The sequence below is a fragment of the Besnoitia besnoiti genome, assembly GCF_002563875.1.
Source record: "Besnoitia besnoiti strain Bb-Ger1 chromosome Unknown contig00015, whole genome shotgun sequence".
Taxonomy (NCBI): Eukaryota; Apicomplexa; class Conoidasida; order Eucoccidiorida; family Sarcocystidae; genus Besnoitia; species Besnoitia besnoiti.
Window position 1 is genome coordinate 882,013 of NW_021703917.1, and position 55,617 is coordinate 937,629.

At 58.6% G+C, this 55,617-nt stretch overlaps 9 protein-coding genes across 9 annotated transcripts; 3 read left to right on the forward strand and 6 right to left on the reverse strand.

Annotated features, from left to right (window-relative positions):
- Positions 1 to 3,066: 3,066 nt before the first annotated feature.
- On the forward strand, positions 3,067 to 5,703 carry BESB_028260 (GDA1/CD39 (nucleoside phosphatase) family protein; the record flags this gene model as incomplete). The annotated part of the gene is made up of 1 exon (XM_029361500.1): positions 3,067 to 5,703. The coding sequence occupies one exon, from the start codon at positions 3,067 to 3,069 to the stop codon at positions 5,701 to 5,703; it is 2,637 nt and encodes an 878-aa protein (XP_029215400.1).
- A 2,162-nt stretch (positions 5,704 to 7,865) lies between these two features.
- On the reverse strand, positions 7,866 to 12,093 carry BESB_028270 (uncharacterized protein; the record flags this gene model as incomplete). Its single annotated transcript, XM_029361501.1, has 5 exons — positions 7,866 to 9,590; positions 9,791 to 9,982; positions 10,696 to 10,853; positions 11,140 to 11,230; positions 11,707 to 12,093. The coding sequence occupies 5 exons, from the start codon at positions 12,091 to 12,093 to the stop codon at positions 7,866 to 7,868; spliced, it is 2,553 nt and encodes an 850-aa protein (XP_029215401.1).
- A 3,879-nt stretch (positions 12,094 to 15,972) lies between these two features.
- BESB_028280 (putative ribosomal protein S14 precursor) lies at positions 15,973 to 16,630 on the reverse strand (the record flags this gene model as incomplete). The annotated part of the gene is made up of 2 exons (XM_029361502.1): positions 15,973 to 16,125; positions 16,445 to 16,630. 2 exons carry the CDS (start codon positions 16,628 to 16,630, stop codon positions 15,973 to 15,975), a joined length of 339 nt encoding a protein of 112 aa, XP_029215402.1.
- A 1,016-nt stretch (positions 16,631 to 17,646) lies between these two features.
- On the forward strand, positions 17,647 to 21,317 carry BESB_028290 (uncharacterized protein; the record flags this gene model as incomplete). The annotated part of the gene is made up of 5 exons (XM_029361503.1): positions 17,647 to 18,885; positions 19,415 to 19,479; positions 20,065 to 20,183; positions 20,572 to 20,645; positions 21,165 to 21,317. The coding sequence occupies 5 exons, from the start codon at positions 17,647 to 17,649 to the stop codon at positions 21,315 to 21,317; spliced, it is 1,650 nt and encodes a 549-aa protein (XP_029215403.1).
- Positions 21,318 to 26,992: 5,675 nt separating this feature from the next.
- BESB_028300 (uncharacterized protein) lies at positions 26,993 to 27,902 on the reverse strand (the record flags this gene model as incomplete). Its single annotated transcript, XM_029361504.1, has 2 exons — positions 26,993 to 27,284; positions 27,649 to 27,902. The coding sequence occupies 2 exons, from the start codon at positions 27,900 to 27,902 to the stop codon at positions 26,993 to 26,995; spliced, it is 546 nt and encodes a 181-aa protein (XP_029215404.1).
- A 2,522-nt stretch (positions 27,903 to 30,424) lies between these two features.
- BESB_028310 (uncharacterized protein) lies at positions 30,425 to 35,069 on the reverse strand (the record flags this gene model as incomplete). The annotated part of the gene is made up of 7 exons (XM_029361505.1): positions 30,425 to 30,538; positions 31,182 to 32,286; positions 32,654 to 33,318; positions 33,600 to 33,732; positions 33,884 to 33,960; positions 34,237 to 34,351; positions 34,687 to 35,069. 7 exons carry the CDS (start codon positions 35,067 to 35,069, stop codon positions 30,425 to 30,427), a joined length of 2,592 nt encoding a protein of 863 aa, XP_029215405.1.
- Positions 35,070 to 37,080: 2,011 nt separating this feature from the next.
- BESB_028320 (Toxoplasma gondii family D protein) lies at positions 37,081 to 38,838 on the reverse strand (the record flags this gene model as incomplete). Its single annotated transcript, XM_029361506.1, has 1 exon — positions 37,081 to 38,838. The coding sequence occupies one exon, from the start codon at positions 38,836 to 38,838 to the stop codon at positions 37,081 to 37,083; it is 1,758 nt and encodes a 585-aa protein (XP_029215406.1).
- A 1,977-nt stretch (positions 38,839 to 40,815) lies between these two features.
- Positions 40,816 to 45,083, reverse strand: BESB_028330 (GPI transamidase subunit PIG-U protein; the record flags this gene model as incomplete). Its single annotated transcript, XM_029361507.1, has 10 exons — positions 40,816 to 40,907; positions 41,143 to 41,263; positions 41,501 to 41,557; positions 41,749 to 41,802; positions 42,069 to 42,149; positions 42,584 to 42,625; positions 42,982 to 43,068; positions 43,481 to 43,629; positions 43,967 to 44,183; positions 44,346 to 45,083. 10 exons carry the CDS (start codon positions 45,081 to 45,083, stop codon positions 40,816 to 40,818), a joined length of 1,638 nt encoding a protein of 545 aa, XP_029215407.1.
- Positions 45,084 to 46,626: 1,543 nt separating this feature from the next.
- On the forward strand, positions 46,627 to 54,365 carry BESB_028340 (uncharacterized protein; the record flags this gene model as incomplete). Its single annotated transcript, XM_029361508.1, has 3 exons — positions 46,627 to 52,412; positions 53,036 to 53,135; positions 53,325 to 54,365. 3 exons carry the CDS (start codon positions 46,627 to 46,629, stop codon positions 54,363 to 54,365), a joined length of 6,927 nt encoding a protein of 2,308 aa, XP_029215408.1.
- Positions 54,366 to 55,617: the final 1,252 nt, after the last annotated feature.

The window sequence follows — 55,617 nt, forward strand, 5'->3', positions numbered from 1 at the left end:
AGAAATGTTACGGACACCCGATCGTGGAACCAACGCACTGATCCAGGATTCCTGCTCAGCCACTGCTTGTCACCAAGACAGGAAACAACGGCGATAGGTTACTGGCATACAAGCTATTGATTCATAGCTGCAAAATACAAGTCGAGCAGACGCTCCCGTCGAATGTGCACGCGCGACAACAAGTTAGAACAACAAATACAAACGCGCGCAGATATTGATTGATAAATATAGATGCGACTGAAACGTCGAATGCGTCGGTCTCTGCGTCATGTAGTGCTATGGGGCTAAGCTGCATTTCGCTGCATTTTCAACTGAACCACTCAATGAATGCACATTTCAGCGCCGGTGCCGCGGCACGGGGAACGATTCATGCAGGTTGAGAACCGTGAGTTAAAAAGAGAGAAGCATTGCCTCGCGTACGCCGGGATATATGCGCAGACGGTCGCCTGCGGCGTCCCGCAGATCGTCCCACCAAACAGAATTTGAAAATTCACAGACAGGAAAATCCAAAAGGCCGGGGGCCGCGACAATGAGCTGTACATACACGTCAGGTGTCAGTGAACAATGTCTTCGACAGTTGACTTTTGCAACAGGAGACAACAGGAGGTTTCGGCCGTGGAGGGTTGCGCGGCACGGGAAGACCAAGGCGTGTCGAAAAAGACCGGATACAAGACTCTCCTGAACGATGAAGAACGGAAAAATAAAGCCGACAATCTGCGATGTGCGTCTCAAACGCGCGGGCCCGCCGTGAGGAGTCCTTCGAGCGGTGTCGCTGCCGAACGCGCGAGAGTCACCGAGCGCGACGGAGAGAGGACGATATGGCTGCTTGACTCCCCCCTGCGTGGAGGAAACAGTCTAGAGCTCGGGAGTGACTATCTGAAAATGCCCGAAAAAAACGATAAAGAAGGGTCCCGCTTTTCCCGGCCATGCAGAAGGAAACTTCGACCTGGGGCAGGAAACGAGTTTGTCCATGTGTGCGGCGCGCGAGGAAGGCGTCAGACCTCGTCCTCGCCCGGGCGCGGTGGCAAGTTTTTGACCCTTTGTTCGCTGCCCTGCGCGGGAATCTCGAGCCGCTTTGTGCTCCTGAGTTTCTGAGCTCCTCCCCCCGTTTCACCGCAGGAACTGGATTAGCGCTCTCATTGTTTCATCTGTTTTGCAATGGCCTTGAGAAAATCCTTGCGCGCACGGAAGGACGTTGAGCTACTGCACGGCCGACGTCTGCGGAAGGCGAGAGGCAAGCGGAACAGATGCATTGGAACAGGTAGGACGTGACGACGCGCAGACGACGCGCAGACGACGCGCAGACGACGCACGGTTTTTCCTCAAAGACTGGCAGACGCACAGACACAATACGGTCAAAACCCTCAATACAGCTGTGTGGGCATCCGCCGTCCTCTTTTTTGTCTCCAGTCGGCGAATTCTACTCCTTCGGATCCGTAGCAACTGCGCACGAGGGCCAGCTAGTGCAACGGTTTCGCTACCTCATCGGCGCACTCAGGCAAGCCGGCAGCTCGCGGTGGTCGCGGCCTGGCAATATCGCAGTTGCGAACAGGCGGAGGCGAGTGACTGTGCCCAGCTCTCTGTCTGTCTTTGCCCTCACGCAGCGAGCCAGACTGCGCCCGGCTCAACGAATTCGACGTCGATTCTGCGTTACCCCGTTGTCAACTGCATTCGATGCATCACCAGGGCTAACACAAAGGATCGGAAACTGGGAACGCGCCAGCAAATCGGCACTAGGGTCCTGCCGAAACCCCTTTAGCTGTCCTGCCGAAACCCCTCTAGCTACAAACGGCTCTCTGTGCATGTCTGACGTTGTTGTTCCGTTGCTATATCTCAAGCGGCTGAAGCACACAAATATCGCTGCTTCGCTCACACCTGACTGGAGCACCTGACACTCCTCCCATGACTTCCTCATGTGGGGATGCCCATGAGTTAAGTCCGGCAGAAAGCGACACCGTCCACACTGCAACTGCCGCCTTCACTTCTACAGCAGAAAAACGTGGAGACAGTAAAGGCTTCAATACCATGAGTTGGCGGCAAGGGTCCCCGCTCAGACGCGCCTGCTGCGCTGCGTGTTTATTCTGCTCGAGTTGCGTGGAGTATAACACGATAGGGACGCAGTCTTGGGTCTAGGACGACTTTCTGGCGTTACTTATGAAGGCGAGGCAGACTTAGAAAGTGCAGCAGAATGACATACATACACCGTCCGGCGGGTCTACCTCGCCGTCACCCTGCGGGGGAAGAGTTTGTATCTAAGCGCGCTGCGTGGTTAAAAGCATGCTCCTAGCTCTGGATCAGCTTGAGAGAAACAGCTCTAACTCGCAGTTTTTCGGAAATGGTAGCTTCATGGAATTCATTCGACTCATTTTGAACGAGCGCAGCTGCCCGTCGCTGGCGCACTTAAAGATTCCCCAGCGGCTCAGGCGCCTTCCTCTCTTGGCTAGTAGCATCGTGTCTTCTCCAGCAGCCAGCGATGAGCGCCTGAGTGCAAACGCGCTCGAATTTTAGAGACATCCGGCAGACAAAGGACTGCTCTCCGGAATCGGTAATGCTTCTGTTTTTGCCGGGGAATTCAAGCAAATGACCCAAGTTCAGAGCGACCACGGGTGTTTTTTCTGCTTTTTTGATGTCTTGCTGCCGGCCTGCTAGGGCCCTCTCAGAGCATGCTCAGCCGCCATATTTACGGACAGAGGTCAGGATACCCCCTAAAAACGGCGATCTGTCGAAGTTCATTTATTCACAGAGTGTCCAGACGCGCTACAGAACCGGCTGGATGCGCGTTAAACCGGAAAGAAGCAGAGAAGTGCATATTTTTCTTTAGCCCTGCTGCACGGTGTGGCGGGGCTTGGGCGGAGGATAGCGGTGGGCCGCTAAGCATGAATTGAGTCCTCGTTACAGAGTCATTCTTTGCATTTATCTGCATTTTTTTCGTTTCATTTTCGCGTCTGAGAGGAAGTTAGTGCTTTTTCCTTGCTTCGGAGGCGGTGCTCATTCAGGGCGCCGGTCTCGGCTTCACGTGTCGGCTGTCTTTCGTAGGCATGGGTGCCTGAATTTTTTTTTCCAGCAATGGGTCCCCAGGCGGTGTCTGCTTCGTCTACAGCTCCAGGTTTCCTGGACTGTCGCCGACTGCTAACTTCCTCGTTCGCGTTCGTGTCTCTGGCTTTCCTTGTGTGCCTCCTTGCATCAAGACGGGGTCAGGACGCGGTCGCGTTCATCCTGCCGCGCGCCGAGCCGAAGTCGAACGCTGTCGCAGCCTGGGAGGACTCTGCGAGCCGCGGCGGAGGCCTGAGTGCCTTGAAGCGGCTAAGGAGCGGCCACTCAAATCGAGACGGGGACTTCTTTTCCGCGCTAGAGATATCGCCTCGTGGTGAGGCGGCTAGGGAAGAGGAGACACCCCTAGAAGATGCGCCTTTCCTTTCAGGAGCCCCGCCAACCTTCGCCTCGCCGCCTGCAGGGTTAGCGAAAGTAGCGACCTCCGAGCCTAGCGAAACAGCATCCGATTCCTCCTCATCAGAGTCCACCTCGACTTCAGCCCCCGCCCCCTCGGCCTCCACGCCAATACCGGTGGCAGCAGCGCCTGCGCCTTCTGGCACATCCTTTGCTTCTCCGCCGTGGCCTCTGGACTCAGTGGTGCAGCCTCTGCCTCTGTCTTTCGCTTCAGTCGTTGGGGAACATCAGGCAAAAGAGCCTCCGCTTGCCTCTAAGCAGGAGCATCCGTCAGTGGCGCACGGCTTCGTCAGCGGCGTCCAGGAGGGTCAGAAGGCCCTCGAGGAGTTGATGCTCAGCGAAGTGTCCTGCCGCCAGCTGAAGCAGGCGCTGATTGTCGTGGACGGCGGCAGCAGCAAGACGCTGCCGAGTCTCTTCACGGTCTCGACGGAGTCCTGTCCGCACGAGGGTCGGCGTGTCCTCGAGGGCACGCTCAAGTTCATCGGCGAGGGGACGCGAGTCGCAGGCGTTCGCGACCTCCTCGAGGACTGGCTCACTGAGCACGCTGGGCAGGGCTGGGAGTCGCGCGAGCTCGACTCTGCGACGCTTATGCGTTCCTTTCCCTCGATGCAGCGGCAGACCAACGAGTTGGTCGCTAACCTAGTGCGCGACATCGTCAAGCTGTTGAACAAGAGCCTGTCTGAGGAGGAGCAGGCCGAAGTGAAGGCGGTCGGTGTGCCCATTTTCTTCCACACAACCGCAGGTGTCCGCGGCTTCCCGGACTGGTATCGAGACGGCATGTTTGTGGCGCTTCGCCGCGCCATCAACGCCTCGCCGCCGATCGAAGGATACACGTTCTTTACGAACAGCGAGTGGACGAAACCGATTTCGGGGGAAGTCGAGGGCATCTACGCGTTCCTGACCGCGAATCTGCTTTCGCGCAACTTCGAGAGACTCATGGCGACGCCGCGAGGCGGCCACGAGGAAGCCCAGCTGCATGCGCACCGGAAGCTCGCGGGCATCGTGGAGGTCGGCGGCGCCTCCATGCAGATCGTCTTCCCGGTCCGACCGTTTGTGCCTCCGCCGCCCTTTGCCAAAGTGAGCAATCTGCAACGAGAGGGCTACCTGCCCCACTCGTATCCACCAGTCGACCTCGTCGCGGTCTCCTTCATGCAGCTTGGGGCCTCGAGTGCAAGCGGGATCTTTTTGAAAATGCTGTGCGGGAAACCAGAGTACCTGAAGGACGGTATCTGCCACAACCCGTGCCTCTTCAAGGGCTTCGAGCACTCCTGCTCGGCGGGCGAAGTCAGCATCAGCGCCCAGGGCGAGGTCAGCGTGAGCAACGACGTCCGGAAGAATCGGCTGAAGCCGGCAGCCACGTTCTGTGGGGCGGGGAACTCGGAGATTATGTATAAGATGTCCTCCCGCCTCGAGTGCATGGCGGCGCACATCGACCCGTTACTCTCTCTAGAGCAGCGCCTGGAGATCCCCGGCTGCGACAAGATCGTCGGCACGGGCGACTTTGCCACCTGCGCCAAGGAGGTGGACGATATCCTCATCGACCCGAACTTGCCTCTGCCCGCCAACCAAGAGGCCGTTTCGCTCGGCTTCGAGACGCCGGCACAGATCTTCAAATTCATGTCCTCCAGCGCACCACTCTTCGTCACAGGGGCGTCGCTGGTCATGCCGGTCAAGCTGCTTCAGTCGATTGGCCTGCTCCCCGAGGACTTTGATGGAACGGCGCGAAACCAGCTCTTCGACGCGGCCGCAAGACTCTGCGCGACGCCGGTCGCGCGCGAGGCTGACGGCGCCCTCGTGCTCCACGTGCCGCAGCAGACGGCCGCGAAGCCGGTCAAACTCAACACCTTCACCTACGAGACTTGTCACCGCCTCGCGATGGCGGTCTCCGTGCTGAAGCACATCGACTCCGGCGCCCGGCGCCCTCACTCCGTCCGCTTCGAGATGCAAGTCCGCGACGGCGTCGACGCTAAGGGCCGGGCGCTGGGGAACTTTGGCTGGCAGGTGGGGACGATTCTGCACCACGTGACCAGCCACCGAGCCTGGAGCCGCGCGGCCTACGAGCTCGGAGTGGGACACACCTTCCACGACCGGCGCCTGGGCGCCACGCCGCACGAAGGCGATGTGCGCCAGCAAGAAAGAAGCGAAGCGCACGGCCGTCAGCAGCAAGTCGATCGCGGCTTCCCCGCGCCTGCGACCCCCGCCAAGACCGTCCCGCTAGAGCCCAAGGGGCACGCCGAGGCCGAGGAGGAGACGTAGATGAAACATCGCCACCCCCCCGAGCGGAAGGCGCAGCACAGACGCGCCGAAACAGCTGCCTGGCGCGCTGCTGGGCGCCTGCAAAAACGGAGACGATGAGTCAGTCTGGGCTTCAGACGGCGTGCTAAAGGGTCGCCAAAGGCCCCGCGTCCCGTCTTTTGTTCGTGTCTTGAAGAGACAGCAAGGCTACTACCGCAGATGCAGAGGACAGGGGTGAAAGAAAGGGACGTCCACAAAGTGCGCTTCTCCAGTGCCCCCTCTCCTCTGTCTTTGTGCAATACGCGGCTCGCAGCTCTGTTGCTTCGTAGGGAAACTCTGTAAATTGCTTTTAGATACCGTTCTTGCACAGGCCGTGCTGCGAGTATGCGCGAGAGGCAGAAAGGTGATCAGGCAGGAAGGGCACGGTTTCCTCTCCGTCTCAGAGGGTGCAAGAAAATGTTTCTGCTCGCCGCGGCTGTTCTGGAGTCAGTGCGCTTGTCATCTGAACTGCCAGAAGTTGTCCATTTGCCAACATCGGCTAAAAAGCCTGCATCCTCTCTGGGTCCCTCTTGAAAAAGCGTTTTACGTGTGCGCGTGCACGTGACCGTCTACCTCTCTACGCCAAAATCTGCTGTTTCACACATAGATTTATAGGTAGAGAGAGGCAGAGATCTAACGACAGATGAATGCATGATAAATCGACGCATAGACAGAGAGGTACGTACGAATGAATCCAGAGATAGGTACACGTAGAAACTGCGAGATTAAGACACAAAAAGAGAGGTATATAGAAAATTCTCTAGATAGACAAATAAATAAAGAGTTTTCTATAGGTAGATCCTGCGCGTTTATCTGGTTGCGAAACCCGTGCACCCCCGTGGACGACTGTACTCGCAACAGAACGAGATAGACAAGAGTGTCGCGATTTCGGAGTTTGCGGTGGAGGCATGCGATGGCGCGTTCCATCATAGCCGAATCCGCCGTCGCGCATGAATGCGCGAGTATGGATACAGCACTGTGCATGTGCACTGACGAGAATGCGCGCGTGATGCATGAGGGCGAGACGCTAGAAAAAGAAAGACAGCGCCGCGCACAACGGCGGCTACAGGGGAAGAGCTGCCTGTTGCAACTCACACGCGGCGGGGCTCCCCCGGCAAAAAATGAGCAACACCAGCGCGATTAGACAGTAGCCTCTAGCCTCGCAGGCGGCACCCACAGACGACCCATTTCTCCATCCTTCGCGTGAGAGGAGGCGCTGAACAAAGAGTGCACACTCCGCCGCAGCTACGCGACGGGAGAAAGAGGAGTCGAAACAAAATTTCTTCACCCTTCCGCGCCAGAGGATAGCGACTCTCTCCTCGTTTCGTCCTTTCGGCCTGGCTCCCTCGTCTCTCTCTTTAATTCCTCCCTCTCTGCGAGATCTCTCTTGTCCCCTGTACAGAGGCCGCCCGCCCTGAACGTATCTCCCTCTCGACCCCGAAGAGGAGCGACCGCGTGAGCTGCAAAGCCTCGCGTTTGCTCTACTCTTGGCAGTCCGCGGATAGATTCGTCTGTTCGCTCTTTGATGTAATTTCGTGTTTTGTCTCTCTTGCGTTGTCGTGAGATCGCCGCGCGTCCCCCCTCCTTCGAGAGGCCGAGATTCAAGCTGCGCCTTCGAGGCAAAGGTCTATCCAGGCAGCGTCCTGCTGCAAGATGCGGATACGCAGAGACAGCGAGAGACGCCCAGTTAAGACAGAATTGAAAACGAGTTCCTTTCCGCTCACGTCAGCAGCAAAACCAAAAACAGTGAGAGGGAGGGGGCCCCCAACACTATATCCAGCAAAGGAAAGGCAGGTCCGCCCGTCGACTGAAAAATGCCCGGAGATATGAGTCTAGAAGCAGACAGGCGAACGACAGGCAGGCAGGGGCATATGCACACGCCTACAGGCGGGGGGCATTTGCACGGCTGAATTTGGAAAATTCAAAGCCTGCGTCAGAGGCGGCGACACGCGCTCAGCACTCAAGCGTAGCTTCATTGCTGTCCGTCTATCGTCAGCGGCTATGCATCGCACGACCAAGCAGACGCATGCAGAGTCGTTATCTGAGGCCACTTTTCCAGCAAAATCTGCATTACCAACCAAAAACTCATCTACTTTATTGCCCTCCACTCGACTAGGCTGCCGTCGAATCCCTACATCTAAGTTTCATATATGGATGGTCGTGCTGCGGCCTCTGGTTAAGCTCACATCCGCGGCTGAAGTTGCGTCGGGCTCCGGCGGAGGCGCCTGCAGGTTACGGGCGGCTGTCCGCGCCGACCTGTCTGTCGAGAGAAAGATCTCCGACTCTCTTCTCTCTCGGTTTGGAGAGCGCGACTCGGCGGCGCCTCTCCCTGCCGTGCCTAGCTCCGCGTCGCGCCCGCTCGCGCTGTCTCTTCTCAGCCGCGACTCCACGCGGGCGTTTGGCGCCACGTCGAGCTCAGGCGTGGCCTGCGTGGTGCGGCCTCGCTTGCGAGGCGTGGAGAGACTGTCGTTGGACTCCGGCGCCGCGGCGGGGAGAGACACCTTCGCGTTCTGAGCGTCCGCGTCCGCGCTTCGCCGCGCCCGCAGCGTGGCAGCGGTGAAGGCCTCCGAGTGAATGAACAGCAGCCCCGTTGCAGGCGCCTCTCGCGCGCCGAGGACTGTGTCGCGCAGACGGGAGGGAGAAGAGCGCTGCTCCGGGGCGAGGCGCGCCGGCGAGTCGTCTGCGCCGCGGACGGACATGAACTCCTCGCTGCTTCCGTCCCCCGCGGCGTCCTCCGGGGCTTCTCGCAGCTTCGACAGCGAGCCGAAGGCCTCCTCCTCTTCGCTCGAGAGAGGAACGCCTTCGGCTTGCCACAGAGGCTGAAGGCTCGCCGAGAGATCGCGCGGCGACCGCAGCGAAGGCGGTGTGTGAACGCCGCGATCGAGGCGTGCCTCCACCGGCGCAGAGGGCCTCGAGGCCTGCGAAGGGAGTCTCCTGGGGACGCTGGAGCCGCCCCACTTCCCTCTTTTTCCCGAGATCCTCTTGTAGACGCCCTCCTCTCGGTCGCGCAACGCTCGCGAGCGATATCTGTCTTCTGAAAACACACCCGCAGGCCACAGCGAGGAATTCCGCAGGGGCGAGTCCGACGTCTTCCGCGGAGGCGTGACGGCCTGCCTCCTCAGAACGGAGTCCTGCGCCGGCGCCCAGGACGAAGGCAGCTCCTCCTGATTCGGGATTTCTTCCATCGCGGTGTCCTCCCCCCCCTCGCCTCGCTCCTCCCCAGCCTCCTGTCCTCTCCTGGTCTCCGCGCCGCCTGCGCCGGCCCGCAGACTCGTCTTCAGATTCTCGACTTTCTTCTTCTTCGCGTGCTCGGGGCTGGGCTCTGCGCCGCGGACCGTCTGTCCCTCGCGCTTTCGGCTGGTCTCCGCGGCCTGTCGCCTCGCCTCCAGGCTCGCCCGAACATGTGCCGGCCGAAGGGGCGAGGCCTGCGAACTGAGCAGCGCCTCCCTTCCTTCTGCGTTGTCTTCCTCCTCTGCATGCGGTCGCTGTCTCTTCGAGTCGTCAGACAGCAGCCGGCGCGACACCGGGTCGTGCAGCGCGGCGAGAACTCTCCGCCCGCGGCGGCGCGACAGCGTCTGGGGGCCGGGCGAGCCGGAGGCCGCTCCAGGTGTCACGCCACCTGAAGAAGCCCGCGCCCGCGGAGAAGAATGGAGCGGCGAGGCCTCTTGACGCGCTCGCTCGACAGCTAGAGAGAGCCCAGTCTCCTCTCCGCTTCTCCGCCTCAAAGGCGACGCAGCCAGCCGCTCAGGCGTCGCAACGGGCGCGTGGCTGCCATGAAAAAGCGGAGAGGGGAACGCAGACGACGCGGACGAGGCCTCCAGCGCTTGTGCCGCAGGCGCTGCATTCGCGAAGCATGCAGCCATTCGCGCCTGAAAAAGGAAGAAAAGGCAAACACAAAACTACGAAAGCGACATTAAGCACCGCTTAGGTCCCCCCTTCTCGGTGGCTCGCGAAGGCAGCTCAGTGCGCTGTCGAAGTGTACCCTCAGCTCCTGTGGGCTCTATCCGTCGGTCTCAACTCGACTGCGAAGCATGCTATCTCTGCTGGCGCGGTGGGAGTCGGCGCTCACCAGTCTCTCGCATCTTTGCGTGACGTCCTGAATGACTGCCGCGAAATCCCGCGACTCGGGCCGCGCCAGCGTCTTGTCTTTCTGCGGCGCAGAGTTCAAATAGGAGATGTGAGCGTTCAACTCCGCTTCGCAGGCAAGGCGCGTGCGCAGGCGGACGTTTTCGCGGTTCACATCGATGATCTCAGTCAGGAGCTGAGAAGAAAAAACCAGACGGAATGCAAAAAAAAAACATCGCCAGGCGATCTTCGAGGCAGACTCATCTCCACGGAAGAGTCGCCAGCGGCTCGGCGGCCTTCACCGTGCGTAACAAGGCAGAATTTACAAATTCACTTTCATTTACAGAGAGTTTATATCTTTTATCATCTTTTATCGAACATAAAATGATCATGCAAGACGTTCAGTGGGTGCTAAGATGCACGTTGAATCAGTCTTTTACTGAATAACAAAAATCCCCGAGCGCCAAAAAATGACTCGCGGCTATACCACCTCTTTCTCACACGCCAGGAGGCAGTCAGAAGCGACCCCAGACCCGACGCGCTGTAGCCGCCGCGAGAGAGAAAATAAGACACGTATGCGGTCGCACGGAAAATCCGACGAACGAAAAACATCCAGAGTGGACAGGGGAAGGCAGACACCCTAAGGCAAGGGTGGAAGCGTATTCATATGCATGCGCATCTGCAGGTACGCGAATGTAGATTTGAGTGTATGTCAGAGGCGTATAAGAGTTCGTCTGATTTTATATATTCCTCCCCAGAGGCACGCATAGACATACACACAGGGGTGTATGATTCTCGACTGGCGACGAAAACAAGATTCAGGTTAATGAGAGTCGAGTTCTGCGTGTGAAGGGACGCAAAAAAGAAAGCATGCACGGGGTGTGGAGTTAGAGTCACACGAGAGCTCACCTCGTCGAGCTCCGTCTGCAGCTGCTTTTCTTCCTCTTCGCTTTCCTTCAGTCTCTTCTCCAGGGCGAGCGCGCGGCCTTCTCTGATTCGCAAATCCTCGTTCACTTCGGGACTCTCCGCGAGCTCCACGGACACAGGCGCGACAGTCAAAGGGCGTCCTGTAAAAAAACGTGCATGAGCGTCGCACCGAATTCACCAGAAAACGAGAGATAGACGGCGAGTAAGAAGAGCAAACAGCGGAAGCAGCGTCCACGGCGCAACGCCTCGAAGCGCCACGGACGAGGAGGGCACCGGCACACAAGGCATTCTGCCACGTGCGCAGCTGCCGACTTCCGTGAGCCGCCAGAAAAGCGCGAGAGAAGACGAACCGCCGCCGAAGTCTCTGCCTGGCAGACTGTGCGCCGCGACGGAGTGTCGCTGTCTGAGTCGCCCTTCGCTGCTTACCGCTTTCAGAAGAGGCCCGCGACGCCGTGGCCTCGTAGCCGCACTGGCACGTCTCAGGCGGCGTCAGGACTTGGTATCTGTCTAGCCACGTCTAAAAAGAAAGACAACGCCGAGCCGAGACAAACGTCTGCAAGTTCCGAAGTTGAAGCCGAACAAACGGGCTCCGACGCCCCCTGCGTCGCCCCCCTGACCGCTCTCGCGGGTTTCCACGTGGCGAGACACCCCTCTCTCCATATATATAGTATTTATTAATATATGCAATGTGCATGAAAGTTGGTATCTGGTCGTGTTCCCTGCATGTGGGTGTTGTCTCTCTTCGGTCTGAGCAATGTGTACCGACACACGCAAGCGCATGAAGCTTCCCTCTCTTGCTTTCCCGCGTTCTCCAATGTCCCTATATATACATATAAAGTTCCACATCCATACGTGTCAATTGCAAGACATAGCTTTGTCATCCTCTCCACATGTTTCACTGCCTCCAGGCGTACGACGGCATCTCAATTTTTCCTTCATCCCGCACTCCTTTCCCCGTCTCGATTTCATGTCTATTCATCCTAGCTGGCTTACCCTGAAGAGCGCGAGGTCTGCAAGGTAGGTTCGCTCGCTGCAGATGCGCTGGATGACGGGGTGTTGAAGAACTTCGAGGCAGGAGTCCTCCACGCCGGCGACTTGTTTCCGCGTGACTCTCCTGGAGAGCTCGCAGAGGCCGTCCTCCACGATCGCGTCTGCGACATTCCGCAGGTGCTTCCAGGCTCTGTCGGCGTCCACGCGCAGGCATTTTAGGCACCGCCGCCACAGCAGAGTCCCGCGAAAGGAAGGAAAGAGCTCGGAAGCTTCGCTCGAGCGCTGGGGAGAAGCCTCGCGCGGGCTGTCTGCGCGCGCCTCCAACGGACCCTCCCACGCCCTGCAGACCCCAGCTAGCGGGCAGACGACAGGCTGCGGAGACACAGACATTTCTCCCCGGAAGAGGTCAAAAACGGCGGTGTCGGCAGGATGGAAAGGAGAGAAAAGAAAAGCAAAAGGCTCGCCGCAGCCGCCACTGGCCAAGCGGCGCGCTCGGGTCGCTCAGGCTGCTGGAAGAAGAGTGAAGTCACACCGGGGAAACGGCGCGGGGAGAGAAGACAGAAAGACTTCAGAAGGTACCTCCGTCCGTCGTGAGGCAGACGGAAAAGCGTGGAGAGGAGAGAACGAAACGGGCGACGGCCGAATCTGCGGCGGACTTCGCAGCTCCCTTGTGCGCGGCAAGAGGCTCCTCTTGCGACGCCCTTCCCCCAGAGAGAGCCCACCACAGAAGAGAAGACAACCCCGCGGAAGAGGCAGATATTGAAGAAGAAGAAAAGAGGCAGGAGATGGCGTCGCAGGAGCGCCTCCAAAGGCCGAGCGCCCCGCCCCCCCCCCTGGCCCCCCCCCGCGCCCCGAAGGACAGCGGAGAAGGCCTCACGCGGGCACGCCGAGGGCAAGAGAGCGTAACTTGGTGGCAGGCGCCGAGGGAATAAGGCAGAGCGGGCGATGCGACGTGTGTTCTCCCTCCGTGTTGAACTCTCTCACACGAATGTGGCCTCCCTGCTGACGATCAGCGAGCCGCCAGCGGGCAGTGTCTACGCGCGCAAGACACGGGTCAGAGAGGCAGCGTGAGTCGCAGCTGCTGAGACAGATGCGCAGAAGAAAGAAGGATAGCAGAGTGGGAAAGAAACGCATATGAAAAAGAGAAAAGAACGAAGCCGCAACGTTTCCAGCCCTCGTCCAGCTGCGTTCGTACACACGCGGAAGCAAAGAAGGGAAGCGCTCTAGCTACACACGCAGCTGTCCCTAGTCTTCTAGAGCGGAGATTTAGAGAACAGCCGGTGAATCTCTAGAGAAGACGACAGATAACGTTTTTTTTTTTTTCCTTACAAGCGAGCCGTGCGTGCGATTCCAGCAGCCGAGAGAATTCTTGCAGATTCAGCGAGAGAGAGTTGCACCGCCGCGGCCGTGCCGCATGCAAGGCACGTTCACGAAAACGCACGTATCGGTCAGACAGCGCTTGCCAATTTTCTCAAATATACGGGGAACAAACCCGGATCAAGCATGGTAATTCGCTCGAACAGCAGTTGGCAGTTCTTTGGCATCGGCGAATTCCCGCCGACCGAGTGAAAGAACTCACAAAACGAGGGCAGGCGCGCTCCTCCCCTCCACGAACTACGAAGACAGCCTACGGTAGAGCGCCAAAATGTCTTGAGACAGACAGAAAGATAGACATGCGAAGAGTTCATCCCGGACACGAACGCCAGTGGGATGCGCAGTATGCACCTCGGTTTTCGTCTCTGAGTAGCGGCAGCAGAGTCCTCGATTTGGTGAGCGATGCTCAGAGTCATCATCACGCCTACCTAGCGCGGCACTCGTCAGCGCGGCAACATCAAGGCTCGCAACACCTTGCGCTATAGTGGTGCAGCTCTGAAAAGACACGGACCCTCCCTGCTGGGAAACAGCGAAAGAAAACAGTCAGTCGTTCGTCTGGTGGAGGCCGCGCAGAGCGGTAGACAGGCAGTCTTGTAGACGGCCGCTGACGATGATTTCGCCTTCTAGTCGATTCGAGATGTTCGCTGAGATATGCGAGCCGGAACCCCATGCAGCTGGTCGGTAAAGGCTCACAGTCCTCAGGAAGGGGAACGGCCTTACGACCAAGAGGCGGCGCTGACTGAACTGGGTGGACGTGAGCGCAGACTCTCGTTGTACCTGACGGCATATAGTCCTATTTGCGATGATGCATACGCGTTGGCTGGGCAATATAGAGCTCCCACGTTCTCGGCATGTCGGCCTTTGTTCACGTATTTCCTAGAGGCATATTCCTTGCGTGCCGAATTGCACGCGAAACTTGCCGTACCTATCTATTATTGTCGACGCAAGCACCGGAGGTCGATTTGTGTCTGCATTCGATGCAACACAAGTAGCTTGGTGTGGAGGCAAAAAACGTTAAAGAAAAACATTGAGTCGGAAAGCCTTTTTATGTAATTCGTTCCCTTTCTGCTGTGGAGAGAGCCGCGAGTTCACACTGTGTGCGGCGAGGCCTCTGCGGCGACACAGGAGGAACCTCGCAGCCCGGGGGCTGCTTCCTGCTAGAACATGCGTGTTTAGCGATCAAGAATTACATATGTGACAAATCCGGTCGTATTCCTTTCTGTGTTCGCACAACCTGGTTCACCGTAGAGGAGTTTTCTGGTTCTTTCATTCGACACAGCTGAGCAGAGCGTAGTTAAGGTCATAACTACGGCAGACAGAGCCAGCTGACCACCAGTTACCAATATAACAAAGGTATCGAGAGAAAACTGGCGATTTCCTTGGCAGAAAGTTGTGTAGTTATACAAAGTGTACTCTCCTTAATATCGGGAGCAGTTGACTATAGTTTTAGCTTCTTAGTTGCAACTGCTTTTGTACTCCAAATACTTGTAGGCATCCCACTAGCGTTCCGATAGACTTCTGAAGCATCTTGTATATGTGTGTGTGTGCTGGCGTTCAACTTGCTAGTGAGAGAGGCAATGCTTCATGCACTTAACATGTTGGTCATGAAAAACACAAGAGAATTTGGTTCCGGTAGACAAAAACCTTCAAGATCTAACCCAGTAGTCCAACTCGTAGTATATCCTTCCAAGATAAAGCAGATTAATAATCTTGTCTCGTAGATGATCTCTCCAGTCCAATGCTACTGATCATACTAGCACCTGAGTAGTAGTATCTCTCTGTTGAGATGAGTGGGTCGGCAAGTCGCCCTCGCGTTCCGCTGGCAAACTCTCTAGGCAGTCTTGAACCGGCATCCACTCCATGGCGACGTGCTTTCTCTCCAGCCGAGAGGTTCCTGCCGAACGCAGCTACTACCTCCCGTCTCTCTTGTCCTGGCAGATGGATTATGGATACCGCCTTTGGCCGTCGCCAAAGATGCGGCTTCAGATTGCCCGCCACGGTCTGGGATGGAGGTTCGTCCGGCGAATTCCACAATTTCACGAGAGATGTCGCTTCCTGCCGAGGAAGCTTGGCCGACAAGCGCCCGAGCGACGCTGCGGGCATGCAGAGTCTGACGCAACTGATGATGCAGAATTCCTGTGCGCGAATCTAGGTTCCAATATGTTTTACAGCTGTCTCCTACACGTCACGTGATGGCTGTTGATAATGCGCACTATCAGGAGACTACGAAGAACCATAGACTTCAGAGTTTAAGTGTAAGTGAGCCGTAACTATCCACCTGCTGTGTGTAAGTGGCAGCGCCAACGTAAATTGACAAAATCGAGCTGCATGCAGAAGAGAGCAAGCCGACGGCGCGCCTCTTTCAGAGTGAGTTTTTGCCTTCAGCGGCGGATCTCTCCGTTTGCGTTTTTCTGCAATGAAATCGAGCGGGCGCGCTGCCACCGGCGCATGAAGCCTCTCAGTCACTCGCAACAAAAATCGATTTCACGCTCAGAATCCGTCAGACGCTGCCTGCAGCATCGATGCCCTTTAAAACTCCCCATGTACAGCCTTGCCACGAAAACAGTCCACCGGGGCCGAAGCCCCCCGGCGAGAAGTGTAGAACGTGAGTCCAAGACGTAAAGTGAATGACAAAGAAAAAAGTAGTCAGACGCGTGTTACTCCCTTACAAGGCAACGAACATCGAGTTATTTGAGGATATATAAATATCTAAGCATATGGCGATGTGGATCGAAGGTGCAGGACTATTCAGCGCACGCATAATACACACACACATAAAGGTGTATATATATACGTTTGTATCTAAGTGTAGGTATGAGGGCACGTAGCCTTAAGTGCGTCTCTGCAGCGCATAGATGGAGCAGAGCTTGCGAACAGGAGTTTGAGCAAATTCTTTCAGCGAAAGAGCGCAGGCCGGTAGCCGTATTTCTTGAGCCAGCCTTCGCGGACCAGCTGCAGCATGCCCATACGGGCCATTCTGGTGAATCTGAAAATGCCGCGGCTGTAGCCGCCGGAGATGCAGCGCATGCGGATGCGGTACTGACCGACCTGAGAGGAGAACACACAGGTCTCACCTCCCCCTCGCATGCATGAGCGCTTAACAAACGAAGACGCACATCTAGGCCGCCCTGCTTGACTGCATACGTGCAGCTGCGTGTGTGCGTAGAGGTCGAGGCGCCTGGATGCGCGTGTCTGTGGACTGCCTCACGCGCGTAGATACCTCTGAAAAAGAAGGAGCGGCACACTAGTGCGGCGTAGATCCACCCACCGAAGCAGCTGCATGGATGCATATGAAGATCTATCCGCCCACACGACTAGGCATACATCACGCGGATCCAAGAAGGACGCTCTGCAGGCGCCACGGTACCTTGTTGAGCATGGGAATGGGGCCCTTGAAGCCGAGATTCTGGTACACGTTCTTGTAGACCCGGCCGTTGACTTCGTTCTCCGCGAAGGCGCGCCGCGCCAGCCAGTCACGCTGGCAGCGGCGATTGAAAGAAGGAAATCCAATCGGGGGCGGATTCAGCACAGGACCGGGGTTGCGCGCCGCCATAGTGACACGGAAGAGACGGAGAGAGGCGGAGCAGAAACCGGAGAGAAGGAGGAAGAAGAAGAGCTTGGATAGCGAAGAGACACACAGCGAAGGCAGCAAACGACTCCAGGAAGACAGGGGGGGAAGGCGCCCGCAGAAGGGCGAAATCCCAGCCGAACCGAAAAATCGCGCAACGATAAAAGACCTGGAGCGAAGACGGAGGCTGCTCTGCACGCCAACCAGCCTTGCGATTATGAACATTCGGGAAAAACGTATGACAGCGGAAATCCGAACGACGCGTCCGCTGTCGCCGCCTTGGGCCGCGCGGTGAACGGCGAGCAGCTTGCGAGCTTGTGAACTCGCGACGGAGAAGCCGCCTGCAGATATTTTCGAGGGGCGTGTTTCACGTTTTTCTTCTCGTGGAAGAAGGAAAAGATGAGGTCTAAACCAGGCAACGGCGAAAAGCGGTGTCCAACTCGTCTGTTCTGCAAGTTGTGCACATGCATAGCCGCTGCATGCACCGCACTATCGATGCACCGGGCGGGCGTCGTTTGAACTTCATTTCGAGTGTCTAAATCCGAATTTCCCCGGGTTTTTGCGTCGCCTGGTTAGAGGTGAGATTGTGGAGAGCCCGAGCGAGAAGTATTTTGCAGGAATCTGCTCCTTGTCCGCTGCGTGATGAAAGCCAGCAGCGGGACTTCTGGCCTCCTAGGGCTTAGAGTTCAACTCCGAGGCCACGAACCCGAAAAAAAGTTCGTCTCGTTTTTCCGACGCGCCTGCGAGCCCTCGCTCACTGCTGCTCCCTCGTCGCGTCGACTTCCCTTCTGCGCTTTTTGTTTCCAGTTCTCGCTGGAGGCCGCCTTGCGCACATGACCGTTTGTGCCGTCGATTCAAAAGGCCGCTTACAGTACCCGCGTGTCTCAGCTCCCTTCTCTTTCTCGCGAGCCTCGCTGCCCCTTCCCTCCCTCGTTTTCCGCTCATTTTTCGTCTCCTCATACAGGCTTTGTGCGGCGGCTTTTCCGTTTTCGTTCGCAAGCATGGCGCTGGCAGCTGCGCGGCACACTGCCCGCGCGGTTCCGGGCTACCAGCCGTCTTTCCCTCGTCTAGTGGGCGGTCTTTGCAGGCTGCCTTCGAGTCAAGCACCTGAACGAAATCCGGCGGCGTGCGCGCTGCGATCAAGCCAAGGTATCCGAGAGGCGTTTTTGTCTTCTTGTCCCCTCTGCTTGTCTCGTTCTGCCTCTCGCCGTCCTCTCTCTTCGTGCTCGCTGTCGCCTTCCGCAGCCTCCGCGTCTCCCCACCAAACTTCACCGTCTTCATCTCTCTCTCTGCCTTCGTCCACGAGTCGCGCGACCTGCGCGTCCTCCTCTTCCATCTTTGCTTGGGCGCGTGTCACTTCTTCGTCTTCTTTGTGTCTCTCCCTCGCTGCTGACTCTGCCTCTTCGCCCTCCTCCAGTCAACGAGATGGCCATCTAGGCTTCTCAGATCGGCCTTATGGCATCTTCGCCGGAGCTGCTTCCCGTTTCTTATGGCCTGGCGTTGCCTACTACGCACCTGGACGCCCCGTTTGGGCTCCGCCTCCCTCTCTTCGTCTGGCGTCGGGCGCGTCGTTGCCGCAGTCTTCCTCCTCGTCGCTCCTGGCTCTCCGCGAGTTCTCTTCGCTGCCCTCCGCGTCCTCGTCTTCTCCGAAGCGACTCCCTCAGCAGGGCATCTGGCGGCATGTGTCTGCGGATGCGTTTTCGCGTTTTTCGCGCGACCCCGTGGCGTTTTTCCGGCGCTGTCGCCTGCAATACCCGGTGCCGGTGTCCTGGCGAGAAGGCCGCGAGCAGCTGAGCAAGTTGAGCAAGAGCGGCAAATCTGCGTTGCGCAAATCCGTCGCCGACGGCAAGGAGAAGTGGAGAAAGGCGCCAAACACGAAATGGCTCTTCTCGCCCTCCCCGGGGATGTTGGAAGCAGGAAAAAAATGCCTCCGAACCGACTGGGAAACCCACAGAGACAAGCTGCGCGCGCAGCTGCGGGCGCAGGCGGAGAAGAGCGGGCTCTCCGACGCCGAAGCGCGCCGCGCGTTCGTGGAGCGGCAGAAAGCGAAACTCCGGGCGCAGAGACAGCAGCTCATTCGCCTGATGAACCGCCAGCAAAAAGTCGTGCAAGAAAAGGGCCTTCTCTGGCTAGAAATGCGCCGCCGCAAAGTCGAAGCGACCCTCCTGCAACTCGGCCAAAGCGACAAAATCAGCCACCTGCGCCAGGTCAAAACGCGAGTCGTCCACCAGGGAAAGGAGGTACAGTTCAAACTCAGGTGTACGTACACCTTAGCGTGAGCAGTGCGGTGGGAGGGAAAAAGGACGACGCGGGTTTTGGGGTGAGACGGAGTGCATTCTGGGTTATTTTCGATATGTGTGTTTCCATTCTGTGTGGTGGTGAAGGAGTGTCTATACACGATGTCAGCCGCCTTGGAAGCACCTGAGAAGGAGCTCGCTTTCGTGCGTCCGCCACATCCCCGGCCTGGGTGGAAACACTTCGCTCAGGCCGCTGCGCCTGAGCAGCGCAGAGTGCCGGAAGTGATTTGACTTGTGGTAGACGGCAGATGCGTCTTTTTCAACCTTGTGTGCGCATCTCATCGGGGTGTCCTGCGATTTTCTGTTTCTACACCTCCACAGCTTAAGGGTACTAGGAAACGGCCTTGCGTCGGCGGACATGGGTTCGGGCTCGCAGTATTTGTTGGCAAAGAGCGTATCTCTGCGCAGACGATTCATCTCTACGCGGCCACGTTTATCCTGTCTTTTCGCTGCTGCGGTGTTTCGTCTGCAGGCAACTGAGCGACTGAAGGGCCTCTGGGGGAAGTACGGATGGGCGTCCGTCTTGTCTTACGCCGTGTAAGAGCAACACTTCTTTAGGGTTTAGAGTTTTTGAGCTCTTTCGGCGGTTTGTCCTCTCGGCTTCAGCGTGATCCACACGCTTCTCTCTGCGCTCTGCGCGTTGATCAACTGGCTCTGTGGGCCGCCCCCAGACACGTCTCTGTGGTTCTGAGGAGGCAGGAGCAGGGCGGCGCAGTCAGTGTCCGCAGCATGGACGAACGCCCTACTTTTAGTCTGCTTTGCGGTTGCGCATTTACCGGAGTCCCATCGTACGCTCTTTCAATATCAGGTGCTCAGTATGGGTCTGCATAGCGTGTCGCAATGCGCGGGGTGTAGCGTCTTCACGACGTCATTCGGGGCAGTCCGGATGCATAACCTGTTGAGTTGAGGCAGTGAGGGGTTTCCACGTTGCCAGGAGACCGCGTTCAACTCATACAAGAGGATAAAAATGTACAGAGCTAGCTGCTCGTATGCCCGACGCCTCCGGCCGCAGACGCGGTGTTGACTTGACGTGGCGCGCTTGGTGCGTCTGGTGTGTGAGGAGACCCCGTCCAGCTCGCCAGTTTGCGTCGCGTGTGACGCCTCTGTGTTCTGTTGTTTCAGGGTTCACTTTTGCACACTGTTTGGGCTCTTCGGCCTCGCTCAGATGATCAGCGACGAGTCCGTGCAGCGGGTCGCAGACTTTCTGCATCTTGAAAAAATCATAGACAAGGACGCCATAGGTACTGCAGACTGGCCGTCGAGTCGCGTGAAGGGCCGGAGGCACACGCGCACCCAACGAGCTGTGGAGCCGCAGCTGTCTCCGGGGCAGCAGGTTACGCCGGCGTAGCTGAACGCGTCTGCTTTCTGAACTGGAGGGCGACCCCACGCGAGACGCACGCAGATCTAGCCTATTCTTTGAGACTGGCGAGGGCAGAAGGCGTCGCCCGGGGGCATGCCGTGGAGGCGGAACCCGCCACGCGGGAGGCCTCTCGCAGCTGCGCAGATGTGGCGTGTCCATTGTTCATGCTTCATTCAGCTCGGTGTAGAGGTTCACGAGCCTTCTGCATGTGGCGTCGCATCTTTTTCGATGCGCGCGCCTCTCCCTGGCCTCTTGTGTGTGCCCGACAGCGAACGAAAAGAGCTTCTTCTGGGGTCGTCTACTGTTCGCCTACGCTGCTTGCAAGCCTCTGACGCCGGTTCAGGTAAGCGCGGTTCTTCGACTCGCAGCATCTCCGAGCCTCTTTCGATGGTCATGAGCGAGCGACGAGTGCCCATATTCTCTCTCTCTCTTACCGGGTGTGGCATCCTGCGCGAATACGGCTGCCCGGTTTGATTTGCGCATAAACGAGGCTGGCTATCTCTGCCGCAGGTCCAAGTATCGAGGCGTGCGTGTGTGTGGCGTGGGGCACCGGCGAGTGGAGGTCTCTGTGTCTCGTGCCTTCTCAGCGAGACGCTGCAGCGCCTCATGCGAAGTGCTACCGAATTGTTCTCTACCCACAAGGCGAAAGGGATTCTCTAGATGCGAGAGTGACTCCAGTTTTGTGTGAGAGTCGACCCGAGGGCGGAGCGATGTGCCTGCGTGTGTACGTCGCTCTAGGCGCTTCCACGATGTCCTCGGCTTCAGGGTTTAGGCCTTAACGCAGGTGTTTCAACAGGCGTTGAGCGGACGCTGGACGCGCTCCGTGGCACTTTGTTCTGTGTATATGCCGCGTCCTTTCCAGGTCGGGCTGGCCATTTGGTGTACGCCTCCGCTCGCGCGCTTCATGGTTCGCCACGGGATTCCCCTTCACATGAACAAGACGACAGTTTCTCAGCTGCGCCGCCAGCTTCGCTTCAGGAGACGAAAGTCGTCTTCGAATAAAAACACTCTTTGAGCACCTCCGTGCAACAAGCTGGCACGTTCTTTTCCCCTTCATGCGCCAAATCTCGCGTCGTGAAAATGAGAAAGGGTTTCGCCGAAGCGTAGCTGTACGCACAACGAAGCCGCGCAAAGCATTAGACGCCTAGCCGAATCGAGTCAATATGGCGTGGTTTCGTGGGCAGTTTGCGTGGGGATCAGCCGCAGAGCGATGCCTACATGGGGGGCGCCGCGTTTACGTTTTCAGAGTCGCGGCGCTGCGTCTCGTTTTGGAGATTCGTGATCTGAGTCTAGCAATCATTTCTTGTCCTGCTTTCAGAGAGGACTGTTTCGGAGCCTGCGTTTTACGCCGCCCGTATTCCTCGAAAGTTTGTTCCATTCGCTTTCAAAACTGCCTCTCATGCGGTGTGCTCGGTCGCTGCAGAAGAGTGGTCCGAACTCTCGTGTGTCTAGATCTCCACGCGATGGATGAATCGCGTACGTACCAGTTTCCGCTTCCTCGCATGTCCGCCACACGGTCAGGCCGAAAACGGTACACACTTTTTGGCTTCAAAGCGTTGTCGCTGGGCGACCTTCCTAGCATCTTTTTAGAATCCTACACTCCGTAAGACCACAGGAAACAGTGTGGTGCAGGCTCCTCGTTCGGCCTCTGCCGGTGATGTTTCCGCAGGCTGCTAGCTACTATACGAGCAACACTTTTCCTGTGAAACTTCGCTCGGGCAAAGCGTAAGGTTAGCCCAGCACGGAAGTGGTTGTTCGGCAGCATACAGTACGAGTGGGGGCGGAAGCCCGCGGCATCCTCCCCGGATGGGGGGGCAAGCGTCTCCACGCAAGAAAGCCGTAAAACGCAGTAACACGGGCCGCAAAAACTCGTCGCCCGTCTGCCGTACGGTGTGGAACACACCAGTCAGGCCGTTGCTGTGTTTTCTATGCGCGCCAAAAACGGGTAGCATTTATTGTTTTAGTTACTACGGGGCGGTTCCCCTCCTTCCCCGCGGCGTCCGAGCTGCCCGGGCCCAAACCCGTGGCAGCTGAGACACTGTTGTTTCGAGGGCCATGCCAACTAATTGAAAACTCACTGTACAGATTCCGAAAAAGGTACGAAACTACGAGCTCACTGGAAGAATACGAAGAGCACAAGAGTTCATCTGCGCAGTTGAGAACCCAGTGCCTTTAGAACGCTCGAGCTCGCACCAGAGCCGGAGGCCAGAGAAACTAGAAGCGCAGAGCAAGGCAGCCCAGAGAGCGGGAGGGGTGGGGTTTCGCGTACCGAAATTTCTGCTAGCCGCTGTGGGGAGGTCCACGGATGAGGAATTCCTGCAAACAGGCTACTCCCGGCAAAGTCTGACAAAAGTTGAAGTGTGCGGGCATGCTCCGCAGAGTGGCATTCGCTGTAGACCGTCGGTTGCTTGACCCCTGTCAGGGCCAAGCGCCACACCGGGCCACCACAGTACCAGTGGAGTCTCGATGGTTTGGACTCAGTGTCTTTCTGTTGCGCCACAGGCCCGGCAATATGGCATCTAACTGGCAGCAGCAGCTGATTCGCGGTAGGTAGAACAAATTCACTCCGTACCGGTGGAAAGGCAGGCGGCCGTCTCCGGCGCCTGCCAACCGCACACTGTCGTGCGCCTCGTCAGAGAACAAGCACGCGGGTAGTGTCTCGACACACATCGTGACATCTCTTGTGTCTCTGTCTTCCATCTGCGTTGCGCTGTACTGGCGCAGCGGACAGAATGGGTCAGATGACTCAAGGTCATTATAGCCACCAAACTCTCTCTAATCAGTGATAAAGGGCGCGTTCTGTTGCTTCTCATCATCGATCTGATACGCGTGTGACGGCCGCAGTGCTTCGGTCAAGCGACGGTCGGTGTCTAGGCTCGAATCCGGGGGCTCTCTGTGGACATTGTAGCCCTGATGGCCGTTGACGATTCGTAGTGGGCAGGACTCTTTGTTGCGTCGGTCGTTGTCATATACGTGAACAAAGGACCAGCGCCGCTGGTGCGCATCTAGCGGCCCTTCAATTCGTTTATGATGTTGGCACGGCGCCTTCGGGTTCAGTCATGCATCCCGCGTGCGGGGCGCGGTTTGTGGCTGCCCTAAGCGGCGTAACCCTGGCGGTGTGGGAGAAGGCAGGCTGCTTACCGAGCTCCCCTGGAATACGACTGGCGAGCGTCCTCCGCTGAAAAAGCAGAACATTACAGGGGTCGAGGCGCAAGGCCAGATGGCCAAGGAGGCCGGCTTCTCTTCGAAAGGGTGGTAGCAACAACCTGCAGTGCAGAAACAGGAAGCAACGCTGTCTCGACAAGTTCCGCTGGAACGCTGTCACCGTGTTCCAAGAAGGATGAGTCTTCGCGAAAAGCAGGGTCGGAAACGCCATAAAAAACCAGGCTGGCGACTGTTGGTTTTGTTGTTGAAGGGCGCCGTCTTTCTGCTAACTGGGCGCTGGCTGCTTCCGAGGCGACTTTTGCCTAACAGGTACGGCAAGACAGACCTTTCCACACCACGCGGAAGATGGGAGCTTTACCCCGTTCACCACTGCGTCCCCTGCTGTAGGCCAGCGTCAACGCCTTTATATTAGATACGTTCTCACTTGGGAGAGCTCCCACCATCCGTTTTTGCTTCGGAATGACCCGTCTAGTTTATGGGGCGACCGCAAATTGCCACACCTGAAAGTAGATGCGAAAGTGCTAGCTAAAGCATGACGCCGGCGCACTGGTCAAATCCTTCCTTCCGTGTGCACCTACCGCAGCCGCCAGACGCAGAAGGGTCTGTGACAGTAGGGGCACGGGTGATGCATAGACACTTGTTGACGAAGGGTTTTAACGCGGAGGCATGAATGGTGTGTGTGATGCCAGCAGTACCGGTTTCTCGGCTAAGAGTACCATGGTAGCATAACGGCAGATGTGCGAAACCACAGAGAGGAGCGACGTGCGACCTGCTCTGGTTTCCGTGTTCCGTCCCTTCTCTGAGTGGCGTGTTAAACACATCACAGACTCCCAACAGGTCCGCATCATCTGGCATTTGCATTGGCATTCAGGACTCCACTCGGTAACAGCTCGTCCCGGGCGCGTAGCGAAGCGGCCAGCCGCCTTCTCGTGCGGGGCTCCTGGAGTAGCTCCACACCGGACATCCCTGGCAGCACCTCTCTGCTGGATGCTGGTAGAGAAGCAACGAGCACGGAGACCCGCAAGCGAGGCGACGACGTGCTTCGAGAGTTGCAGCGTACAGCACCGCCGCGCATCAATAATCTTAAGAAGTCGACGCCGGGTACCCCAAGGCCAGCGCGACGCTCTCCGAGAGCCGGCAATAGCCCGGTGAGGATTGCAGCGCCGGATACTGCAACGAATAGTCCTGCCGTAGGTGCACCACCAAGCAGTCTACAATCCGACGCGCCCTCCCCGGAGCAGCGGCGCGGAAAAAGGCGGCACAATTCGGTGAATTCTCCCCCTGTGGACAGGGAAGTGGTGGCGGCACCGCTTAATTTTGGAGGAAGAGCAAGCCCCGTTGCCACCGCAGACAGCAGAAGGGAAGCGCGCGACTCCGACAGTCCTTCCTGTCACTCTTGCGTACTCCGAGACGAGGCGGCAAAGCAAATTGCTAGTGAAGCAAAACAACTGGAAGCTTTGGAAGAGCACGTGCTACAGTTGCTCCCGAACGCCGAGCGCACCTTCCACCGTGTAATCTTCACCCGGGATCATTCCCACTCGAGCGCGGAATCCTTGGCGAGGGCACAGTCTCTTTGGGAGGAGCTCGCAGAGCTTCGCAGGAGACTAGACTGGCTTCGTCTAGCAAGAGGCCACGTACGAATGCGGAGGATGGAGCTGGAGCAATACGCTAACAACGAGCTCTTTAGACAGCATCAGGAACGTGAAAAACAATATATGCAGACAAAACGTATGCTGGAAGGTATCAAAACCGAACGCCTCAATCACCTTTTGGCGCTGGAGCAGGAACGAGCCGCTTTGTTGGTGGCTGGTATTCAACAAACGCCTTCGCAGCGCCCAATGCAGTCAGCATCAGAAGCGGGTGTATCTCAGAGCGATTCACGCGACAGACACGAAGGGAAAGCCGCACGACTTTATGAACTCAGAGCTCTTCTTGAACATCCAAGGAGACAGAGGCGGGGGTGGAACTAAGGTAGTGCTTCGGTTGCGGCATCGTAGGATGGGCGACAGCACAGGAGTCTGCGTGGGAAGTGGCTTGCCCAGGGGATCGGCTTTTTTCAGTGGTAGCCGAATCAGTGCCACGTATCATTCGCGAGCCTCCTATTGGATAGAAGCGCTTGCCAAGAGAGATTTCTCTCATCAGGCAGTTCGACTTGCGCATATCAAACTTCCCACTAAGTGTCGTCCCTCGCCTTCAGCGAGAGCCGGTAGGAAAACCAGTCAGCTGCCCCGCCTTGAGTTGCTTTGCTTGGGAATCTCGACTAGGGGAGGCATGGATTAGGGGGATTCTTCCGAGGATGAGGCCTGGTGCAGGCACGCAGGCCAGCGGGATAGTCTGTGTTTCCGGCTGGTGAGACTGGCGCTCGAATGGCTAGAGACAGTCTGGTACAACTTCAGAAGGCATCAGCAGCTGCTTCGAATGCCCAAGCATGAGTTTGATTCCGGATATGTTCCCTCGGAGCAGGCTCCTCCAGCGCCGACAGGGACATTCCTGTCGGGATGTGATAGCACCTCCCGTGGTGGCTCTACAAAAATGAGGATGTATTCAATACTACAGGAAATGGAGTCATTTGTCATCTGTTTCCAATATGGGTGTGTGACTCGGCCTTCGACGGCTGGCCAAGTCCTCGAGTGATCCAAAGTGTCCCTGTGCGCCCCGCCAGTTGCTTGTGCTGGCGTCCGACAGGACGCCGCAGCGGGATGAAGACGTTCAGTGCATGATGTGATTTTGTCGTCCCACGACCTGAACTCGCAGGTCTGATGATGAGTCCTCAGTCACACCGGCAGCTCGGGGCGAAGCCGTTGCTTGGCTTTTAGCGAAGTCTGCTGCGAGGCAGGAGTCGACGCATCCACAGTTAGCCGCGTGTCAGTGGAAATGTCCCTCCAGATCTCTGGTGCTGCTTCCAAAAAGCGTGTTTTGCACTCGTGCGCGCCGCCGCAACAAACGAACCCACTCTGGAAAGTGTCTGTTAAGGGCCCGCAGCGAGGCGCCTGCTCGCTGAAGGGACAGGCTACGAACCACACCACACTTTCGTGCAGTCCACTGCGCCGACATTGTCGCAAAGAGGCAACCGCCAGCATAAGCTGACAACGGCACCAGCGTATGCTCCGCACTCCGGTTGAAAATCTGACAGACAGACACGCCGCGCGACGCCAGCGGCGCCGCACAGCGTTCGCACGCCTATATAAGAAGACAGACCTGAAGCTCCGAGCTTGGGGTGTCCCTGCCACCCCCCTTTGCCGGCTTGGCTTCCAGACGCACATCGCAGTCCAGTGCGCACGCCAGCTTCTTGCATGCCTGGCAGCACCGAAGCCCCCCCCTCTCTCCTTTCTGCTGGCTAACCTGCACTACACGAGGCCTTCTAAGTTCGCCCACCGAACTGCAACCCGAAGCTGAACACACCCTCGCAACCCCCCCGCCCCCCCTGCCTTCCGCGTCTTGCCGCTGAGAAGTCGACTGCCAGGCGCGAGAGGCCAGCAAAGCCTCTCCATCGAAGACGGCACCTCGCCAAGCAGCTTTTTGATCTCACATCCAGTGGAGAAGGTGTTTCGGCGCGCAGTCGTGCGCCTGGTGCAAATTCAGACATTGCGTGGAGCACACATACCGGCCCTGAAGGTGGTAGCGCGACGCCGCCCCCTGTCCCCCCCCGCCGCTCCTCGCGGCGGAGTCCTGCGCCGTGGACGAGGAGACCGCGCGACGGCCGCTCGCGCAGAGAGGGCACCGGTACTTGGCAGGAAAGCCGCAGCAGCAACAGAGACGCCGCGGCAGCAGCGCCGACGGTCCAGCGTGCAGAGTCGCCCAGCTCGGGGCGTCTGGCCTGAGAGCACACGGCGTAGCCTCGCACACGCAACTCACTGCTGACCGCCGCGACAGACTTCCTGCGTGGTCTGACGGCCTGTGACACACATCTACTCGCACACGATAAATGAGGGACGCAGAGACTGCAGACAACGAGCGGCCTTGCGCACTTCGCGAGAGAACGGCGATCGAGCGACAAGGCGTGTGCAGGTATCCGTACCGCCTAACCGAACTGCAGGGAGAGGTGAAGGCGCTTGTGCACAGAAGAGAAGCACGGAGGCCGAACGGAAAGAGTGGAAGCGAGCTCGCCGCAGAGAGACTGCACGCACGCATTCTTCGCAGTCGGCCGGTGGGCACCGGACGCTACACCCGCATCCTCTCACTTGTCGATTTCGTCTTGTGCAACGATGAGGTTGATGTCTAGCGGCTCCCGCCGCTTTTTCCACTTCTTTTTTTCCCCGAGGTGGACGAAGCTCCGAAGGCCCTTCTTCTCCTTCTTGTCCTTCTTCTCTGCCTTGGCGCCTTTGCAGGGCTTGTCGGACTCCTCCTCCGCGCCGCCTTCGTCGTCCGTCTCGTCCCGGTGCTGGCGCTTGCGAGAAGTGCCGGCAGGGGGAGACTGGCGGCTGCGCTGCGCCATGGAAACAAACGAAATGACACCAATCCCTTTCTGCAAACAGCGCCTTGCCGACGAGCCCCAAGCCGGGCTACACTCCAGAAACAGTGAAGCAGACACGCAAACTTCGGCAGGATCGCAGGCTGTGCATGCTCATCGCGAATACAACCGCTCAGGAAAAAGAAAGAAGTAGCGAGCCTGGAAACATATCAGAGGTCGAGGCCAAAAGGAACGATACAAACAAAAGGGCAGCAACCGCAGGCCACGCGTCCTGAATCAACAGACGCTTGATAATACTAGACTTGGGGACGGCAAACCAAGAGAAATCATGCCTACAACAAGGCAGGACTCAGGGGAAGAAGTGTCATACGGGAGACAGTTCGGACCCTGAATGCGGCGCGCGGGCGGATGAAGAAGTGAGCGAAGACGGCGAAAAGATGCAGCCCGCCAGTGTAAGTTATATAGGTAGAGATATCGATAGACAAGTTAGCCGCCGCCGACGCGGCGGCTCACGACTTGCGTTATACAGCGGACAGAAAAGGCAAACGGACGCCGAGGAAGGCAGTTCAGACACTTCGCAGTTGAGTTTGGCTCTTATACGCCCCGAACAAAAACTAGGGCACCTGCCAATGCCACGCCCGGAAAGCCTCTCTCCTTTCTACCGATGTGATGCCAAAAAAAAGAAAATAGTAAACGGACGGGGCTCCGCTTGACATGGGAGCAAAGATGAATTAAAACAACGAGACGGAACAGCAAAGCCTGAGGTTGCATGCAATAGCTGACCAACGTTGCATGTGCATTGAAGACACTGACCATGCTACTCACGCAACAAATGCCAACACTTCGAGGCAGATCACATCTCCTCTCCCTGCAGCGGGCAGTGCCGCAGCGTCCAATCCTACGTCCTTCTATTCCTTCGAGTGAAATGAGTTTTCCAAGACGACGCCCGCTCTTGTCACCGAGAGGTGCCTGACTGGGTGGCACATACTTCGCCTCAGGCGTCTCGAGTCTCGCAAGCAGTCGGACGCCGCCGAAATGCAACTTTATATGGAGGACCGTGCGAGCTGTCTGCTTCCCCGCCATATGCTCAGATTCGGCAGTCAGATTGCCAAATATGATGCAATCATCATATGCTGCAGACCGTGGAGCGTCTGCAGAGAGGGGCGGACGCATGTCGTCCCTGCCTAGCGGCACTTCACTGTGAGGAGCAAGCTGGGCTTCCAAAAAGACGTGGTGTCTGCAAAACGCGCTGCACACACGGCGCCAGGTGAGACGCGTTTTTCTCCGGTTCTGGGATGAAATAAAGAGTCTGTCGTAGTGTGTTCAGAGTTACTGGTCTACGGGGCTGTTTTGGCAGGCGGCTCGGGTTATAGGTCGTGTGGAGTAGCGTCTTCAGCGTCGTAGGCGGGAAGGCGCAAAATGGATGCGAACCGCCCCGATCGAGGGCAGGCGCAGGAAACGTCACAGTGCAAACAGAGCCCCCTTCGGTGAAAATCAGCTTTGAAACAGCGAGAAGCTGTGCTTTTTCACTGAGCTTAAAAAAATCTAAAGGTAAATCAGGCAAAGTATTTAGGGGACCATTCAACATCTCATATATACACTTTGTAGAAACCATGTGGATATTGATCCGCATTGCATTCTACCTCTAATCATATAACGGTCGTCAGGTGTGCCGCCGATAGCAGGCCAGATAACGGTAGGAGTTCTAATCATCGGATTGTATCAGCAGTGCCATGCCGCCTCATTACTCCTTGTTACAGAAACTGATTCTGTTAGGAACTCTAGTTCACCATCGGAGGCAGTACGGGAGTTGGGTTAAGCAGGTCTGAAGACAGTCTTCCCCCCATTTAACCTATCACTTATTTAGTTAATTTTCTCACAAATGGACGCTTTTTCTGGAGAGTATATACTACCAATTGGACTACGGGTTCGAATCTCGGTCTTTGCATACCTTATCTAAGTTCTCATGAGCTCTTCATGACCAGGATCTTGCCATGTCGTTGATCTAAAAATTTTAAAAATATACCTATCTTTGAATTCCAAAGTACAGAGGGGCTTGCAGGTGGACCCCGAGAACCTTACATCCCTTAAATCATCCACAGGATCAGATCTTCCTTGAGCAACTTGACAAGCGCGAAAAACGAAAAGTTACGCACACTGACAGTGAAGAGTAAGATGACAGGACCCCAGCCAATGAACAGTGCCTAGAATAATACAGGCCACTGTCGCATTTCGGAGAAGTGCGGCGTTGTGAACACCGGGTTCGATGCGCCTACCGCCGTCCGCCACTTACGCTGTCCTATCCAGGGGAAAATGCATACGCTTCTTCAAGAAGCCCCAGTATCACATGAAATCGTGAAGCGGATTCGCGATACGGCCGGAAGAGCCCTGGCGACCACGTTCTTCCCCGTGAGTTGGCGCGCACCATATACTGTATACGACGAGACGGAATGGAAACTTACTTCCCACACAACAACCCTGCAGTGTGGCACTTCGCCCGATATACCTACGCCTGGGGCGAGGCAGCCTGACAGTAGACCGCTACATTAGTCATCAAAATCGAGAGACGACGCAGCAGCAGCCTTCATCTGCCGCTGCCTATCCCGCTGTAGCGCTTGAGCCTTCGACGCCCTCGCACGATCGCGGCTGTCTTTCAACACCTAGCATGCCAGCAAAGAATACACAGCACACAGCAACAGAAAATCTTTTGAGAGCACCGCCGCAGCAGCCTCCTGGTTGCAGAGACAGTGCCTCGTTAAAATTTAATGTATAAGATTTATCACTATATATAATAATATGTAAAGGTAAAAACGTATTCTTTTCAAATTTGACACGTTTATTATATTCTTGACAGAAAACTGCGTCGGGGCCCAGACTTCCTCGTTACCGGCAATACCGCACAGCAGGGCCAAAAAGGCAGTGCAAGCCCGTAGACTCACAACACAGCACCCTGCTGGCGAGACTCCTCTGTCCTCAGGCAGGACAGCCTGCCTGTCCTGCCTGAGGACAGAATCTCACAGACGCTTCGCCTCAGAAACCTGCGTTGCGTATTTTTTGTCCTGAGCTCCGAAGGCCCCCTCACCCCCCCACCAACGAGGAAGCCGAAATACCCTACTGCGCAGATGTCACCAGTCAGCCGGAAAAGACGTGCGAAAAGCAGAGGAAGCCTCTATTCCGAGTGAGCCGCGAGAGAGAACGACAAAGCTCCTTCTAGAGATGCCGTGGGAGCAACAAGCAGATGCACCACTTGCGAGATGGAGTTCAGCGCGATGCAGGCACGCCCGTGCGACCTAAATCTCTCACCGCAACGACTGTGACGTTGTCGGTCCCGGGGCGATCCTGCCGCGCAGAAAATGCGCCACTGCCGCAGCCGCTGGGGCTGAATCGACAGCTGAGAAGGTGGCTGACAAACTCCGACCCTTCGGCCAGGTGTTGCTGCAGCGAGGCTTTCAAAACGTGCCGCACAAAGTGCAGCTGCTGTCGTTTCTCCCACCCGATCAGCCGGATCTTCAGCGCGCTTCTCGCTTCCAACGCCACTCCCTCTGCACTGCCGGATCCTCTGCCGTCAGGCCCCAAGAAAGAGACGGAAGTGACAGGGCCGGGGACAGACAGCCCGCCGCCCTCTCGCTCCGCACGAGCCGAGCAGGCAGAGGCCCTGTAGGCGCCGCTGGCGGTGCTGGCCAGGACCCGAAAGAGCGAGTTGCTCGTCTGCTGCTCTGCGCGGCTTGCGGCTCGCAGCTGCCGCACAAAACAGGAACTGTTGCTGCTTCCCAGCAGCTCGAGGGCGTCGAGAACGAGGGGCGCGTGGCGCTGCAGCTGCCGCCGAGCTTCGTCCCGTTCCTCTGATGTGGCAAATGCTGCCTTCTTGTCTCGCGACGAACCGGCAGGCTCGGCAGCCCACGCCGCGCCTCGAAGGAAGGGCGAGTCGCGACCCACTGTCTTCCAGTAGCTCTCAAAGAGGACAGCTAACACTTCCGCGGCTGCGCACAAGAGCGCCGGGGAAGCCTCGCGAATAGTCGATGCGGCAGCCTCCTTCTCAGAGCCACGCGGCCCCCCTGGAATGGTCGCGCAGGGCGACGCCGAGGATGCACCGTCCGACCTCTGGACGAAAGTTGATGAAGTCGAGGGAGGATGGCGTGGGAGCCCCGCGTCGCGCAAAACTGAGAGGGAGGCAACGGGTGGTTCAGGACACAAGGGCGCGGCGGGCGCGGAGGAGGCGGCGACAGGCAAGCGCGAAGTCGCCCGCGGCTCGCCCTCCGTCTCCGCGCTAGGACCGCTTCTTCCCGTGGCAATGGAACGAGGCGAAAAGACGGCCGAGCCGCCGTCGGGGGGCAGGAGATTCGAGGCTTCCCCTGTCGCTGTGTCGAGCAGCGCCGAAGCCCCGCATCGCCAAAGGACCGCCCCTGGCCTGAGCAAAACACACACATAGTGCATAATACGAGAATGCTGCTGCCAATGTTCTGCTTTCCATTTGGTGCTGGGGGAGCGGACGACCCACAATTTTGGACGTGAGTCGCTGCGTGCTTTCACGCCGGCGGGCAGATACCAGGTGGTGCCTGCAACGACCGCAACTCGGGCGAGCGAAACGTCATGCGCAGCTGCAGACAACAGTAGCCCTCCGCGAAGGACCCAGAGAAAGGCATCTCCAGCCACCAAACCCCACAGATCGGTCCTTGAAGCGGCACGCTAGAGGCTCCGGCGCGATGCTTTATGTGGCAATGCGCCTTCCCAGCTTTGCCACACAAAGCATCGCCATGGGCCGCCCGATGTCTTACCCGCTGATCCAGTTCGACTTCTCCCTATCGGAGAGCGTCCAGCCTAGGATTTGCAGCGCCTGGAGAAGCAAGATAAGCTCTTTCTCTTCGTCTTTAGTCAGGGGCCCCTTCTTATCTCTGGCCTTCAACAAACCGCGCGTTCTGACAGTCGAAGTGCTAGAATGCGCTCCCGAGACGATAGCGGTTGCAGTCGGGGATATCTTGAAGAACGGCCCGTGCACAGAGCCTCCCGGCGTTTGCAAGGCATGCTCAGAGGTGGCATCCTCTCGCTTTTCACTGCGACGCTCCTCTGCGTGCGCTGCGTCTTCTCCAGATGTCTTGGTGTGGGACGCCGCTTCATCGACAGGGCCGCCAACCCTCAAAATCATGTGCCCGGGGCGCCAGCACGTGTGGATGGGAATGAGGCGGTCCACGCGGGCCTCAAGGAACAGAAACACTTCCTTGTCTCCCGACGCATTGCCCGCCAGTCCCTGCCCGTCCTTATCGGACCAGGAATCCTCCCTCGAGGCTCCGCCAGCCTCTTCGCGATAAAGAAAGTGCGACAAGGCCACAAGCACTGCGGCCTGCCCCCGGGCTGCAGACGTCGACTGGGCGGCGGCGGCCTGTCGGGCGGACCGGTATACGTGCTGCGGAGAGAAGTAAGTGAGCGTCAGAAGAACACCGGACTGGCGAGAAAGACGAGAGGCGACCGCAGTTGTCAACGCACACTGACCTACAAACTGAAAGAGGAAACGCATCTGCTTGCGATTTCCTCGAGCGGATCCAACGGGCCCCCTTGGCTAGGCGGGCAGCAAGCGCCAGACCTTGTGAACGGGGAAAGCAAGCTGCCCAGACCCTCTGCTTGAACTGCGGCACCCCGCGCAAAAACTGTTAGTGTGCTCGCTGCAGAAAGCCGGTGGAATTTACGTTGCCCGAGTCTGCGTGCCGCATCAAACACGATTTGTACCTGTGCCATGTCGGGAGTGAGGCTGTCTCCAAGATGCAGCAAGAGAGCGACGAGAAGACGAGCCGCCGCCGTTGCTTCCGCCTGGCGCCCTCGCGTGAGAGAGGCCGAAAGGGCCAAAAGAAGCTCCTCTGTTCTAAGGGGGAACCAGAGAGAAAAAGAATGAACACGCAACGACAGTGGTTTTTTTCACGGCACGATCCACGATTAGACTTTTTTCGCCCTCTCATCCCACTGTACCTTTCGCGTTCAGCCGCCCGTTCCAGCGAGTCGCCCTCAGCTCGTACCCTGTAGCGTCCGCAGCCCAGTGGTGCGGCGCTTCAGCGGACGGGCTAGACGCGCAGGTTTCCACATTTGGGTCGATCTGAGGCCAGCCAGCGGCACGGAGACGCGCTTGCGGACGCACGTGCAGAAGGGAGATCGTGTGAAGCACTAGACATGCGCGGAAACACGCAGTCGAGCATCAACCGCAAAACAGAAACAGCGAGACAGGGACTCTGGTGACCTTGCCATTATACTATATAGATCACATGGCTTCTGGTACTTCGAGATTATGCTAACGGCCTTCGACCAGTGGCTGGTGCAGCACACGTGAGGCCATCTTCGCGACACGCTACTCATCCCCGACAGGCAAACTTACCTTCTGGACAAGGACGCTTGGCAGATTCTCCTCTCGCCGACCGCTTGAAGCAGCCGCTCGAGAAGCGGGATTCTGCGCGCACCGACGCGCGTTTCTGTGACGGAAGCTAACAGCGCTGCGGACAGCGGAATCACAAGCTCGGCACAGGCGCATGGGGAGTCTGTTTACGTGCGCTGTAGGAGTCTGGCTCTGATGTCTTGCCGATACGTTCACGAATCACCAGAACCGCAGAAATCTCTTTGTGGCAGCCTGTCCAATGGCATGAAAAAGCTGACAAGCATCCGTGCTCCAGGCCTGGCACGTGCCGCTCGGGTCTCCCACAGCAGAGCGGCTGGCCAGGTGTCCATATGGACACAGTCGAAACGGCCGCACTGACCATCCACCTCTTCATCCGTGATTCTCTGTTTCCTATGAGATCCCGCAGCTTGCTTGTTCTGCGACGCTCCGCACCGGCGTACGCGACCCTTTCTTCTAGACGTCGCCGCTTCTCCTTCCTCCTGCCCAGAGTCTTCGCTCGAGCCGTCCGCGACATCGTCGCCGCCTGACTCTGACCACCCTGCCAAACAGTTGCTGTCTCCGTCGTCAACGAAGACATTTTCTTCATCAACCCGGCTAGCATCGTCTAACGAATCGAGAGTCGTCGGCGACGCAACGGCATCGATAGGCGAGTCACGAGCTTGCGGGATTCCCCCGGCATGTTGGAGAGACTCGTCGAGGTCAGCGTGCTCTGCGGATGCCCTTTCCTGCTCCAACGGGGCATGAGAAGATGAGGCTTGCCCGCGCCGCTGCTGCTGCATGCGGGCCTTCAACATTTTTTTTGACGCAGACGGCATCTTGACAACAGGTGAGTTGGATGGCGCTCCAAAGACCAGACCGACGGCAATTCAGCCGGAGAGGAGCACCTCATGGCCTCGGCACAGAATCCAAGGAAGGCACCAGCTCGCGGAAGACACGAATACGTCTCGCTGTGAGCCTCAAGAGAGCAACGCGCATACGCCAGCTGTATGTATGATACAGATGGGACGCGTTGTACCTCCATGCGGCACTATGGCAAGGCACGGAAATTCAGTCTTTCACGAGGCATCTGGGAGTGTTAGAATCAAGGAGAATGCATGAAGAAAGAAGTGATGTAAAGGACGATCCACGGAGAGACACCTTGAGTTCATGACGTGCGGTTTCTCATGGGGAGTTCGGTGCAACGAAAGCGCACGAAAGGAATCAACTCTCAGACTAGAGAAGGCAAATGGCTTTTACAGTGCAACAGATGCTCAGGATAGATTGTGGTGAACACGGATGTAAGCCAATCGCTTGCAGCCCAGGAAAAGCGGCCACGAGGTAGCCGGCGCCGGTCTAGTCGTAGCCGCCAGACACTCGAGCTGCACCGAACAAGTATGATAGAGTCTTTGCGAAGCGGAAGCTTCCTAAACGCTCACTGGTCCTAAGAAGCGCTGATCTTCCAAGATGAATCGCGGGAGGTAATTGCGGACGATCCTTATGATACTCTCTATGCAGCAGGATGCTACAGAACTCGTTCATTTTTAGTCGGCGGGCCTTTGCTGGGACAGTAGAGTGGACGAGGACGCTATGCCGGGCTCGCGATTACCGCCTCTGCAAAGGAACCGCCGAATCCGCAGTAAGTCAACGATATTAGCAAACGCGCGCCATAGAAAATGCCATTTCTATGATATCCGCTTCACAGCACGAAGGTGTCCGCTTCCTAGTGAACGGTCACACTGCATTCTCTTAGGGGGGTTTGCAGCCGGTCGCGTTTTCCGTTGCATGCCTGGCATCGAGTTCCATTGCGCCATTGCATGGCTGCCATTTGAGCTGAGACACTCAACCACACTATTGTTTTCCTCCCCCTCAAGAGCGGAAGCAAATGCTGCAATCGCGCATAGTCAAAGAAAGAAGAGAAGCTTGGCTTTCTCGCGGTCATCAGCGGAGCCAGCACCCTGACTCGCAGCGAGCAGTGTCGTTCGTCTGTGACCCCCAGATTGTACTTAGGTCTACCATTGCCGTTCACTGGCTAAATTTTTGGCCAGAAGCTTCCAGCTTGGTCACTCTTTGTGATTTCGGAGGCCGACGACAACGTGTAATGCAAGGCACATTGCGCGATCATCCGATCGCAGCCGAGGGCTCGTTGACAAGACACTCGGTAGGTTCGTGCTGATGGACAGAGTCAGTGGGGGGCTACCAGCGTGCATGCTATGCATACTCCTCTCTGAGTTTAGGCATGAACTAGCACACACGATGGCATTCAACGTTAATGCCGTCAGCAGCAGCTTTCCGATTCCAAATGTTGGCCCTGCAATGAAGAGACAGCCGTGCAACGAACCAAAGAATGCCGTGCTAGTCTGGTTCGCATTCACGTGATGCTTGCCAACTGTCAGTGTTCGTGAAACTGCATACTATTTGTAGCGCCGTGGCGCTGACATGGCTTTGCCTGCTACAGATACACAACTCCGTTTCAAACACGCCGTGGGTGGGAAGTAGGCGACTGATTACCGCCAGTTGGGTTGAGCCATGGTTTTCCAGACCTTAGAAGCGCTAAAACGGGTCTGTCCATCGTATAGTTGTTCGACCTTGGTAAGGCGAGAAGAGGTGAAAAAAGGAGTTTCGCGCAGCGGCATCGCGCAGGAGCAACTCCTACGTTCAAGACCTGAGGCGGGCGAGACGTGTAGAGTAGAGAAACAAGGGACGCAGTACGGAGAAGGCGGGTGCCGTATGCGTGGTAGTAGTTTGTACCAGCAGACGACCATCCCGACACACATATATCACACGAAGACTGGATGTTAGATCAATGGGCCGCGGATTCCAAATGGGCTTCTCGCGTTAGTTCTGAATTTACATTCCCTTCTTGCTGGTCATAACCGGCATGGGCATTTTCTTGGACACAGGAATCGGAGCGGGCATGCTCTTCTTCGATTTGCACTGAGTCCTGTACTTGGTCTCGTAGCAAGGGTACGCTTGCTGCTTCACATCCTCACGGTAGCAAGTCTTCGGCACAGTGTACGACTGAGTAGAGCACTGGTTTTCCATGACTGTCTTGGAGCATTTGTAAGACTCCTTGGTGGGAACGTTCTTATAGCATGTCTGGTCGACCTCGAAAGGAACCTTCTTGCATTCCTTCCTAGGGCAAGAATACTCCACCTGGGTCGGCACCCGCTTGCTGCAGGTCTTCGGAACGTATTCGCACTGCTTTTCCATGGTGGTCTTCGAGCACTTGTACGGTTGCTTGCGCGGCACAGACTTGTAGCAGGTCTCTTCAAACGGCACCATCTTTGTCTCGCACTTTGTGCGGTACTTGGTCTCCGGGCAGCTGTACGGAACCTTTGTCGGGACTTGCTTATGGCAAGTGTCTGGGACTTGGACAGGGACGTCTTCGCACTCCTGTCGGTACTCAGTCTTCGGGCAAGAGTAGGCCTCCTGAGTAGGCACTTGGCGCGTGCACACATCGGGAACCTGCACTGGAACCTTCTTGCATGACTGCTTGTACTCGGTTTTGGAGCACTTGTACGGCTGCTTCACCTGGACGGTCTCGTAGCACGTGTCAGGGACTTCATACGGGACTTCCTCGCATTGCTCCTGGTATTCGGTCTTGCTGCATTTGTAGGTCTGCTGAGTCGGCACGTTTTTGTAGCACACATTCTTGCTCGTGAAGGGCACTTGGCGGCACACGCGCTTCTTCTTCAGCTGGCGCAGCTTGCATTCCTTGCCCATGCAGGGCACCTGCTCAACCTCGTCAGTGCACTCCGTACGGTACTCCGTCTTGGAGCAATCGTACGCCTCTTTTGTCATGATGGTCTTGCTGCAAGTGCTGGGCACCTGTACCGGAACCTTCGTGCACTGGTTCTTGGTGAGAGTCTTCTTGCATTTGTAGGGTTTCTTCTGAGCCACATCGCGGTAGCAGGTGTCGGGGACCTGGACTGCGACATCGCTGCAGCTGTCTTCGTAAATTGTCTTGGTGCATTTGTATTCCTCGGGCTTCATGACGGTCTTGTAGCAGGTGTTGTCCACTTGGAACGGCACCTGGCGGCACTTCTTCTTGTATTCTGTCTTCGTGCAGGGGTAGGGGACTGTCTTGCTATCTTCCCTGTAGCAGGTCTTGTTGACCGTGTACGGGACTTCGGTGCAGAACTGCTCGGCCTTGGTCTTGGTGCACGGATATGCCTCCTTTTCCATAACGGTCTTGTAGCATGTGTCGGGAACCTGGACCGGGACTGTCTTGCAAACCTCCTTGCCGCACTCGTATGTCTCTGTGGCGTACTCGGTCTTCGTGCATGTGTTGGGCACCTCGTAGCACTCCGTCTTGTACTGCGTCTTCGGGCAGGAGTAGGGCACGCGCTGCATGGTCTGCTTGTAGCAGGTGTCTGGAACTTGCACGGGGACGTTCTTGCAGACCTCCTTTTCCATGGTCTCCGGGCACGAGTACGCTTTCTTCTTCGTTACATCCTTGTAGCAAGTCGACTGCACCTGGTATGGGACTGTCTCGCAAACTTCTTGCACGGGGGGAGGCGGAGGTACGCCCTTGGCGTCCGCACCTGACAAGCAGACGAGACCTGCTGCCACGAGCAGCGCAGAGGAAACGAAAAGCCGTGCCATGCTGGACACAGAACACAATAACCTTTCAGAAACGACCTAGTGAGCGGGAACACCGAAGCCAGGAGATCCGACTGCTTCCCTTAACAGTATAGATACAAGAACAGCAAGCGTCTCGCCTGTTAAAGCCATACACAGAGGAAACGAAAAAATTGAGGATGTGAGGTACTGGTTCTGGGACCGCACAAGAGTTCATCGGCAAGTGCTCCAGAGCCCCTCAGAGGTCTTGACGAGGCGGACGCACAAGCGCTTTACTGCCTGATCCTGCATAATTTTTGGCAGCGCTGCGCCCAGAAACAAACGATCAGGTAAAAACCGCAAAACCAGGGGGGTGGACCATGGCCAAAAAAACTCACCAGCACACAGTCCATTGTTCCCTTTTTTAGTCAAGACCTGCTGCATTGGCCTTGCTTTGGCATTGCCTATGTCAGATCAGGTGCCGGCGTAGGATCTATGTATCACGTGCGCACCGTTGATCCGTCTATCATGACGTGTATCCATGATTGCGAAGCCGACACCCACTGGCGGCCGCACGAAATGTGCCTATCGGGTCCACTCACAAGACTACTCTGCGTCCTTTCGTTCGGTAGTTCCTTCTCCGTACCAAATCCGCGTGCCATACGAGAGTGAAGTGCCTATCTCGTGACCCCTTGGGAGTGCTGCGTGATGCACTCCGAGAAACGAGGACAAACATTGCTGACCAGTGAGACCATGAGAAACAACTGAACACAAGAACACCGAACGCTACTCATCCAGTTATGGACTCTTCCCCGTCACACAGTTGCTCTCAAATTACGAACACTTTGCTTGTAGCATGGCTTCCGGCTACACTTTTGACGCTAACCTAGTCGCTGACGCATCGTCCGGCATTCGTGCTGAGAACTGCGCTGGCTCCTCCCTTGCTCTCTCGCGTGCCACTACCTGTGTCAGATTTTGTTTTCGCCTCAGTGCGACGTTTGGGCCGGCAGACAGCGCATGCTGGCGACATAATTAGAGGAGGAAACCTGTTTCTGCTAACAATACATGCACGGAGCACGAAACGAAATGCCACGTAAAGACCTTCATGACCTTTGCCGCAGTACGCGCATGTGCAACCAAGCGGCAGTTTGTCGGCGGCACACAGAATTCGAAAGAAGTATATATGCAGAATATCTGTACCTATGTGCCACTGCTGCTGCTATCCCTTGTCTTCCGAGATCTTCAGTATGCAATCTGAGAATACCGCGGCGGGCCGACGCAATGCTGTAAATTCCAACAGAGGCTGACATGCGTCCGTGTCTGTTGAAGTGTCTTCTGGGGAAGCTTGGCTATCGAGCCACACTAACGCTCTGATGCAGTGACAAGTCTGCCGTGCGTTGTTTCCCTTTAGGGCGCCTACACGGGAAGGTGCTGATTCCCCAGTGTTCGGGAGAGTGGGCAATCTTCGCTACACACAGATCAGACAGCCGAGCACAGCAACGATAGCCAGCGAAGAGACTTCATTTTCTAACAAAACAAATCACCTACGCGACTTTTGCTGGGTTGTGGCGGGACAGACGTCCAGAGGGGGCAAGACTGCCTCATCTGACACCATCTTCACGTTGCCAGTGCTACGGCAACACAAGAGTGCGAGATGAGTAGCTGCGCGGCAAGAGCCCTTTCTTCAACAACGCTGCGGTTCGTGGTTGGGAGTAGACAGAACCCATTTAATAGCTCCACTGGAAGCTTGTTCAATCGAGAGTGCAGCTGCCCATTTTTGGGCAAACATTTGCACGAACCGGTTCCATGTACCCAGCAGAGAACTATCGGCTGCGACCACCTCAGACGAACGCAAGGATAGGCGCGACTGCAGACAACTCCCCTCTGCCCAACGACGCAGGGATGTCGTGCATGCGGAATGACGGAGGTATCGTCTTGGCAAAAGAGTTTTAGGAAGACACCTGCAGATCAGTGAATTTCCTTTACGCTGCTCTCCGCGAGTGAACTCGGCCTGCCAACTACTCAGGCCGTCTTTGCCCTCTGCTCAGCGGGCTGTGACGAAGTGAACAACTTGTCCAGAATGACGCCTTTGATCCACTCCACGACCAGGAACCCTGAAACCGAACACCGCACATATCCCAATGTGGCAATACATCTCACCGTGCTTGCGGAAATGGAAAGGCGCCTCTACAGGCGAAAATGATCCACACCGTCCTCCGTTAAAAGAAACACACCGCCAGACAGATGCACGCGAAGGGCTCCCGCAGATCGGCGGCGCGCCGTTGCACCGCCAGGAAGTCGCGTAGCGAAAAACAGCCTGCCGCGCCGAAGCAGGGGCGTTATTCTTACCCACGAAGATGTGGAAGATCGTCTGGATGTTGTAGACAAAGTTCGGATTGCCAGTGTTCCGCCCCAGCCACAGCTCCGTCACGACTGGATAAATGGAGGCGGCCACAACCGTGACAACTACCTAAACAGCAAACGAAATCACACACGTCACTTCGGGGCAGCGTCGTCGACGCGCGAAACCAAAAAGACCAGAACTGACTGCAACGGCAATGCGAGAGCGAACTGCGGCACCCGCGTGCCTGCCTGTCGCTGGAAGTCAAGCTGAGACTCACGTCCCACGCATGCGTTTGGGATTCAGGGCGGCGTTTGCCGCTGAGCTACGCGTAAGACACACAGCGATTCACGCGGCGGAACTCACCATCTTCACGAACGCCGCCTTCTGCTTGACAACTTGCCAGCGGGTAATGAGCAGAGTCTGCAGTCGATCGCGCACACACGCAGCCCAAATAGCAGACACCACATGTGCATCCCAATAAAATATCGAAAAGATCGGCGCCCTCTCGAGTTGAAGCCCCCAACCGCCACCTTGCGAAACGCCCTCCTCCAGCCGCCCGCCGCCTCCACAGGAAACGCGACCCCTCGAGAGATTCTCCCCCGAAGCCTCACGAGAAGGAAAGCGGAGTCCGCGATGCAGAAGAAGGGCTGAAACAGAAGCGCGATCTGCAGACACAAACAGGGCTCGGAACCGAAGCGCTGTACGCTTCGCCTCAGACAAGATTCAACCCTCGCAGGCCGCGCCTTGCCCCCTCCTAGGAGGAGCTCAGCTGCCCGCACCTCAGGCTCCGCGGTGTCACAAGCCTCCGCTTCGCCTCTCTCTGCCGATGCTGCGGAAGGCTGCCTGCAGATGTGCGCGACGCGTCCGCAGCGCTTTCGTTGTTGCCAGTTCTCGGCGGCTGCGAGACTGCCCTGGACACTTGGAAGCCTACCGCGATGATGACTTGGCAGTACGCCAGAGGGTAGCGAAACATTCGAACAAAGAGAGGCACGACGAGAATGAAGGAGTGACCCTGGGAGCACATTAGGCAAACGCAGCAGCAAAGGGGTGGGGGAAGGTGAGCAAGCCGGAACCTTTTTTAGCATATTATGCGCGGTCAGAGGCCATCTCCAGAGCCAGAGGCTTGCTACGATTCAGATATTCAACTAAACACCGAAATCCGCGCGGGAAAGAGTAGACGGCTGCCATCGACGCTACACCCGTTAAAGGACTCCAGAAGGCGAAGTCGTGGAGTCGAGGTCAAAGAATCTCTCGCCGCACACGCAAGCGCCCTTGAGCGAAAGTCTGGTATTTTGACTCGGGTTCCACAGCAGAAATCTCTCCAAAGACCCATTGGTGCGACGGAGAGGGACAGCTGCCTCGCGGCATCAGCGGCAGCTTTTCAGAAAGACACAAACGTCGCTGGGGAACCCAGCCAGCACCCGTGCCCCCGCTCCTAGAGCGCACCTGGAAGATCATGACGAAGAGGAGGCGGTATCTTTCAAAAATCTGAGCAGCACAACAGACAACATCGGCAGAAAGCTTGACACGACTAGTTGAGACACGCCGCCGCCTTCAGTCGCCCGCAGGGAAACTGACACACTACTTGCTCGCGGGACCGGCTGCAGACCTTCGTGGGCTTCCGAATGGAAGTGAGCTGCGCAAGCGAAGCAGTCGCACCTTCAGAGCTCCACAGAGGACGACCTGCAACAAGCCTCCCCGGGCCACTTTCCTCCTCTGCGTGCTGTCTCTGGATGACGACGCCACCTTCGCTGCTTGGCGGTCCGCCGCGCATTTCCTTTCCCGTTTCGCAGTCTCCCCGACGCCGGTTACACGCACTTTTGACACCTAGGCACAGGGCTTACAAGGGAGAGGATGTACCAAAAAATGCCCAGGTTCGGGCCTAGGTCTCTGACTTCCCAGAGGGCGACAACGGTGGAGTCGAAGTAGTCCTAGAGGCCAACGCAGAGAGAGAGACAGAGAGAGATCCACTGCGCGCCCTCCACGGCGGCAAAAACGCAGACGCGCAGCACATCAAACAAGAAACGGCCGTGACGGCAACACCGCACGACCTCGCAGGGGCTGCCACGACGCCGAGGGCCTGCGCCCCGAGGAACGGAGATAAGCCTGGGCTGGCGAGTATCCGCGCAAGCCGAACGACACACCCAGCGGCAGTCCGTGCTGTCTTCTCTGGCCCCTAGTACACAGACCGGCCGCGACCCTCTGCAGGAAGAGCTTTCGCCTCAAAATGCGCGTCGCGGTCTCAACACCTCCGAGAGAGCGCCGTCCCACGCGACAGAGACGAGCTGAGGCTGGTACGCACGCAAAGTGCTCCCGAGAGGCGCCGCAGCGGCGACGACTTACGGCGGCATCTGGAGTGTAGATCCGGAGAGCCAGGTACGAGGCGACATGCAGACTTGCGCAGAAAGCGACCCCCGCGACGAGGATGAGCAGGCCGCGAAGAACGCCAGGGAGGATGTCTTCCTTCGGGGACGGCAGGACTTCCAAGAGGTCTGAGCACACAAGAAAACGGACGCGACACCCAGGCATCGCTTGCAAATCGGTTCATGCAGGCACGTGAGACAGCCAAACACCGGAAACTCCACAGAGGGGAGACAACAAAGGATTTGCAAGTAGCTACCTCGCGACGGACTCGCGTTTTCCAGCGAGACACTCACACATACGGAGAAGGGCCTGCCACCATCAGCGGCGCAGAGCGCCCAGCCCCCGCGACGCTCAAGATCTCCCGCGCCTGCCATCGGAGGCGCTTCTGTCTCTTTCGCACGCGAGACCGGTTGGTGCAGAAAGCCGTCTGGGCGCGAGAATCAGATGAAGACGTGGGCGACTCACCCGGGCGCTGAACAGTTTGCGTGCGAACTGCATGCATCAGGTGCGCCAGAGGGAGAGCGAGAAGAAGCGCCTGGGGAGGCCCGACGTAGATGGTGCAGCCGAAGAAGATCACACAGAGACACCTGGAGCACCGCCCCGCGCGGGTTGCACACGCGAGGGCGAGCGCGAAGCAGGCCAGAGGAAGCGTGTGAATCGTCAGAGAGAGAATGGCGCCGACCTGCGGAAGAAGGCAGCAGGCACACAGCGCACACGCGCGCCACAGTCTGCAAGCGTCAAGGAAACGAGTTGCGAAGAAAGAAACATAACTCGGATCGCGAGGCTCGCACAGTGGGCTCCAAACGCGTCCTGCGGCACCCCTTCATCCCTAGGCACGCCTTACGGTCATGGGATGGAGGAAGTAATTCGCGGCGACGAGGGCCGGCGGCGCAATGACCGCTTCGCTGTCCTCAGACCGGCGTCGCTCCGCCAGACTCTCCTTCGATGGGAGCTCCTGCTTGCTTTCTGCCTCTTCCGTGCGCGGCTGCGGAGCTGAGCCCTCCGCGCCCCTGCGCCGGAAGTTCACCGCCCATTTGTGCGCCTCCGCAGCTGCGGCAGCGAGGGCGAGGGCGGCGACCAAATCGATGCAGATCAAGACGATGTAGTATCGCCACTGACATCCGGAGGTGTCGCAGTTCTCGTCTTCGCCCTGGCCCGCTCTCGTGAGCCACTGGAGGGCGAGGAAGATCAGCGGCTGCTGCCGGTATACGCCCCCCGTGTAGGGCGAAAAAGACAGCGCCTGCAGAGTGAGAGCCTCGCGGAACGAAGAAAAAGAGGAAGAGGACGGAGAGACAAGAGGCTCTGTAGACTCTGGAAGCGTCAGCCCCACTGAATAGAGAAGCACGCGAAGTGCGACGCCGACCGAGAGAAGAAGGACGAGCTGCCAAGAGAGGAGCCGCTCTTCTTTGCGAGGTCCCGCGCAGACGGTCAACGCTTTGAAGCTAGAGGGTGCGGATGCAGGCTGCTTGCTTTCGCCCTTGTCTGAAGTGGACTCCTTCTCCATCGGCACATCCGGCTCAGTTCGTGAAGACTCAGATTCCGCGCCAGGGCGGCGCCTGCGAAGCTCTGTTTGTCCAGCCATACTGACCCGCCGCAGAATGTGTGCTGCGACGCGGAGACACTCTGGTCCGTCCTCGGTTGTCCTTCACCTGCCTGTCGGTTGCAGCGTCTCCTTAAAGGGAGCCCGAAACTCTTCTACAGACTGCGGAAGAGCATTCCTTGCAGCGGCATCGCTGCCTCAGCCGCCACAAACGCAGGCCCCAGCAGGTTCAGGTTGTGTGGCGTCACGATACACAGCGCGCGCTGCCCCCGTGAGCGTGGAAAAACTACTACGTATATAGTTGCACTGCGGCGGGAGCGTACAGAATGGCCTAAGTGACACAGTGGAAGCGATCATACAGCCTCGTTCGACAAGCGGAAAGGAGGTCTTCTGCCTTCAGAGCCAGCGCAGCTTGAGAGTGTATGTAAGACCGGGGCAGCGAGGTGTACATACAGCTTAAGAGGCCAGCGAAATCAGATGCATCCAGGTTCATATGGCTGGCTCTGAAACCTTTCACAAATGGGACCGCCGAAAGCGATAGCCGTCAGAGCGCTTGCGGAGCGGCTATATCGTGAGCAAACGTCTTTCAGCGTCGTCCTTCGGGCCCAGTCTCATCCTTTAGGACGCCCTCCTAACCGCATGCGCACAGGAACCGCCACTGTGCATGCCAGATGCGCACAGCCTTTCATCGATTGCAACTCTTAGAAACAACAAGAGGTGCCTGACGGACAAACTGAGTTATTTGGATGTCATTGACAGAGGTTTGCGTGACTCTTCCTCTCTCGCTTCCTCTACGCGTGTAGCGGTGCGTAGTAGGGCACGAGTTGCGCCTCCTGTCGCCCGTCGCTGTCTCCCGTCACCACCCCCCGCCCCCCCTCCCCCCCCCTGTCTGTTGGTCGGTGTCCTGATGGGCCTCAAGAGAGTTAAGGTGTACGCAAAGGCGGGATGCAATTTTTCGCGCATTCAAAGCGTACAACCCTTTTCTTTCCCTGAGCTTTTAATTCAGGGATGCTTTTTTTCTTGATAGGCAATTTTCCTGTGGAACTTCCAGCGCCGTGTTGCCAATCGGGCTGCGGTCTAGACGTGCAAGTTTTTTGGTACAGAGAATGCTTCCGTTCTTCCGTTGCCTTCGTCACCTCCCAGACCTCTTCTCGTCTGCTTTTGACTCTTTATCGCTCACGTCGTAGTATGGTGCAGCTTCACACGGGCGACTGGCGTCAGCGAGTCCGAGCGCATGTGCCTCGTGTGCTATGCATGCCCCCTACAGTGCCCTTCTCCGGTAGTTGTTCATCAGGGTCCGTCCTTCCATCTTCTTGTGCCGGAAGACTTAGCTGACGCTAGCTCCCGCGGCTACACGTAGACAAGCTGTAGCGAAATATCAGTCTGTTGAACCTGCTTCGCGCTCTTTGAGGCAGTCCGAGGCGCTGTGGCGACAAGGAACAGACAGGGCCACAGACGTTCTGTGCACCTACGCATTTGCTCTCGGCTTCCTCGCCCTGCCTTACGATGTGCTGAACGGGCGTGACGGCGTCGGCGTCCTCTGTGGAAAATCTGAAACCTGATACTTGTCTGCTGACTGGGCGCGATGCCGCGGCTGCGGCTCAGCGTCGCGCCAGCGCCGCGTCCTGCGTCTCCGTCGACTCCCCATCAGGCCGCGGCGGCGGACCAGCCGGCGCAGGCTTCCTCCTTACGAGACGGCGAGCCTGGACTACATCAGCGAGACACGCTGCCGCGGAGGGGAGGTGCGGGGAAGACCAGCGCATCGGCATCGGCAGCGGCAGATGCGCCAAAACAACTTTCTCCGGTCCTAGGAGGTGTCTCAAGTTCCTCCGCGCGGCCTGCAGCGGCATGCGCTTCTTCGGCTGCTCTCGCGGAAGCGAAAGAGAAAGAGGCGAAGGAAGCGGACGAGGCGCCCAGCCCACAGGTCGGTGAGCAGGCGCACGCTGAGAAGCCTCTCGCCGGATTCCCCCAGGCTGCCGCTGACCGCGAGGGACTGGGACTTCCGCCCCTTACAGGTGATCCGCTGCTGGCATCCTCCTGCGAGACCGGAGGGCACTCGGCGTCTCCATCTCGGTTTTATCATATGCATGCATGCACGTGCCCATCGCTGGCCTGCGCGGCTTACGGCCTGCCGCGGCCTCCGTCGACCGGCGGCTCGTCAGACGTCTTTCCGCAGCCCGTCGGTCTTCCAGCGAGTCTCGCTTTTTGCGGTCCACACGTTTCCCTCGGCAGCTCGCTTCATTCCTCGCAGAGTCACGAGGTCGCCTCGGCGCTTCGCTACTTGCAGGGCGGCTGGCTGGCGGAGCTCCGCGAGCGCCGCTGCCGCTGCCGCAGCCGCAGACGACCCTCCAGCGCCGACAGCACAAGCTCCGCGTGCCTGCGCGGAGCCCACGTCTCGCGCAAGGCGTGGGCGCTACGCGCGTGGCGTGAGGCGGAGAGCGAACTTCTGAGCAGCCGAAGCGAAGACGCCTCGAGCTGCAGCGAGACGCCAAGCTGCTGGCGCGGGCGCAGACGCCGCCAGAGACAAACCGCCGCGACTCAGGAGCGTAGGGGTCAGGCGCGGGACTGCGACTGCCGCGCCTGCCGGAGGCGGCGGCGTGGGCGGCGATACCGGGCGACCTCTCGAAGCGTCCACACTCAGTCGAGTGTGTCTGCGCGTGGCGGGCGAGGTCTGCCGGCGGCCTGCGCGGCATACGAGGCCACAATCGCTTCCAAACCGCGAGTGCGTGGGCGGCTGCAGCAGAAGCGCGCGCGGCCGCCCCTTCCGTTTGTCAAGCTTCGCCAGCGACGCGGAAACACGCACTCGAGCTCCGAGGAAGAAGATCTGCGTGGAGAGAGAGACGCATCGCCTGCGTGTCTGCGTCGCGAGCGCAGCTTGGTAGCGGCGCTCGCGAGCTTCCCCCACTTCTCTCATCTCGGGTCGGAGGAACGGCGGCGCGACGCCATCTTCAAGGCGCCGGCGCTTCGTCGAGCGAGAGCAAGTGACGCCGGCAGCGAGAGCAGCGCGACTCAGCACATCCCCTGGGCGGGCATCGTGACGAAGGAGGCCTGCAAAGCGACCATTTCGGCTATGAATCACTCGAGGGGAGGCGGGTCCGACGTGCGAGCCCCTTCCCTGTCGCCGTCCGGGCTGCTACCGGAGCCGTCGGCCGAAGGAGGCGCGAAACAGGAGACGGGAGCGTCCAGCGAAGCCGCCATCAGCAGAGTAGCCCAGGATGCATCTGCAGGCGACGCTTCGGGCTCGGCTGCGGCGGCGAGGCGGACTCTGGAGGCCGCCGAGACGGGTGGAAGCTCAGCTGAGCGCCGCGCTCTCGAGGCGCCTGCAGCTGATCGGGCGCCTTCGAGCTGCGACAGAGAGGCGTCCTCCCTCGGCGAAACAGTTTGTCACGCATCATCCGTGTCCGCAGTCGAAGATGCATGCGCCGCCCTCGCCCAGCAACCCGTCGTTAGCGTCGTCCCCCGGGTGCTTTCCTGCTCCTTGAGCGGAGGGAACTCAGGAGGCAGCAGCTGGATGAGCCAGTGGGCTGGAACCCCAGGCTCGCTCTCAGATGACTCAGCGAGCGACGCCACCTCCTCCTCCTTGTTCTCTTTCGTCACGGCGGTCGCCGGCCTGGGCCCCGTCCTGCGACTCCCCTCCGTCCCGCCGCGGCTCGCCTCTGCGACCGCCTCGAGTCGCAGCTGTCCGCCGCCCCCTGCGGGCCTCCAGGCTCCCGCCCTCGCCCTCGCCGTCGCTCCACCGCTGCGCCAGGCCCCGAAGGCCGCAGAGGCGCTAAAGGCGGCGCTTGCGCCCCGCTTGTTGTCTGCATGCGAGGACGGCGGAGGCGATTGCGCGGACGCCTGCTGCGGCTCTCAGGCGCGCGCCCCTCGCGGTCGCGCGCCGAGGCAGCTTTTGTATAGCGCGAGAGTACTGGGTGACAACGGCAGACAGGGGAAGGGCACTCCCTCTGTGTCTGCACATGTGCTGAAAGACGCGCGGGAGCTCTGGTCGCCTTCGGTCGACACTCCGTGCGTTGCCGCGCTGCTTCTCTCGGCCTCTGCGAAGGGGTCAGACGACAAGCTCGGGGGCGCTCGATGCTTCCTCGCGGCGTCGATCGAGGAAGACCCGCAGAGAGGACAAGGCACTCCAGCCGAAAGGCGGAGCGGCGCTGGGGCGGGACTGCGCGTCGCGAAGGGGGAGGGGGATGCGTATGCGGTTGCGCCGCTAGGGGAGAGGCGGCAGCCGTCAGGGGAGGGCGGCAAGGGCGAAGGGCGGTTCGGGAGACTGCGCCTCCTTCCCAAGATCATCTACGACCCTGCGAACGAAGACATTGGAACCAGCTGCGGGAGCAGTCAGCGCAGCAGCAGTCTAAGAAGCAGTCCTACGGCCAGCGCTTGCGACGCAGCGGCGCCGCGCTGCCTCCTGGGGCTCCAGAGGCACCCTGGGAAGACCGGTTCGGCGAGGTCGGCGTCCTCTCCGAAGCAGCTGAGCGGCGCTGTCCGGCCCCACTGCGAGAACGCGCAGTCGCCGCGAAAGACGCAAGAAGGCAGGAAGGAATCCTGGGGAGTCAGCGGCGACGCGGGATTGGCTCCAGCGGAACGGAGAGAGAGACAGCCGGTGAAAGCGCCGCTGGAACCGTTGCTGGATTCGATGAATCGCACAGGGGACGCGGGGGAGGAGACAGAGGGGGACGCTGGAGAACAAGTCGCGGACGGCATTGTCGTCCTCGCGGAGTCAACGGATCGAACTGAGGCCGAGGGTCTCCGCGCGCAGGAAACATTTCGGGCGCACTTCGCGCTCTCTGTCTCTTCGCTGGCGCTGGACAGAGATTCCGAGTCGGAGTCCAACCTCGACTTGAGTCACGACAGGAGGCCCCTGCCTCCCCCTGGCTTTGGCATCGCCGGGGCCGGTCGAGAGACGACCGGCGCTCAGGCGAACGCAGTTGCAGGTTCCGCATTGAAGAACCCCGGAGGGAGAGACGCGCCCGTGGCGCATGCGGGAAGGAACGAGGGCCTTCGGACGGGGCAAGCCGAGCGCACAGAGAGAGGAGAGACTCGCCTGGCACGGGTGAGGCCCTCGCGGCGGGCAGGCGGAAACAGCGACGCGACCACGGTCGTGCCGCCTGCCGGCGAGGGCCTGGAGGGCCTGACGACCGACAGCAGCAGCGGGGAGCACACCGAGACGTCTCCAAGCTGTTCGGAAGACTGGGCAGAGGCTGCCCGAGCTGCAGAGCATGGAGACGTTGACCCCGTTGCAGATGCAACGAGCGGCGAGCCAACGACCGACCAGCTAGGCGCCGAAGCCGCTCGCCGGCGTCTCCTGCCAGGCCACCCCGGAGAAGAGTTATCCCCGACCCTCGGGCCTCGCGCGGCGAGCACACAACAGACGACACCGGCAAAAACTCCCACGCCGAGCGCTTCTTTGGTGCAGGATGTGCGGCGCAGGTGTCAGCCTGAGGCACGCATGAGCTTCGCACTCCATTCTGAAATTCTCTCCTCGGACGCGGAAAGCGAAAAAGAGGCGCCGGCCTCTTGGCGCCTAGGCCGCGAGACCCCACTCGCGTGTTCTTTCGATCGCGGCCTACCGGCCTCTTGGGCTCCAAAACCTGCTAGCGCGTCGAGTGCTTCGGCGGGAGCGTTCGATTTCCCTTCCTTTGGCGGGTGCAGGTCGGCGAGTCTCGCTGCCCACGCGTCTGCCGACGAGAAGGCCGCCGCTCTCCCTTCGCTTCTTCACCCGCGCCCCGGCTGCGGCGTTGCGAAGGCCACAGACGACGCGCTGCAAAGGCACAGCGAAAGAAGAGACGAGAAGCGAGAGGCCTGTTGCCGCCGGAGCTGCTCTCTCGATTCCACCGCGACAGAAAAACCTCTGGAGCCTCCGAGACAGAACTCGCTGGCCTGCGGCGTTGTGAGCGTCGCCACGCGTCCCCAGCCTACCTCAGACACGCGCACGCTGTTTCCGTTTGTTCCTGCCTCAGCCGCGTCGTCCGCTTCGACAGGCGCCCTCTCGGTTCCGCTTGTGCAGGGGGGAACGGGGTCGTCAGCGCTGTTCTTCAGCTTCTCCGACTCCGGTGGCCTCACGGGCCTTGAGCCTCCTTCGGGCGCGGCCGCGGCTGCAGCGGGGACGGCAGCCGGGGCGACCGCGTCTGTTCGTAGGGCCGCCGCCGGCGCGGCCATCACGCGAGAGGAGAAAAGAGAGGGCGAAGGAAATTCGACTTCGCCAGCGTGTTCTTCTGTCGAGGATGAACCCCGGCCGCCGGCGCCGCCTGAGCCCGCAGTCCCTCCGGAGGCGTTGCCGACTCGATGCTCCTGGCTCTCCTTTAGTGACTGCGGCTCGCACGAGGGTGCCTCGCGGCCTGCGGGAGAGGCGGCGGGACGCGGGTCGCTGCTGCCTGGCTTGGGCAGCCACGATGCCGAGACCTCGCTCTTCAGGTCGGAGAAGAACGCGCCCTCGGCACGCGACCCCGCGATGAGCTGCGCGTTCGCGGGCCTGTCCGCGTCGCTACCGCCAACGGCGTCCTCTCAGTCAGACCCCTGCGCGGCGCCTTCGCCGTTGCACATTCCTCTGCCGCCTCTTTTCTCGAGTTTTTCGGCCTCGCCGGAGACTCTCCACCTCGGCCCCTTTGCGTCTCTGTCCTCCTCGGGGGCGGAGGCCTGGGGCCCGCGGCTGCGCAGGAGCGCAGGCGAGGACTCTCAGGCGCTCTTCGGCGCGGGGGATCGCGGAAGCTCTGAGCCGCCTTCGCTCGCGTTCAGCTTCTCAGCGTCGCCCGCCCCGGCCGCAAGCATTCCTCCGCTCGCGACTGTCTCTTCTCACGCCTCCCAGTCTCCGCATCCGTGTGCGACCGCGCGGCGCGTGTCTGCGGGCGCAGCGGCCGCCGCGGGCAAGCTCCTGGCTCCCGGCTTTGAGCAGCCGGGCTCAGGCCCTTCGTCGTTCGATGGGAAACAGAGAGAAAGGGCGCCCGACAGAGGCGAGGGCGCCGCCTCCTCGGCGTCGTGCCCCTGCTCGGGCTGTGGGGCGTCGACGGCTCCTGGGAGTCGAATGCGCAGTTCCCTCCTGCTGGCTTCCAGCGAGGGCGAAGAGGCCTTTGGCGACGTCCTCAGCACGCAGGAGCTCCCCTCGATGAAACTCAAGACGCGCTGGGGCCTAGTGGAGGTCACGGACGCAGGCGACTTCTGTTTCGCCTTCAAGGCGCGCTCCGAGCTCAAAGGCATGTATGGCGACGCGGCATCGTCGGTAGGGACGGAGGAGACAAGGGAGACAGCGGAGAGCGAGCCCCGTGGAAAGAAGGCAGACAGCGTCGAGCTCCTCTTCGTTGCGGAGGCAGGCGGACGCTCGGTTAAGATCCAGGAGCTTGGAGACGAGGCCCCCGGCCGCGTGTTGAAGCGCTACCACATCGAGTAAGTCGTTCGAGACTTTAAAAATTTCCATATTCGCATTTGATGCTTCTTCTTCCTATCCGGGGTGTGGTATGCATGCGCACGGATACTAGCTGCAAAGGCCCAAGAGTCGTCTGCATCGACCCTCTCCAGCGTGGATCTCTGCGCGCGGCTGCCGCAGGGTCCCGGAGGGCCTACAGCGCGTCGAGAGTTTGGGTTTTGCCAGAGGCACATTTCGTGCCACGGTGCAGAGTGCATCTGTGGAGACTGCCAATGGCCGCCCCTACCCTCTCTCGAGGTGTTAAATAGCGGCGCACGGCGGTGCTTATCGCGACCCCTGGCATCTCTGGCTCGCCGGAAATGCACCTCAACCTACAGAAAGGAGACTGGCTGAACGGGGGGAAGCAGGTCTTAAGAGAGAGCTTCTTGAGGTCGAAAGTGTGTGGCGACCGCCGAGCTGGTTGCGACCTCGAACCCTCTTCTGTTCGAGCATAACTCCTCACGTTCCCGTCTCTCTGAAGACTTTTTATTCCTTCAAAAGGGCCAAGCCGCGGCCTCCACAGGGAGAGGAAGGCCTCGCCTCTCGTCTTAGCGGCGCGGAGGCGAGTTTGTTTCATTCTCTGCGAGTTGTATGCTTTTTGCAGATGTCTGCCTGAGCGCCAGGCGCTGCGCTACCGCTACGCGAGCGAAGTCGTCGCTTGCCTCAAGCAGAACACAGCGAAGGTGACTCTGAAGAAGTCGGGGGTAAGACGGAAGAGGCGCAGCGTCGAAGACTCTTGGAAAGTCTTGGGATGCACCTTGATTGGAGCCTCGCCAACACACGCACAGCCCTCTCACACGACAGAGAAAAGCGGCTGGCGCCCGCGGTTTCGGGCCGTTGTGGGGGGTCTCAGGCGAGATGCGTGTCTGGTACCTGTCGATTTTTTCTTTCAGATCGGGCTCTTTCAACTGATGAGCAACACGCCTGCGGACTTTGTGGCGACTTTTACCTCGGCGTTTTCTCTCTTCATCGCGTCCATTCACATTCGGCGCGGCATGGTGGCCTTCCAGTCGCGCGTCGGGAACGTGCTGCATCTGCCGGTCGACGACGTCGCGCTCCTGCTCACGCAGAATCCCGCGCAGACCGGCTCGCTCGCCTCGACCAGCTCATCCGCGGAAGACCGACGCCGCGCCCAGACGCAGAGTTGCGGCGCGTCCAGCTTCGCGGGCTCCGAGGGCTCGCGACGCCACGGCCGCGGCAGCGTCGCGACGCGCAGCACCGCGGACAGCAGCACCGCGGACAGCAGCACCGCGGACAGCAGCACCGCGGACAGCAGCACCGCGGACAGCAGCTGCGCGGGCGTCGGTGGAGGCGGTTGCAGCGGCGAGTCTGTCAGCGCCAGAGGCGCGAGGGCTGGGGGCAAAACGAGGGGCGCAGGTGTCGGCGCGGAGGTCGCCTCCGCTGCAGAAGCCGAGGGGGCGGAGGGCCTGCGGGGCGAGCAGGCCGTGGCGATCGCGGGCTCCGACCTCGGCGGCGAGTTCTCCTTCGGACCCTGCGCCGAGTGGAGCCGCGCGAGCCGCGAGAGTCGCGCGGCGCCTGGGGAGGAGAGCAAGGCGGACGCGTGGAGCGAGAGGGAGAGGAAACGACAGTGGCAGGAGGTGAGGGCGGCCCTGTCTGCCGCACAGTTGCCTCTGGCCTCCGTGGTGCAGGCCTGGCAAGTTCTCCTGCGGGCCCTCGCGGTGTGCTGCGAAGGCGAGCGCAGGGGCTTGAGCGCCTACGCCGAGAAGCTGAAGCTGAGGCTGCGACTCGCGCACCGACCGGACGCGGACGCAGGCCTCTTTGGCGGCGGGCGCCCCGGCGTCGCAGCGCAGGGCGAGAAGGGGAGCGCCCGGTTTGGCGCGGCGAGCGACAGCCAAGAAGACATCGAGCAAATCCGCAGAGAAGTCTACCAGAGCGTCTTCCCGATTACGGTCAAACGAAAGACTCACTGGTGAGCCTGAGGGGGGCGGGGAGATTCAAGCGGAGGCCCGACAGGTAGCCGAGCTTTCAAGCGAGAGAGAGAGAGAGAGGAGAGCGCATGCGCATGCGGAGGCCCTGAGGAAAACCGCGAACTCGGGCGCCGAATTTTTTGCAACTCGTGGCCTCCAAAACCCACCTGGGGTCAAGGAAATACATCCTGTGCATGCATCTACATAAATGTATATTCCTGTATCCTAAAAAAAATACGATACCGCCCCGTAGGTACATCTTTCTTTAGCCGCCAAACGTGAGGACTTGTTTTTGCTGGGGAGTCCACTATGGCAGGCTGCGTGGGACGCGTGCGTGTTGAGATCTTGTCAATGAAGACGTCTCAGCTGTTCGAGTCGACGCGCGAATGGGAAGTTGGTTTTTGAAGAATTCGTTTGTCACACACGATCGATGTCGTTCCGGCCCTAGGCGAAACGGCGTCGCTTCGAAGGACAGGTCGAGGGGCTGCGAGCTGCTGGCGGTAGATAGCCACCGAGGCACGAAACCAGAGGATGTCCTGAATCCGGATCTGCGCTGACTAGGCACACACTTTCAGCCATTTTGCTTCCGTGCAAAACTCGGTCGTCGTAAGGGCGTCGGGATGGGCGGCGAAGCTGCCGGCCAAAGCTTCGTTATACGCGCATGCAACACCAGCCGCGTCACTCGCATGCTCGGGACGCACGTCAGCGACGCCTCTTGCTTGGAAAAGCACTACCCCAGCGCCACTTGCATGGCTGATCGTATCCTGACACCCGTGGTGGCTTTCGGCAGTGCTTAGATGCGACAATTGAATGCTCGGTTCAGTTCACTGACTCAGCTCACGCGGACTAACTATAAGCCTACGAGGCAGCACATAGGGATCAGATCTACAGTTGAGTGAGGAAGGAAAACGCTTCCTAAAGCTGAAGCCTTCCTTAAAAGAGGCGCTTCCGGCAACAGGATGGTTGCCAAAGTGTGCGCACGTTTGCCGGGCTAGCTTCAAAGAGTGAGCTAGTTACTGACATTCCAAATGAGTTCTCAACAGCTGGAGCATCCACGAACTCTGGGCCTTCCGCACAGCCTCAGCTGCCAGATACTCTGTGTCACCTGTATACAGGGGCGTCTGCGGGATCGCCTCAAACAGAGGCCGGTGGCGCTGCTAACGAGTGACCCTAACTCGTTTTCACTTTCGGCTGTTGATACCTCGCCGGCGTCGGTCGACTCACCACTGGGCGGACGCAGCCTCTCTGAAGAAAACGA